Raw genomic sequence first — 72,089 nt, forward strand, 5'->3', positions numbered from 1 at the left:
GAATAGGGGCAGTGCATTGGTGTGACTCCGCTACCGGAATGGCCCCCTCTTCCGTGAGGAACCGATCCGTGAGTTCAACCCTGCAGCCTGGAGCTCGCTCTGCAGACGATTGGGATGCACTCCGTTTCTACACCCTGTGCTGTAATCATAGACTCAATAAATTTAGCACGCATGCCATTCGGACCTAAGATTTGGCCGCAGATTGTCCACGTCCATCCACGGCTTAATATAGACCACGCCAACGCACGATCGCGTGGCCCATCTGCAGATTTGCCTTGAACAGATTGTTGCAGTGCACATCGCAACCATCGCTTCCGGAGCTGCGGCGAAGCAACCTCGGGCACTGCTCCGCCACTTGTGTCTGAAGTATCTTGGGTTGCCCAAACTATTGCGACCAGATGGACACGAGAATGTAGGAAGGATCCAGTGGAGTTACTGTTCAAGGCACCGTACTCATCGCGCGACGTCCCCCTCCTTGACTCAACCTCCTCCTCCTCCTCCTCCGTTCCTTCCTTGTGGCAAGAGGTTAGCCATTTAACAGCATTCATTTGTCCTCACCCCGCCTCCTCCATTAACTTAATATCCATCGTTTGTCTCATTTCTGTTGCTGAATGATGGAAGTCCGTTATGCAAGCTACTGGACATGCCTACGTTCCTGAACGTGATGCGTTAACCATCGTCACGGCTCATACAGTTGCGTGTCGTATTGGGCGATCCGATGGAGAGGTGCATGGTCAGTTTAACGAGTTCAAAGTCGACGGATGCATGCTTGCGAAATTAGCACAAGTTATCGACATCTGTCCCGCAGGATGTTTGGGCGACGGTAGATAAGTAACCGTCGACTGCTGCATCAGTCAGGGCTCATGGTACGCCATTCAGATTGTAATAACCTAATTCTCTCAGGGTGAACTTATTTTATCATCATTGTCATCGGGATTAGAATTTAAAAAACGTCGTGTATTGTCACAGTCTCTGTAATTTTACATTGATCTTCTTTGTACTACGTTAAAAAAAGTTACTACCTGCACCGATCCAGGACTAAGTCTTGAGTAAGTATGACTCCAATTTCTGGAGACGTTCAGAAAATTGATGCGACTTTCAACTGCTCTCTCGTACCATTAGACTAGGTCTAGTAGAATTCCAAAAGCATGGAAGACGAAGTAAACAAACTTTCTCTTCTGAGAGCCTACGTATGCAACTTCTATAACATTTTCCTACACCGACAAACCCAAACGAAAAAGCGTAGGATACATCATCGACTAGTGCACTAAATTCTTCGTGATGAAAGGGCGGGCCACACCAGGGCAATGTGCTCCTGGAGCAACACTTTGACACTCTGCTGCACCGCCAGATGTACAAACCAATCCAACCTCCCCAAAAAAGGTAACAAAGAGTGAAGTACAAGTATGCATACACATAACTTTATATTTACATGTGCTTTTTTCCTACTGAAATTAGGTCACTGCAAATACGGTAGTTACACATTCAAAATCGACAAGGATACTGTGACCTTCGGTGGTACTTGTAGAGCAACGGAATGACAAAGAATACAGACTTCTATGAGGGTTGGGGATCTAAAATCCAGAGTCCAACCCCAGAGCGTCCCATTTTATTTTTTTATTTTTTTATTTTTTTATATCTATTTCTATTTTTCTGATCTTTCTACAGAGTTCACTTGTTTCATAACCAGCGCCATCGATCCCACGGAAGGAGCTATGCATCCATTTCCTCCCCCTAACCTCTCCGTCCCTCCCCTCACTCCCAATGTGTAACGGGGTATGAGGCAAGGGTGTTGACGACATGATGCTTCCTGGAGGATATGATTCGTGAATGGACTTTGTAGACGGAAAGGGCGTGGAATTCAAATCACTCCTAGCGTTGTCAAGCGAGGTTTGTACTAGTGGAGACAGACCACATGAGGCAGGGAGAGAAGGGGGTTGGGTGTCCAAGGAGCTCTGCCCGTGTGGCCCTACAGAGAGGAACCACTGGAAGCTGATCGTCAGTCCATCTAAGCACCCTCACCCATCTAGCTCTGAATCGGCACCCCAAGAATTGCATTGTATTGCATTGCATTGCGTGACAGTGAGAGAGTGAGTCCTTGCAGTTGCAAAAAGGGGTAAGGACCCAAAAGGGCCCACAGGAAGGGAAGGCAAGGGATCTAATCCTATAGGGCCCACAGGAAGGGAAGGCAAGGGATCTAATCCTATAGGGCCCACGGGGCTCTTCCTCCTCCTCCTCCTGCTCTTCATTAGCCTGGCCCTGTTTGCGCCCAACTACTGCTACTACTATTACGACTACTACTACTAATACTGAGACTACTACTACTAATACTGAGACTACTACTACTAATACTGAGACTACTACCACTACTCAGTTGCCCTCTTTCATTCCTGCTTTCCGGATGATGAATGGGGCTGGAAATCCTTCGGGGTTCACACTCAACCGACACCCTTTCCTCGCTGCCCTGTCCCTTTCCCTTCCTTTCCTGCAGAACTCAGGCTTTTGTTTATTTGTTTGCCTTTTTCCCCTTCTTCTGCTGTTGCTTCTTCTTCATCGTCTTCTTCTTCTTCTTCATCGTCTTCTTCTTCTTCTTCATCGTCTTCTTCTTCTTCTTCATTTCACCGTCCTCATTATGACGACCTCCCTGAACATGAGAGAGAAACACTTTCATACAACTCCTATATATACATATATAATGTCTATATGAGTATTGAATTGGGATTGCTATTTTGGTTGTGTGGAGCTGCATGCATTCATTAATGGTGGGGGTCATGTTGCAAGGGGTGGCTTTACAGTGAAAATCAAGGCTCTCTGTGCGTAAGAGGACTTCATGTGAGTGGAAGAATGCAAGATTGTAATTTTCTTCTTCTTCTTCATCTACTTTTCAGGGCTTGGGTTCTGGAAAGATCTGAAAGTCCATTCTTGTGACACAAGAAATCAAATTTTGATAAAAATGCATCATTAACAAACTTGAGTTCATTCTAGGAGTTCGTGGATATATGGTAGCTTTGTTTCTCTTTATTTGGGGTCTTTCTAATTATGGAAATATAATCATGACATTTGTATTTGTAGAACACGATTTTAAAAAATATATATATCTGATTTAGAGAAGAAAAAAAGAATTGAATTCTTCACTTAACTTTTCAATTGTCAAAATCTTATTGATGTCTTCCTTTCTTGATTTGCACTTTTAGCTTGAGCAATGAGGATTCCGCACATTGTGATGCCACAAGTTTAGTTTCTTTTCTTATTGAGATATTAAAGCACAATCCTCATTTAAATTTTATAAACAAGCCGCATTTTTTTCATTTATTTTTTAGGATTTATTCGTATACAAACTTTGTTTGTTTGTTTGAATGATTGAATGTGAAATTGCTTCAAGTTCTCCAAGCATGAGTGTATTGATTGTACCGTTAATGTAGACAGTAATAATCTTTTAGTAAGTTTAGGCATGTTGGACAGAAGATAATATATTTCCTATTCATATTCAGTTAGATTCAATTTTAATAAAAAAAAAGAAAAAATAAAGATTGATGTGATCAAATACTTCACAAGACTAAGCAAGTAACAGCTTTCTCATCATCACCATTATACATATTACTGAAATGGACATCCATGTTAATTACAAAAATACAACCATTTATGTAAAAAATTTACAACAATAATTTCAAAATATATTAGCCAATCATATACATCATACTACTGAGTTTATGTGTGTATACACACTTCATTAAACTTCATGTGCTTATGTTACAAATGTTTAAAGTTAATTTTAATATAAGTAAATGTGTATATATAAATTACATAGTATGCTTATAAGTTGGAGTTTTAATGAATCATTTATTAACTTTACATGAAAAAATCAAATTTGGATAATTAAAATAACATCGTCATTATTTTCAATAAGGAACATAATATTCTTATTTATTTTGAAATATCTCCTTGTGATGGTAAACTACAGTTGGACACTTATTACTTGCTTTGCACTTCAATCCAGACTACAGAGTGTTTGTTAAAGTGGAATCTATATTGCATGAGTACCTAACAACTTCCAAAACCATTCCTAGACCTTCTAACTTTTTCAACGCATCAAATTGGTACAAGTCCAACCTCTATGGACTTAATTATCATATCATCAGATTTCAAAATATGAGCCTGGTGTTGGACCCAAGTCAAGATGCTTGAATTGCATTTATTGAAAAATAATAACAAATGATCTCACAAATAATAATTGGAGAGATGAGAAGAAGCCTTGAACTTTATGAGCACAAACATTAGAATCCCTATGCATATATTTCCATGTGCAATGGGTTAAGATAGATGGGGAGAATGTGAGTTGAACCTACACAAACTTATGTCTTAAATTATACAAACAAATGGATTATATATATATACACCAATAAAATCCTTTCTATCTATTTTTGAAACAATGTCAACAAGGAATTTGTGGTTATGAAACCTATGAGATAGAGGGACAAGAGGTATATATATATATATATATATATATGTGGGTTTTTGTTCTGTGGATATAAACAATATTTAAGGTAGAAGTGTGTGAATATATATATATATATATATATATATATACACATACACATAATTTTTATATTAAATTTGAAAGCATATTAAAGCATTGTATCCCAAGTAGCATTTTCTGATGGACATGGACACAATGTATATGATTCAAACATGTATGAAAGCATATTACCATGTGAAAATAAAATATGTGTGATGTTTGTTTTATTACACATGTTCATAATTCATTCTGAAAAAATCTCATTGATGCATTAGATGCTACTTTTGGAATCAAATTTGGTATAAATAATGTTGTTTTCATAGTTAGTTTCTGTAAATTGGTTGATGAAGATTCATCTCAGAGCAACTTAAATCATTTTAACTGAAAATTCTGTTCTTATTAATGACGTCCAAGATAAAAACTTGATTTATTAATTTACATGAATTAATAATTAATTCATATAAATTAAGTTTTTTTTATCTTAGAAATATTTTGAAATAATCAGAATTTATATGAAATAAAATCAACCTTTTTCAAACATCCACATCAATCAAATGGTTATTGCCAAAGGAAAATAATTTGGGGAAGTTACAAGAGATAAAAATGAAATGGAGATGATTTGACAAGATTAAGAATTGTCTCTATTTTTTTTTTCTTCTTGTTTCTAATTCTCTCTCTCTCTCTCTCTCTCTATATATATATATATATATAGAGAGAGAGAGAGAGAGAGAGAGAGTTGATTATAAGCTTTTGGTCCAAGCCCCTAATATCTTACCATTAAATTTGTCATGAGAGTCTTTTGGAAGAAGTTTCCTCATAATACTATCACATCAACTACTAAAGAAAGTGTCTTACCATATCCAACTTCCTCAGAAGTTCTTAGAAAGTTTGGAAGCTCTTGGAAAGTTCCTGGAATATTTTGGAACATTCTATAAAATTAAAGAGATACAAAAGGATTACCAAAGTAAATAACAAATTGTGATCAAATAAGTTTATGGCCAAACCAACTGGATTCAAGCCAAGATATTAATTTTATGAAAAACATTAATTTTTATTTATGTAATTATTACGCTTGTTATTATTCAGTCCAAAATTTGAAGCAGATATATTTTGTTCAAAAAAGATATGGACATATGTAGTCAAAACAAAATAATGTGTAAGATTGATTGATTATCTTTCAAGCAGTACAGTTAATATATTTCCTTGCACCTTTTACTGGATAGGAGGGTTGATTTAGTAAATACTTGGGCCAATTTAACAATTATCCAAATAAATCATGCTTTTAATAATCCAGACATATATTTTCTTATACATACATATGAATGAGAGAGGCCTAGTGAAGCACCTACTTATTACTTCTGTTTCTTTATTTCTACTTCTTGTTTTTATTTTCATTTGCAGTTGTTCTCTGCACATATTGCTTTTTTTTTCATTTGTATTTATTTAAAATTTTATTCATTCATTTGCTTGTTTATTTCCATCATCAGGTGTGTAAGGGGGAGAAACAAGGGGTAGCTTTGTAGATGAGTTTTTGTGTCATGATCAGCTACTCTTTCTCACCCTCACATGATGTCAAAATAGGGGAAATAAGGAACCTGGCAGTGGGTATGAGAAAAAAGAGAAAATCATGGGAACTAGCTAAAAAAATAACAACAACAAAGAAGAGAAACCCATGAGAATCATTTGTCACCCAGCAGCCACAACTGAAAAGAAACCTTCATACAAACAATAAACAGCAAACACAAAGACTGAGAGAGAGGGCCTTCCTCTGGTTCATTGCAGGGAAAGCAGATGGAGGTGCCCCAAATGCATGGCATTCTACACACTCATGATGGCAACAACCCTACTCACAAAATGAAAAAAGAAAAAAGAAAACTAGTAGTAGACCGGAGGGTTTCGGTGATGGAGAAACCCAAAAGTCAAGCCCTAATTTTAGGGTTTGGGCCCCAGTGGGATGGGATGGCCTACGAAAAGGCGATGCAAGAGGAGGAAAGTGGGCAGGGGCTTCATCGCCTTTTTGCAAGCGTGGCTGTGGTGTGATCGAAGAAACCAGAGAGAGAGAATGAGAGAGAGAGTCCCAGTTGGGCTGTAGCGAGCGAGCGAGAAGGAGGAGGAGCAATTACTGCGGTGCCTTTGGAAATAAACAATGCCTGTGAGAGAGTCAGTGTGTCGATGATGCGAGACTAGGAGCTATTTCCTACCCCCATTGTCCTGCACCTGCCAGGCTTAGACGAGAGAATCTGAGGGGCACAGACAAGCATGAAAGACAGAGAGAAAGAAACAAACAAAGAAAGAAAGACACAGAGAAAGAGAGGAATAGAATTTGAGAGTGCGTCAGTGAGAGAGAGAGAGAGAGAGAGAGAGAGAGCGCGCGAGAAATGTGGCCAGATTGGTAACCATGGCCGTGGGCCCTGGAAATCAGGTGATCAGCTTTGCAGGGATTTTCGAAGGTGCTCTCGACAAGACGTCCCTCACGCCTTTCGCTACTGTTTTAAAATACAATAAAACCTGCAGCGTGATTCATTCTATTCTTTGACTTCTTCGCTCTCAGCCTTCCAATCCTTTCTCTGTGAGTTTTTCCCATCGTCTTTCTAGGAACCAGAGAGTAATTATTTGTTGCCTGCCTGAGCGTGGATGGTGAGAGGTGAGAGGCAGTGGTCAACTTCAGCTCCTGCTTTAAACTTTTGTACGCAAGCCGAAGCTTCTCCTCATGCAGAAGAGGATTTGCTTGTTTTTTCTTTTCTCTTTTCTCTCATTTGCCTACAACAGCATACGCCGTTGTACTTTATTGCATTTTATTTATTTTGAAGTATTTCTTTACATGGAAGGTTTTCACATAAGGGAATATTTTTCCTTTTCCTAACTGGAGGAAATCCGAATGGATGAGCCAACAACGACCACCACATCAACAACAAGCGCCCTTGCAATGGCTTGTTGATCACACAACCCAACATAATAGAACGAAATCAATGCAAAAGTTGCGTGCAGAATGCAGTAGATTACGAATGGAAATTTTAAGCAAGCGTGAACGGGAAGCCTAGCCCGGCACATTCCTTGACTGAATCAGACTGCAGCAATCTTGCTAAACACCCTTGAGAAAGGGGCTCAGCTCGTTAATTCCGGCCCCCCGACGCGCAAATCAATCATCCGCGCGATGGGAGAGTGCCGACTTCGGGCGATGCGCCCTAAGTGCGGGTATGGTCAGGTACGCATCCGTCCCGTCCCGTCCCGTCCACCGTTGTGGGAGGAGATAGAAAAAGAAGGCAAAAGAATAATCTTCTTACAGCGAGCCGTATCCGGTAAGTTTGCCGGGTCGTTCGGTTGGTCGACAGTCGCACTCGGGAGTAGCAGCGTCGATCGAGAGGGCCTGCAGGCTTTGGAGCAATCGTTTGTGCGCGTCTCTGTTATGTCAGCGTGGCAGGCTGCCCGGCTGCCAATGTTTTTTTCCTTCTCTTTTTGTCAATAAAAACATTTCCCTGGTTTCGCAAAGGAATTTTCTCTGACCCCACCCCACCCCTGGCTCCAAGTGACTTGCTGAAGCCGCCGCTGCCCAGCGTTGCCTTCTCCTTTGGCTCGTTCCGAACATCGCCACCCACCCGGCCCAAAGGTGCACTTTTCGGCTTGCAAAGCCTGTCTGCTCTTTTGTCGCTCCTTTAGGCGTATAAATACTGACTGCACAGCTGCACCTGAAGCGGAGGTAAGAGTGTTCTTTGAGGGAGCATCAAGGGAAGTGAGGAGATAGGTGGGGGAGTGAGAGACAAAGGAGCCAACTGAGGCTTCTTACATGCACTGGAACATTCTATAGTAGCCTTATCCACAAGACTCCTATCTTGTGAGAGGGCTTTCGTCCGCATTGCCACATTATAATCCCTTACTGGCATGCATCAGCATTGAAGCCCATACCATGAATCAAAGCGGGGGGCAGGTGTTGCGTGCCATGTGAATCACATTATAGCCCTGCTTCGGAATCTTGGTTGCTTTCTGGTAGGTCCTTGCTTTTGAAGCTTGGGGAACCGAAGGAAGGAAGCGGAAGAGGGAGAGAGAAGGAGAGAAAGAGAGAGAGAGTGGAGGGGAGAGGTGGCTTTTGGGTGGCTCGAATTTTGAGTATGAATTTGAAGATGTACTTGGTAGAAAAAAGTCTTTTGCTGTTGGGTTATTGCGCATGATTTCGCGTGACACTGAGATTGCGGCAGCGGCGAGGAATAGGTAACATCAGCTGTCTACGAGTGTTTTTATTTTTATTTTTATTGCCTGTTGCTATGGCGGAGGGGAGATGGGAGGGTGAGTTGCAAGCATGTTGCAGTGGCTCCAGCGGCCACAGCCGCGTGACGGCGTCCCTGTGTTACTCGCCATCCACTGGCACTCTTCTGGTAATGCCCTCTGGAGCCCTACCTTGCTCCCTCCTCTCCTCACTTCTTTTTTGCTACTCAAATTGTGTGGCGTTCTATTACAGTACGTCGAAAGTTGGATATGTAGCACATCTAGTCAGGATAATGTGGTGGCTTTCACCCCTACTCGAGCCTGCTCCCTTTCGGCGCTTCCTGCCCTCGTTGTGATGCATGCCCGTTCTGTGGGGCGTGCGTCCAATTTTCGTACTCACTCCCTGCCTTCTGGATCACGATACGGTATTCAAATATGACAGTTTAACCTCACAGCCACCACAAGAGTACTGATCAACGGCTTGGTCCTTGATCTTGAACACCAAATTCTATGTTTTTGTCTTATTTCTGAGTCTCAAATGTTTGGTAGGCCCTAGTGTGTTGTAATCTAAGTCAATACGGCAGACGTAGTCTTGAACCAGCACCCACCTACAATGAATCCAGGCAATGTGTAGCTCACTGTTCTGGAACTTTTTAATGATCTGTAACCGACTAATTAGGTTTACGTGAATCATTCAATCTCTTTTAGGAAACGGTACTTCCTTGGATACGTCGATTGATATTGCAGCTGGTTTAGCTCGAAGACCGTGAATCCTCCCATGCTCATTTGAACTAAAAACTCCCATGGGTTGCGCTCGGTTTTTATGTACTTGGTTCAAGTCCTTTGCCATCATGCCTGGAGCGTGAGCTCCACTGTACATTTGTTTGCCGAATTCTGAATAGGGTTTCTTTGTGTGGTTGTCGTGTTAGAGAGCAGTCGCCCTCAAGAAACGTGGTATTTTACGTGGGCGACCGGGTTGAAGGTACAGATAATTCCGAAATTGAGCGGCTGTCTCAACCGAGGAACATTGCGTCGATCTTGGTCTCCAAGCTTGGCCCTTCCATCAACGCCTGGATCATCGAACCTTCCCACTATAATAGCGCGTTTGCTTGCTACAATAACCTCTTGCCGTCCCTCACATCAAAAGGGGAGCCAAAGGGCTATGATCCGAAGGGGTTGCCGGCAGCCCGTGCGACGTTGACCCTCCTTCAGAACTGCCTCGCTCAGGTACTAGCGACCTGTTCTTTCTTCTACCGAGATTCGGTTAATAAAATATGGTATTATCTATGTTGTTGAACGTCACAATGTGGCATCTAAAGAAGAGAGGATCTGTTTCACAAGTGTTTATTTGGTCCTGGTTCTTTCCTTGAATGATACCAGTGTTGACTTTTAGGCGAATATGCTTCATGGCCAGGGCCGTTACCCTAAAACATTTCGTTGCACTATCCAGCATGTTTCTCTGTGTGGGCACAGCAGCCAAGTCTTCCTTTCGTTGCCTATTGTTTGTTTCTGAAGAACTAGGTGTTGGTATATCCAGGTGACCACGAGACTGACCATGGAAAGCCTCCCGAGCCAGCGAGAGCGAGTGGCAATCGGTAAACAACCCGAGAGCAACTTGACCAATGCACACTTTCTGTGCGGCCATGGGTTTGCCGCCCCACCCCTAGATAACCCGTCTTCGAGACCGAAGAAATGTCCTCAAACGTTAGTGTTTGGCTTTAGCAAGGGCGGGGTGGTTCTCAATCAGCTGCTGGCGGAGCTGACGCATTATGAAGATCTAGTGGATGAGGGGAAGGTGTTCAATAAGAAGAACTGGTTAAATCGCGGTGTAGCAAAGGGGGGATCCTCTGGAAAGTGTTCCAAGATTGAGGTGAGAAATTGATCGCCTCACTTTCTTCACAAAGTTTGAAAATTAGGGTTCTGATGAATTAGGGTTTTAATTGAGTGAAAGGTATGGCTAGATATCTTGGAATGGATTGCAGACCTTTTACAATCTGGGTAATCTGTTTTCGGTGAATGCGTACGCTGACATTTCATAATCATCTCATTCAGGCCTCTCTGAGACCTACTGACGCTCTGGACGAGAAGACGAAGGACGTTCGCAGTGGGTCACCCCTCTTACCTGCTACAGTTGAGGAGTTTCTTCGCGGTATTGCTGAGGTTCACTATGTGGACGTCGGCTTGAACTGTCCAGGTGCATACCAAACTGATGCTCATGTGCTGGACGGCCTTGCAAGAGCATCCCGAGCACGAGAAGGAGGCCTTCTGGTGGCTTTTCATGGCACGCCCAGGCAGTGGTGTGACGGAGGCCGGCGCTGGGTTGCAATGGAGAAGAACACATGCAGGGAGATTATTCAAAATGCAGCGTCCCGGCACGGAGAGGCTTCCAAACTGCGCGTTGCGGAGAAGATGTACTTTTCCACCCGCAAGGCTAGCTTGCAGATGCACTTTGAGATTATCGAGGCGCTTGCCGTGAGCTCGTCTTGAGCTCACTGTGCGATGACATAAGCCTTAGTTGCACGTATGTATATTACAAAATTCTTTCTAACGATCGATACATTATTTATGTAAGATTTTATGTATCCGAGCGCGTCAGGTCGATGTTGTTAGTGGTTAATATTCCTGAAACAGTGTCAATGCACAGAATGTCACTGGATCCTTGATCGTGTCATGGTCTGCGGTTGTGGCAGAATTCTGCTAAAGTCAGACCCAATATAGTTAGATTTCTTTAAGATCCCGTCTCGCGATGGGAATGGGAACCATAAGAGAAACAACCAATCTTAGTGGATATCTCTCAAAAGTGATATCTTAGCAAACTGTGCCCAGTGACAGGATATAAGCTTCCGATGTGATTACGCTTGAAGTAATACAATAAGACGCATATATGACAATCTGCTGGCACAGAAATGATACAATTGTATCATCTGTGGAAAAGTGGCTTTGGGCTTCGACAACGTACATAGACTCGCGGTAGCAATGTTTAGGAGGTCAGTAGCTTTAGTCAACATTTTTTGTGCAGCATTGTGGCTGGTCGGATCGACCCCCCGACCTCAATCGAGATCGAAGTCGGGCTGAAGAAGCATTTTTTGCGGACTACAAATGATTTTCTGCATAACGATTTAATGTTATTTCTCTTTAATAATATCGTCTTTGTAAAATAGGTACTGTCGTTACATGGAGTGTTGATAAGTCGAACATGCAGGATGTTGGTAACAGTACTTAATTTGACTTACATTTTAAATATCTCTGGAGTTTGGCAGCTGAATAGAGTACATTTTTTCAACTAATTAGCAACTATTCTTATCTGAGCAACTCCTATCATCAGGATTCGAAATCAGGATCCAAGTATTATACTCTGTTGTATCGGTGGCACTAGCTTCACCAGCATGGGAATGAGTATTTAAGTAGGAAAGATGCAGCGACAGGTGAAGCAAGGAGAGCAACGACGTAAGATATTCACATGGGAATGAGTGTTTAAGTAGGAAAGATGCAGCGACAGGTGAAGCAAGGAGAGCAATATCGTAAGATATTCATAGATACGTGGGTAAAGGCGAACTGTAAGACCCAAATGATTACGCCGAGTTATCAACTTTATCAACTTGAGACCCAGAAGAAGGAGAGCCGATGAGTCCTCCACACTCTTCTGACGTATATCAGGATCCTCCTCATGGCTTTTTCAATCTAACGCGTCAACGACAGGTTGAAACGCTCGATGAAGCCGCTCCGGACAGAGACAACTCGATCAGTTACCCAACCCCTAAAAACTCGATCTCTCGAATCAAAAATCAATACTATCCTGCTTATTTTCGAAGTTCTGTCATATACGCAGCTGGTTGAATAGTGCAGTAGTTCCGGCACCGCAACAATTACTGACGTTGCCCGCTGCTGCGCTTACGATGCCATAATGCTCTTCCAGAAGCAGATTAAGTCGGTCATTTGATCCAATCCTACGTGTTGGCCTCCATCTGAGAAAAGATCTAGAGAGCATCGCTGCCGATAATTTGTACGAAGTTGCTTAAGAACTGGGATTGTGTCTGCAAAAGATGGATGCACTAATCGAGGCTGGACACAGCCAAACATAGTATACAAATGCTAAAAAATTAGTAGTGTTTCTCAATTTCGTTCGAACCCCACAACACTTCGAAGAGATTTCAAGCCCATCTTCAGTACATTATGTCAGAATTAATGCTCAGGTTTACGAGCGCATTCACTTTGAGAATTCTGCATCGAATCGCCGAAAAGAATTACGTCAACGATTTTGCCAGTGGATTCATACCACAAAGACGCAAAGTACAGTGGGTCTAAGTAATTACGGAACAAAAGTCATCACACTTCACATATTAGGGGGCAACAGAGTATGAGACAACGAAAAGTGTTCCAAGATAAGAGTTTTACTATTTTTTCACTTGCCTTATACTTAGTTAATCCAAAGTCAAACTTGATGTAGCGGCAACTACTAACAGCAACAAGCAGTGTCACACCGACTCAACTAGAAGGCAACGACAATTTTTAGGAATTTGGTTTTGTTGTTGAGGAGTGATCAAAGATTGTGAAAATAGCATCACTCCACATTTCTTTGCACATATTTTTAATGAAGAGTGTGTTTCTAATAGAAATAAACATAGAGTGAGACTTACTCTGTGGTGAATCTCTTATCAAAGTGAATTGCTCTAAGTTAGAATTGGACATCATAGTTTTTTATTTCTCTTATATTATGCCATGGCAATATTAAATGAGACATCATAACAATTAATTATGATATGGTTGAGGATCTCTAGTTTCAAATATAGGGTAGTGGAGGAATCTAAATGTATTTTTTTTTGTGGTGGTTGATGATTGTCATAGTTCATTCAAATAGATGTAGCTTATGCTTAATGATGAGATGGCAGCGCACATGATGCAAGTTGGTTAGAGGATGGGAGGACGAAGTGGAGTGCTGGCAGTGGTAACAATTGGTTTTTAAGTAGGTTTAGATATTTTATTCCAAAAACTCTACAATCACACCATCCTTATACTTGCTCCATCAGATTCTGTAATTGGTAATGATGTCTAAGTTTTTAGAACTAACTTTTAGCTAACCCAATAATAAAAACTACATTTGGTGAAATGATATTCACATCTCTAGAACTTTGAGGTTTGATGGCAACAAGTATGGATATTGTATCCTTGGTAGAGAAACATTATCCATCTATAATATCTATCTTCAACTGTCTAATAAAGATATAAGCATTATGTTCCAATTATTATAGTCTAGTAGCTAATACTATTGGCCAAATGCCCGTGCATCCCAATACTCTAAAATCCAAAGCTATAAACAATGCAATACAATCAAATTGCGAGTTTGACATTCTATACATGGTCTTTTTCATCAACAAAGCACAATATTATTAATACTATCCACATCCAAGTTATATAGTTAATTGTTATTGGCTACATCTCAAGCAAAAGCTCAAGGCAACCAACATTGAAGGAATGTGCACATATTACTCTCTATTGTTTGATGCAAATATACTCACTTGTAGGCAATGATTTTTTAAGATTATATTCTTATCATTGAAGGATATGCACCACATCCTATAGTCACTTTTGAAATTTGAAGGTAAGAAAATATCTTTTACATGATGGAATCTATTTTTTCATATAGAAAATAAAGATTCTTACAAGTTTTTAATCTATCTCGTACAAATCCAATTCCTTACCTTAAGTCAATACTTGCAACATTAGAATTGTATATGAATTCTTGTTTCTTGCATTAGAGAGGTTATGTTTGTAGAAGAAGTCTTATCATATACTAGCAAAACCATAAGACCAATGATGAAAATTAGAATCAAAGACATCACCAAAATTCTCAAAAAGATCAATCTTTTTGGCCCTCCACAAGACACACCTCAATTTTACAAAATCCTAGTCTAAGGCCACCTTTACCAATGCCTTATACATAGAGGATTTGACAACTTCCTTTCACGGCCATAATCATGTAAGCTAATAATTACATATAGAAATAGGTAGAAGTAAGTAAAAGTAGATAAAAATAAGTTAATTCTATAATATTTAATATAGAAGCTTCCTAGAAACTTCCTAGATGCTGCTTTGACTTCATAGGTGTCTTTAATTGACTTTTTGGATTAGAAACGTGGTCAACAAGTTGGCCATGTGCCACACATGTTGTTAGCTTGAAAATCAAGCTAACTATATGGCCCACACGTAGAAAAACTTGCCTTGTAAGTCAAGGCATGTGCCCTACAAAGTCAACACCTATTGGAGGTCCTATAGAACGTCGCCACGTAGCTCTTAGTTAGATAGTATATATAGAGACAAGAGTGAAGGCTTCTTCACTCTTGTCAACTCCTTTCTTGCTTCTAGTCTAGTTTCAAGGGTCTCTAGTTTTCTTGTCTTTTGGCAATAGCCATTTCAGTTTCTCTTTCAATATATATATTTGTTTATTTACCTCTCTTTGAGTGAAGGCTCACTTGTCTGAATTGTTTTTCATCGAGTTCTTGTCCTTGACAGATTGACAAGAGTACACTTACAATATCAGAGCTTTGTTTTTCTTGAGTAAGAGTGGATTACCCCTTTCTCTTGACAAGACATAAGCGTATTAGAAGTTTACGGATTACCGACTTCTAAACTGATATTATTCTTAGTATCTTCTTTGTTATCAAGTCTTTCTTTTCTTTTGTCTTGAGCAGTATCAAACAAATTTTTCTTCTTAGTGTCATTATGGCAGAGCTTGTTGAAATGAAGAGTGCAATGGCACAAATGCAAGAGCAAATGAGGGAGTTAATGCTTGCGATGCATCAACTCAATTCACCAACACAGGAAAGAACAAGAATAGCAGAAAGTGGGGATATAGAGATGATCAGAGCTGCTTCAACATCTGCAACAAATCACGTTCCTTCTCCAATTGTACAACACCCTGTAAGCACTAGAGAACCAAGAATTGTCTTACTCGAGAAATTTGATGGTACGAGATCAAAGTTTCGAGGGTTCATCAATCAAGTACAATTGGTAATTGAACTTCAACTGCAAAGCTATCCAATTCCAGGATCACAAGTCAGGTTTATTGGCACTCTACTTTCTGGTTCTGCATTATTGTGGTTTTCGTCTTTTTTTGAACAACGAAATCCAATATTGGACAATTTGGAAGCTTTTTTGGCGGAGTTTCGATCTATGTATGGTGAACACGATGCAACTCGTGTTGCAACAAATAAGATTCGAATTCTGCGACAAAGAAATCGCTCAGTAACAGTGTATACTTCACAATTTTGACAACTTGCAATTGACATCAAGTGGGATGATGCTGCACTCATCAATCAATTTCTTTATGGATTGCAATACGAAGTAAAGAAATTGATGCTCAACTTACCTGATCCTCAAACTTTGAGTCAAGCAATCGATTTTGCGGTAAAATGTGATAATCGGCTTTTCGAATTTCGATCCGAGAATCATTCACGGGAACCTCAACGTTATTACTCAATGGCAACATCAACATCTTTACCAAACGTACATTCGGAAGTAGAAGACATGCAAATTGACGCGGTACGTTTTAAACCCCTAACTGAGCAAGAAAAGATTCGTCGTCGTCAAGAAGGATTATATTTATATTGCGGAGAACCTAAGCACACTGCTCAACATTGTCCAAAGAAACGACACAACTATAAAATGAGGGGTACGACGGTCAAAGAAGACAACATGTCGGAAAACAGATTCGTCCAGCTACAATAGGGACCATGCAGCTGGAACCTTGTACAATTCCTAATGAAGGTCCTATCCTCTCCTCAGAACCCTCTCCTTGTTTTATAATAGACTTATATTTAGGACCTAAGAATTACAAAGCCTCTGCTTTATTAGATTCGGGAGCCTCAGCATGTTTTTTAGATGAACAATTTGTTAAAATTCGTAAAATACCTTTTGTACAGAAACCTAAACCAGTACATGTAGAAGTCATAGATGGTCGTCCCTTATCTTCTGGAGATGTCACTCATGAAACTCATCCTATAAAAGTAACAATAGACGGTCATGATAGCTACATAGCTTTTAACATAATTAAATCCCCGTCCAATCCAGTTATTTTAGGTTTATCCTGGCTAGAAAAATATAACCCTCGAATAGATTGGAATTCGTATAAACTTGACTTTTCCCAGAGCATTATTAATAGTTCTACCAACCAAGTAAAAAATTATAAGTCTAGTATAGTAAAACCCGTACTGATAGGAGCAAAAGCATTTATACACACAGCAAAAGAAGGATCAACTTTTGCTATTTATGCTGCACCTATTTCTGAAAACGTAAAGACTTCAAGTGGCATTCCAAGTCAATATCAGGAGTATCAAGACGTTTTTGAGAAAAAGAATGCAGATATTCTTCCTAAGCATTACCCATATGATCGTTCAATCGACCTCAAGGAAGGAACTCAGCCACCATTTGGACTAATTTACAGTTTATCGCAAGATGAGATGGCTGAACTCAAGACATATATTGACGAGAATTTAGCGAAGAATTTCATATGCCATTCAAAATCTTCAGCAGGAGCTCCAATTCTATTCGTAAAGAAAAAAGATGGATCTTTACGAATGTGTGTTGATTATCAAGGACTCAACAAGATCACAATCAAGAACAGGTATCCATTATCTTTGATATCAGGACTCCTTGACCAGTTCAATCAAGCTAAGATCTATACAAAAATAGATCTAAGAGGAGCATATAATCTAGTATGGATCAAAAAAGGAGATGAATGGAAGACTGCGTTTCGAACCAGGTATGGACATTTCGAATATAATGTCATGCCCTTTGGACTCACGAATGCACCAGCTGCTTTTCAACATCTCATGAATGATGTATTTCGTGAATTCTTAGACAATTTTGTCATCTGCTATCTAGACGATATCCTGATCTATTCTAAGAACGTCGAAGAACATGAAATACATGTTCGTCAAGTATTACAAAAACTTAGAGATGCAGGATTGTACGCCAAGATGGAAAAGTGTGTATTTCACACTACTCAAGTTGACTTTTTAGGATACATCATTTCAAATGATGGTCTCATGATGGATTCTAAGAAAGTCCAAACAATCATGGATTGAAAGATTCCAAGGACAGTAAGAGATGTCCAATGTTTCTTGGGATTTGCCAATTACTATCGGATCTTCATCAAAGATTTCTCACGAGTTGCAGCTCCACTTACACGCTTGACTAGTAAAGATAAATTCCAATAGAATCAAGAAGCGAAAGCAGCATTTGAAGCCTTAAAGACATCGTTTGTCTCTACACCAGTCTTATATCGTGTTGACTTTTTCAAGGCATTTTTTATGGAAACAGATGCATCAGATTTTGCCTTGGGTGCAGTTTTATCACAAATGGGATCAAATGACAAACTTCATCCGATAGCTTTTCATTCAAGAAAATTCTCAGCAGTCGAGATCAATTATGAGATCCACGATAAAGAACTTCTTGCGATCGTGGATTCCTTTCAAGAATGGCGTCATTATCTAGAAGGCCCTTCTAGTCTAGTCACTGTGTATACAGATCACAAGAACCTCGAATATTTCATGTCAGCACCCGTATTGAATCATCGTCAAGCTGGTTGGAGTATGTCTTTGTCAAGATTCGAGTTCATTATCACTTATCGGCCAGGAAAACAACAAGGTTTTTCCGATGCCCTATCTAGACGTTCTTATTTTACACCAAAAGAAGGAGATGCAGCTTTTGAGCAACAAAGAACGGTCCTCTTGAAACCGGAGCAATTTCATCTCCGAGTAATGAAATCAACATTGATTGTTGATTCAACTTTTCTCAAGCAAATCCAGTCCAGTATGTCCTCAGACCCTCTTGTTCATGATATCGAGAATAATTCTTCCAAGTCTCATGATCCTTCTAAGTTCGAGTTCAAGAATAATCTATTATATTTTGAAGGACGCCTATATGTTCCAGAAGGAGAAGCACGTTTATGTGTTCTTCAAGCACGTCATGACTTTCCAGTAGCAGGGCACTTTGGATATAATAAGACTTTGGAACTCATATCAAGAGATTTTTGGTGGCCACAAATGTGGAAGTCAGTCAAAGACTTTGTACAATCATGTGATATTTGTTCAAGATCAAAAATTCCTCGTCATCGACCTTACGGACTTCTTCAGCCATTACCTATACCAGAACAACCATGGTCTTCTGTTTCTATGGATTTCATCACAGATCTTCCAAGCTCAAGATCTTATGATTCTATATTTGTGATAGTAGATCGTTTCACCAAGATGGCACATTTTGTGCCACGTACAAAATCTATCACAGGTGAAGAAACAGCTAAGCTTTTCATTGATAATATCTATCGCTATCATGGATTACCTAAAGATATCATATCGGATAGGAGAACTCAATTTGTATCAAGATTTTGTAGGACCCTTTTCAAGATTTTAAAAGTGGACATAAAGCTATCTTTGGCTTTCCATCCTCAAATTGTTGGACAAACAGAGCACGTAAACCAAGTCTTGGAGCAATATTTAAGGTGTACTATCAACTACCAACAAGATGATTGGACAATCCTTCTGCCATTGGCAGAGTTTGCTTATAATAATACGGTACATTCTTCCACGCAACAAACACCTTTCTTTGCCAATTATGGCTATCATCCACGACTTGATACTTTTGATTTTTCAAAAGTTGATAATCCTGCAGTAGAAGATATGGCAAATCGGTTGTCAGAGTTACATGCAATCATAAAGACGCAATTGAAGGAAGCTCAAGAACGACAAAAGATAAACGTAGATCTATATCGTAAGGAGCAACTACAACTCAACGTAGGTGATAAGGTATGGCTGCTTCATCGCAATATCAAGACTACTCGACCTTGTGACAAGTTGGACTATCGTAGGCTTGGCCCCTTTTCTGTTTCTGAACAGATCAACCCAGTTGCATATCGGTTACATCTACCGGAGTCAATGAGGATCCATCCTGTATTCCACGTGTCTCTTCTTGAACCATATAAGATAGTGGATATACAAGGAAGAAGACAAATGCCACCGCCTCCTATAGAAGTAGATAATAATGAAGAATTTGAGGTGGAAGAGATATTAGACTCAAGGCGGCGCCGAAATAAGCTGGAATATCTTGTTTATTGGCGCGGATATGATATTAGTGAACGCACATGGGAGCCGTCCAGGAATCTATCAAATGCATCAGCTAAAGTCAAAGTTTTTCATCAACGACATCCATCAAAACCAAGATGAAAATCTCTCTTACAAAAGAGACAAGATTGAGGCAAGATAACATTCAATTTCCTATCCTTGTTTGTAACTTCTTTGCATTTGTGACGCTAATTAGATGGAGAGCCAACAACCAGCGGATTCAACTCAAAAACCTTCGTTTGCTGACCTGCCCGACGAGACATTACGATTGTCACAACCTTCAAGACGACGCAATCGAGATGAAGATCTTCAAGAACGACATGTTCTTTCTCGAATAGATGGTGAGATACAACGCGTTTGGTATCACGATTTGGGAAGGGACTCCCGATGTTTGGTGATTTTGCTAGAAGTAGGAACAACTCCTGATGGTGTTCCAAATATTCTATTCGAAGGAAGTTACGAAGGCCTCAACAATGATCAAATAACTGGATGGTCTTCCCGCCCTGGTATGGGACACTACCGATGGTTGAGAGGCCCTATCAATCATCTTCGAAGAGAACAAAGATCAGAGTATGTGGAGAATACAATTCGTCGCATCATAGATTTCTTCAACATATGATGACCGCTCCTCGTGGAACTCGTCTCTAGAAGGGGGGGTAATGTCACGGCCATAATCATGTAAGTTAATAATTACATATAGAAATAGGTAGAAGTAAGTAAAAGTAGATAAAAGTAAGTTAATTCTATAATATTTAATATAGAAGCTTCCTAGAAACTTCCTAGATGCTGCTTTGACTTCATAGGTGTCTTTAATTGACTTTTTGGATTAGAAACGTGGTCAGCAAGTTGGCCATGTGCCACACATGTTGTTAGCTTGAAAATCAAGCTAACTATATGGCCCACACGTAGAAAAACTTGCCTTGTAAGTCAAGGCATGTGCCCTACAAAGTCAACACCTATTGGAGGTCCTATAGAATGTCGCCACGTAGCTCTTAGTTAGATAGTATATATAGAGACAAGAGTGAAGGCTTCTTCACTCTTGTCAACTCCTTTCTTGCTTCTAGTCTAGTTTCAAGGGTCTCTAGTTTTCTTGTCTTTTGGCAATAGCCATTCCAGTTTTTCTTTCAATATATATATTTGTTTATTTACCTCTCTTTGAGTGAAGGCTCACTTATCTGAATTATTTTTCATCGAGTTCTTGTCCTTGACACTTCTATAGAAAATGTAAATCAAGGATACATGGCCACAACAACTCTTGGAAATAAGAAGGACCAACATTTAAAGTCTTAGACTCAAAAATATGATATTAAAATAAGCCAAATACTACCTAAGTCAAGAACCTACAAAATTGCCTATACTAATATAAGTCGAGACCTACAGACTCAAAAAAGAGCCCTATGCAACAAACAACCTTAATCTCTACAAAATACTATTCCACAATAACAACCAAATTTACCACAAGAACACTCCATCATCTAGCTTCAACAAACACAATCCCAACAAATGGAGCCACCATATTACTTCTTTATAAGAGATACTCCTCCAAGCTCTTCCATTCTATTCTTCTACTAACATCCAAATTGCCAAATGTAGGATCTTTCCAATCTTCTATTCTACAATGAAAGATCTCCAAATCAACTCTATCATAGGATATTAGCAAATTTGAACATGATAGGATACTAACTTGTGGTCTTCTGCCAAGTCTCAATACTTGAAGACCAAATTTAATGGTTCCATGCCCAAGTTAAGACCCTTATATTTATCAAAATAGCAATAATTCTCTTTAAAGTAATTGTAAATAAATACAACAACAAGAATCCTTTACGCAAGTGAGACAATGTAACATGGAGATTTAGCTGAGAAAGAATTAATGAAAGCTAAGCTATTATATATGCGCAACATTTATTTTAATTAAAAAAACCAATCTTAAACTATAAAAACTCAATCAGTACATATAGATATCATTCAACTAGTCCCTTAGAGACTTCATGTCCTCAAACTACATAAGGATGCTACATCCCTTCCAAATATATGCAGAAAACATATTGACATCTCTTCTTAGCAATAACCAATATGACAAAGACCTATCTTCTTTTGCCTTGACAAGAAAAAAAACATAGTACATCTTTTATATGAAACCTAAGAACTTGACTATGAAGATGATTACCTAGCTGAGGAATGTGGAAACTACAAGCCTACACTACTTCTTTTTCCAAATGATGGTAAAAAACTTGCTTTGAATTTCTAAATATTTACTTGCTAGAATAAAGACATTCAAGAAGTATACAAATACACAAAAATCCAAAACTTATTTTGGAAGATATACTTGCAACTAGATATTATCTTCTTATAATAGCAACACTATAATATAAGTGAATGCTTACAACACACAAGTCAACTTCAACTCAAAGGTAGAAAGAGCTTCTAAAACAATGCCTCTTATGTTGTTGATAGAAGTGCCTTCATTTGAAAAATGACCATCACCATTTCACACGAATTGGCTTGTAGAATATTCACCTTTGGAGTCATCATTGAAATATGCATACAATTTTTTATTCTTAATATTAATGGTAGTCCAATGAACATTCTCAATCTCTATGCACCAAATACTACAGGCTACCACGTCTAATTTTGGAATATCCTCTCTCAACATCCCTTCCCTCCAATCCTGTAGATAGTGGCTAGAGATTTCAATATGACATAATTTCAAGGCAACCAAAGCTTGGACTTTAACATACCAAGTATAGAATGTTGAGAACAAAACTCTTTGATCAACTTTGCACTCAAACTTGGCATCACAAACATTCTTTATTTGGACCCATATTGAAGAATCAAGCAAAAACACTTCACATGGCAACAACAAAATTCATCACATAGCTGGTCTAAAATTGATCAATTCTACACCAACTAAAAGCTACACCACCTAGGAGACACACACAAAATATGGCTGCAACTATCCTTCCTTTTAGACCATTTGGCCACCTTCCTATCAATAGCTTTAAATCAATAAGACACAAGAGCCAACTACACCTTTCTAATTTTCATTTGCCATGTTGAGATCTGGTCAGCTTCTGACCGAGTAGGTGACAACAGCCAATTCAACTCTGCCACATGCTAGTCTTAGCAACAATGGAAACAACAGGACTCGTGTCACTCCATAGAAGAAGTGTCTTTTGCATTCTACCTTGGATTGAAATCTATTTGGTTTGAAAGACCTGAAAAAAAAAAACAAAAACAAAAAAAGGTTGAAAAGTGTCCTGACGTGGTTCGTCGAGTTGAAGAGAAGAGAAGTTGACTGCGATATTATGATCCAACTGGATGCAATCGTAGGCATTAAAATACACCGCTCATGGCCATATTTAACCGTATGAACCAAGAAATCTTAAGAATCCCTTTGGATCAGATTACACACTAACAATATACAGTGGGTTAATCTATCTAGAGCCTACTATTTCATACACTAGAGCTGGCATGGGTTACATCCTATCCTGTGAGTCGAGCTGCAGCAATCCTTCAACATTGCTGCAATTCAATTCAATCCGTGGGTCCAGTCAAGTGCTGTATCGATGTTTTTAAAATTAAAAAAAAAAGGGGGGGGGGTGGAGATTCAATGCTGCTAGAGTCCCATCACTGCAGAATAGTCGTCGAATACTGGAGTTTATCGAGTCCCCTTATGCCACTTTCAGCGCATTCAAGTCTGTCTTGTAAGAGTTTGATCTAGCTGGCTGGGACCTTCGGAGCTTCACCTTGTACTGAGCCTCCTTGGCAGGGCCGAACTCAATGATATCCTCCGGGTGAACTCGAGTGGGCATTTTCGGGGTCAATTTGCAGCGACCACCACTGATACTCGTAATCCACGTGCCAGTCTTGCTGTCTAGGTCCGTAACAAACAGGGCGCCGTCTTTGAACACAAGTTTGGCATGCTGTGGTGCAACTTCGGGTTCCGTCACAGCCCGGAACTCGCCAAGCTCTATTTCGCATGATTCGCATCCAACAATGGTTGGCTTGGAATCCTCCCGGCACAGACGCAGCAGAGGCCTTCCGCTTTCGGTCACGTCACCGTCGATCGGCATTCTTTCTGAGGCCGGGACAAGGTACCAGTCTGCATTGGTGGCTCTCTCCAGGGCATCATCGTTCCAGAACCATTTCTTCAAATTCGAGTCTGCCTTGTCTTCGAGGCTGCAGTACGGAGCACGACCCTCCAGTGCAAAACTGTTACCACCCAGAATCCAACTGAGCATTGTTGGCATGCCGATGGTAATGAAGAAACGGCCTCCCACTCGACCTGGGTGCGGGATTTTGAGCTGCTTGATGAATGACAGGGGACCGAGGCCTTCCCCGAGATACGGCTTGTATGTGGTAGCCATGATGGCAGCCATCCGCGCCAGCCCGTGGATCACTCCGACACGTATTCTTCTCTTCCCCTCGTACGTTTTCAAAACACCCTGCAAGTCGGCAGAAGGTTGCTTCGCAGCTTTCGATAAATCCAAAGCAAGTTGGAAGCCGTCCTCGATAGCCATACAACCACCTTGACCAAGATTTGGCTGCATAGCGTGCGCGGAATCACCAAGCAGCGTTACTCTGCCTTTACTCCACGTCAGGATTGGAATACGATCATAAATATCACGGCGCAGAATCTGTTCCTCCGGAGTTGCCAGTAGGAGATCCACCACCTTGTCACACCATCCCCCGAACAACGACATCAACCTTGCCTTCCTTCCGCCTGGGGCGTCTACCCCGCCCGCAGGTTCATTGTAGAACGCATACCACTGCATCTTCCCTTGCCCAACGTCCGAAGAAACAAAGTACTGTTTGTGGCCGAGGAAGACGCGGTACCCAACGGTGTCGATATCAGCGGGCACAAAATCAGCAATCCCCGTGTAGCAGGTGTAATCAGAATACACGGTCGACGACTCACCTAGCAATTTCGTTCGCACCTTGGAGCGAATGCCATCAGCGCCGACGAGGATGTCCCCTTCAAATGTCCGTCCATCCTCCAGCACGACTTCCACTTTGTTCCCGTCGTCCACAAAATCTACCACATTAGAGCCATTCTGTATGTACTCTGATCCCAATGCACCGGAAAGAATTTCCTGGAGTTTCATCCGACTGATCACTCGAGTGACTGGCAAGCCTCGCTCTGCTGCGGGTGAGAAAGTATCGAACTTGCAGTACCACTCTCCGGTAATTCCATCCACGAGGCCATTGATACGGTCACCTGTGACGCATCCGTTTGCCATTATCTCTTCGGCAGCCTGCCGATCTACTGCCTCCAACGCCGCGAGTGCATTACTTTGAATTTGAATGGGGCCTCGGTATTGGCCTTCCCCTCGGATAGCACTCAAATCCCTCTCGAAAACAACCACGTCCAAACCTCTGTTCTTCGCGGCAAGTGCAAAAACAAGTCCACCGATACCACCGCCTGCCACGAGCACTCGCAGAGGCCGCGTCCGTGGAGGTGACACGTTTTTCTCTTCAGATGTGCTCACGCGCCCATTCCCTGGCGTCTGTATTCCAACATCCTTGACATCTTGAACTGCTGGTGTCCTTGCTACGCAAACACCAATTCTCCTTCTCGATTCTGCTGATGTGGTGTTGAGGGCTACCCTCCTCCACGAGGTATCGACAAATTCTGAGGTTAGGCATCCCGAACCTGATGCAAAAGCCTTCGGAAGCATGGTGGAGGAAAACAATCCCCCAACCACAGGATTCGCACAACTAATCACCATGTTTCCTTACTACTAGAACAGAGCTTTCCGTCCAGGAAAGCCTGCTCTGCTCTCCGACTTTAGAGTAATTCCCCCTCAAAACTATGATTCGAATTCAAGATGTCAAATTCCCAGCGGTAGTGACCAGCAATGACGAGACGATATCTTGTTCCAGCCTAGCTGACCCTGATTCAAGCTGCAGGAAGGCGATTGGTAAGCGAAACAAATACACCATGTTCGCCGGAAAAAAATTCAAGACATGCGGAGTATGAAGAGGATTGGAGCGTTTTCTTAAAGGATTTCTAGTCCACAGGGTACATGTATCAGGGCAATCTGCAGCGAGAGGTTACAAACTTGCCCAATCCTGCATCACTAAATGCAAACAATTGGTTGGGAACCTACTCTTCATAAGAATAAGTCTCCTGGTCGACGGAAGAGTTGGACCCTAACAGCAGATGGTGGAGAGTATGCATGCTACCTATTACACTGAGAATAATTTAGTGAAGTCTGCTGATGCACACAGCGACTTGGGGACCAAGAAATCCATTCCTCAGATTATCCGAAACCTACAATGTCAGCTTAACGTAGTGTGCACGAGAGGGAAGCCGCAGACCCGGTAGAGAAGTCTTCACAAATCAAAGTGGATATCCGAAAACCTCTTTCCATGGCACTTGCCCAGGCCAAACACATTGACTTTCCAATGACGAAAATTAGCTCTACAATAGTGGGTAATCGTCCCAACAATTCAGTGCTATACACCAACAGAAGCTACCTTTCAGAAGAATCCCACAAAACCAAAGAATCAACATAACAAAAGAATAGCCAGCAAGAATACTTCAAGAAGCCTGACTTACCGGATCCGAGTGCACAACTGGGATTCTTCTTATGAATTCGAAACCGAAACTCCCCTCCAGCTCCTATTGCGTCACCCTTCCGAATGGTTTGTATCCGATCAAGTCTGAGGCACTTCAAACCTAGCTGCGAGGACCCAAGTATAAAACGGTCACAAAGTGTGACAAGCACCACCCTCGCAATTCTCAATCCTCGAAATTCAACCTCCTCCTGATTTTCCGATAATACCCAGCTATCGACCTCCACACTTTTAACCACACTCGAGCGGGTACAGGAAATTTTTCCCCCGAAAAAAGGAAGGCCTCAGATTGAACACAGACTCCTGCTCCGAATCTATAAAACCCACCGCCCTAATGCTCCCCACAAGTGCACCGAGTTGGGCCGCAGAAAATCAGATGGAATGAAGGGGGGCAGACAAGCCACGGGGAGATATTTGTGGCAAATGCGAGGTGGTTCTGAGGTCCACATACTCTGGAGAGAGAAAGGGGAGACAGTGGCCATGAGTGATACGACACGAAGCAGTGGCGAAGATGCTCACCCTCAGAATCTCCCTCTCGCTCGCCCGCGCTCTGCCTTTACTCCAGCTAGGTGATTGGCACCGGCAGATTTGAGGTCTCCATTGGTCCGCTTTTTTATCCAATTCCTTCCCTGCTCAGGAGCCCCGCCTCCCCCCTCGCGACGCTCCTCACCGCCTGCAAGCGGGCCGCGACGGCGGCAGCAGAGATAACGCCTCTGTCGCCCGCGGCGGGATTTCGAAAATTTTCAGCTCCCGGGTTTGTGCCGCTTCTGCCCGTCCTCGGTTGAGACGCTGCCCGTGGATTCGGAATGCCGTTTCGCGGAGTTTCAAATCTTTAATATACTTAATACAATACGTACATGTAATCCATGTCAGCATCGAAGCCCCGATGTTTTCTTTGAGAATAATATTTTACATTGGAAAATATTTGAAGTAGAATATTAATTTTCCATTTTCAAAAGAAAAGTACCAATATTAGAAATTAACTTTTTTACACAAAAAACTATTTAAAATTTTGTTATAAGTTTATCTAAAGTATTAATTTTTAATGTAGACATATATATATATATATATATATATATATATACATATATAATAAAGGTTCTTTTTTCATTTCCATTCCTAATATTTAGTTTTTGAAAAAAAAAAGTAGCATGTGTATGTATATATTGTTATTTTAATTTTTTATATTAAAATTAAATAAACATATTTTTGTAATTTTTTTAAATTTTTTTTGTATAGTAATTCACTATGGTTTATAGTATAATAATAGTAGCATTTGAGCTTGCAATTATAATTGCAATACTCTATGTTGAAAGCATTAAATGTAGCCGGTGCTCTCCATACTATTTACTATAGTATAGAATATTTACCATAGCTACAATATTTGGAATGTAGTAGATAGACACTATTTATCTTCTCCCCTTTTCTTTGTATAAGAGATATAATCCTATCAATAAACTCACTTCTTGTGTGTATGTGTGTGTTTATATATGTGTGCATATTACTTCTAGCTACTCTTGTCTCTCTTTCTCTAAAACATTCTCAACATGTTATTAGGACAATTATTCTTATATTCTAGTCTTAGTTCTTAAAAACTTATGTACATTTTTTCCTTCATTTTCTCCTAATTTTTTTTTCTCCTTCTTGTATTGCTATTGTTATGTTGTTGTTATTGTTGCTGATGCTGCTCTTCTTGTGTTGTTGTTGTTGTTGTTGTATTGCTGTTGCTGCCAGATTGCCATCAATTGTCGCCAACTATAGCACCTTATCGCTAACTACCACTAACTGCAGTCACCTATCGTATTCTACTACTGTCTATCGTTGATTAACGCAACTTGCTACCAAACTATCACATCTTGCCGCAGCCTGCCGCCATACTACCGCACCCTGTCACACCCTACCACAATCTACTACAGAACCTTATTTTTGTGAAGAAAAAAAAAATCCTATTTTTTATTTTTTAATATTTTTGATTTCAAGTTTCAACTTTATCATTTTACTTGGCTTTGCATATTAAGGTACATTTTACTCAACTTTTTTTACTTGAACTTGTATTTTTTGTTCATATATTTATTTATAATAAGTGCTTCAGCATCCTCAACTGTCTCTACTATGTTTCCAACTATCACCTTTACATCCCAATATTTTCAAGCTTTTCTATTTCCACTATTAGCTACTAATAGAAATAATTATCTATTATGGATAAAAATAGCAAAAGCAAATTTATTTGTAAAACAACTATTAAATGTAATTTTATTTTAAGAATCTCTTACTGTAAGTACTTTAATTCCTATTGCTTTTCATTGGATAATACTTCTTTTCCTTTGTCGACATCTTGTATCCATATTACAATATCAATATTTAGAAATGGAAGATTCAGCCAAGCTCTAGGAGAATCTTAAATCCAGATTTGATCATCAAAAGACCATTTTTCTTCCACATGTCTGTCATAATTGGACACATTTATGTATCTTGGATTTTCCAAATTTAAATGCTTTCAATAGTGGAATGTATCATATTATCTCACAACTATTTTTGTGTGGACAAAGCATCTTTCAAGAAGAAATGATTGAAAAAACTCTCTCTACATTTCTTCCTGCATCTATTGTGCTTGCACAATAATATAAGAATATGAAATTTCAGAGTCATCTTGATGTCATGTCCTATCTACTTCTTGTGGAAAAACAAAACAAACTACGCTTGTGTAATGTACTAGCTTCTCCTATTGGAACCACGGTTCCAGAATCTCATGTACTTAATATTCCAAAGTCTAAGAAATAATTATACAAATATAGAAAAAATACTTATAAGTACTAACTTAGTCATAGTCGTGACCATTTCTACCCAAATGGAAAGAATAAACGTTCTACAATTAATTATAGTAGAAAAAAAAATTAAAGATGTGTTCTTACTATAAATGTGGAATGATTGGACATTTAGCACATACATGCCATACTTTAAAATACTTTGTTAAAATGTTCTAAGAAAATAAGAAACTTCAAGCTAAAGCTTGTGAAGTTTATATCATGGATGCATCCATGGATTCAATTGGTGTTGATGATTTAGAGACTTATATAAATGACAAAACCTCTAGTGATAAATTAAATGATGACTTCATTGATTTTGCAACAATACATACTATTCTATAAGATAGACAATTTTTTATTGAAAAATCTTCAACTTCGCAAATTAAAAATTTGATAACTATAGCTAGAACAAATGTATTTCATTTCCAAGTAAGAACAGTAATAGTAAAATTGCATGCAAGCTCTATTATAAAATATAAACATGCAATGTTTGTACCCTCAACACCTCGGAGACTAATCAACTATAGAGATATGCGTGCCAATGACTATCACATCTCAAATGCAATTCTAGATAGGTGGGAGGTTTTGGTTCTTGAATAAAACCATAAAGTTGTAGTAAAAGCCTTTGCTGTGACAAATGGTTTATATCAGATTGCAATGTGGCCTCCTATTATATTTAATTTTGCATCATCTATGACAGAGAGTCCCATTTCTCTTTGGCATGAATAATTGGAACATCCAAAATCTACATTATTTTGGAAGATAATTCCATGTATAACTAGGCATAATTTAAGACCTATAGATATAGATTCTATGAAATTATATCATACATGTGTGCAAGGCAAGGTGATTGCTCAGCCTTCAATTTCAAAACTCCTACAAGAATTACTACCAATACTTGAAATGTTGTATGGTGATATTTGTCATCCTATTAATCTAATATTTGGACTATTTTGTTATTTTTTTTATCCTTGTTGATGCATCAGGCAAACAATGACATGTTTAATTATTATCATCTTGAAACATGGTATTTGGTAATCTTATGTCTATGCTTATTAATTTTTGAGCTTATTTTCTTGATTATCCTATCAAAAAATTGAGTATAGATAATACAAAAGAATTTACATCAAAGTCCTTTGAAGACTATTGTACTGCAATAGGGATTGAGTTGACATATTATGATCCATATGAACATGCTTAAAATGGACTTGTAGAGTTATTTATAAAGCATATATAACTCATTACCTAGCCACTCCTTCTTCATACAAATTTACATGCATCTATGTGAGGTCATGCAATTTTGCATGTTGTAACATTAATATGCTTTTGTCCTTCTTTTCTTGAAACTATTACACCACAAGAACTTATTTCAGGTCGTGTTCTAAATGTATCTCATCTACGGATATTTGGTTGCTGTATTTGGGTTTCAGTACCAAAACCTCAATGGCATACCATTGGAGCTCATCAATGAGAAGGTTATATATTGGTTTTGATTCACCAAGCATTATTTATATATTTGATCCATCAACTGACATATTATTATGTGCATATTTTTAAAATTACTATTTTGAAGAGAACGTATTCTCATCTCTTTAAAGAGGAGTATTTAATCAATAAAGAAATACTTGTATTTGAAGTACCAAAAAAATTTATAATGAATCCTGATCTTTGAACATCTTTGGCTGAAAGTGAAGTTGCCAAGATTTTGTATCTAAAACGGATTGCAAATGAAACACCTGATAGCTTCAATGATACACCTCGGATTACAAGAGTTCCAATTAATGAGGCTCAAAATAAATCCACCTAGATTGTAATATGAATAACAAATATACTTCAAGTAAAACATCAGCAATTAAAAAGACTTGAGGATCAAATAAGCAAACATGAAAGAAAAAAGCTATAACATATAATGATTTTGATATTATTTCTATTGAAGTTCTTACTAAACCTATGAGACCATCAATTAATGACAATATGTCTATACACATTATACCTTTACTTCATATAATAGAAAATCTTGAAATTAGGAGGAATAAAACTAAGTTGAGTATAGAATTATCTGTTATATATTATATTATAAAAAACTTTTGGAATAGACCATCTATTATAATAGATGAATCATTTGCATTCATAATAATAGAAATTCTTTCTTTTGAAAAAAAAAATCCTAAACCTCAAATCATTTAAGAAGCAATGTGTTGCTCTGATTGATTAAAATAGAAAACTACCATCAAAGAGGAGTATGCTTCTTTGCATAAGAAGAAAGTCTTTGGTCGAATTGTAGACACTCTTACTTCTTGCCATGTGGGATATAAGATGGTATTAGTACACAAGTAAGATGCTAAGGGTCAAATAATCTACTATAAAGCTCGACTTGTTGCTCAAGGATTTATCCAATGATTTGGCATTGATTATGAATCTACATATTTTTCAATCATATATTCAATTAGACTCTAATATATTATTAGAATGGTAGTTCATACCCCCTTGAGATGCGTCTCATGGATGTAGTAACTACATATTTGTATGGTTCACTTGATGCAAATATTTATATGAAATTTCCATCTAATTTGAAAACAAGAACTCCAAATGCACCTGCTTTAGGATGATATTGTGATATTAAATTACTCAAGGCCTTATATGGTGTAAAATAATTTGGACACATGTGATATTAATGTCTTTGAAATTATTTAATTATAAATAAATTTGCAAGTGATTTATTAATTTCTTGTTTATTTATCAAATGAGATAAAATTGATTTTGTAATCATCGTTGTATATGTTCATGATCTTAACCTAGTAGGTACTAGATCTGCATGCATTGTACCTATTAACCTTCTTATACATGAATTTGAGATGAAAATACTAGAAAAAATAACTTTTTGCATTGGTCTTCAAATTATGTATCTCGCAGATGGTAGCATTTTTTTCTATTAACTAACATATATTAGACAAATATTATAGATATTCAATATGATTGATGTTTATCCATTGTCTACACCAATGATTGGACGTGGTCATGATAGTCATGATCTATATCGTCCGTGCAAGGAGGAGGAGGAAGTAATATTGAATGAGCAATATCCATACCTCGTAGCGATTGGAGTGCTTTTATATTTAGCCACATCTACCAGACCAAATATTATATTTGTAATTAGTGTTCTTGCAAGACATAGTGCATGTCAAATACTACAACATTGGAATGGTATCAAACATTTACTATGTTGTGGTAATATAAATACATTCATGTATGAAAACCTTGGTTGACTTACTTTTCTTTGAACTTTTATTAAGTTCTTTTTTCTTCTTACCAATCTAATTTTTCTATAGTTTTAGAAAAAATAATTCCACTTTCTTCTTTTTTCTTTTCTAAAATTTTGGCTAAATTTTATTTTATCTTTAATCTTAACTTAATCTTTGGTTTAGCCTTAAAATTTTCTTTTATTCCTTTTACTTTCTTTCTAATCTTTGATTTTAGTAGATTCAGAGTTATATTTATAGATGTAAGAAGAACTTTGTCTTTGAGGTTATATTTAGGTTTTTATTAAGAATAAAAGAGAATTTAAATAGTATTATTTGGTTGCCATTAATAGTGCTGACTTGGAGGATTAGATTTGGTGTTTGTTTAACTTTAAACTATTAGTTTTTAACTTGGACTTTAAAGACCTTGGCTATGAATTCTTTGGTGAGCTCAGAAGTAAGGAAGAGGGGTTTTTTTTGTAAGTTGAGAAGAGATATTCAAAGAAAAGATCTTCTTGGCATGAATTTAGGTGGAAAAAATGCATGAATTGGAGCTTGGATGAGAGAGATATGCTTATTTAAACTTAGACTACTAATTTGATATCTATTGCCACTTTACTATATATATTAGGAGTTTTCAGATACTAGCAAGAAATCAGGGAATTGGATTAGAAATTAGACTTTAAGTTGAACATTTTATTTCCAAGGATTGATAGAATTAATTCTAAAATGAGTGAGATATGGCTAGTTAAAAATAACAAACTAAAACTAGGATTTTGAAGAAATTAGAGAAATAGAGGGTTTTGGTTTTAAATTAGAACTTGAGCTTGAAGATGAATTTGAAGCTCATTTTTTGTATACATCTTACTTATGATATAAAGAGCCTATGTCTAAAATCTCATATTAATTAAAATTCAAACTTGGAAGAAATGGCAAAATTTATTCTTAAGTGTCTAAGATTTTGACTTTCAAAGAATCTGATAAGGATTTGGTGATATCACTCGATTGGCAATGAACCTGTAGCTAAAAATGTGTGTAATGATGATCAAAGGTGCAAGTTTTGTACTTTCAAAATTTGAGCTTATTTGAATGGTTGAATCTTGAGATATGAATTTTTAAGCTTCAATTTTGCTAGTTTATTACAAACATAGTTATGAAAATACTCAAAGGGAAATTTAAGAAGGTTTTGTGCATATTAGACCCAACTTAAATACAAAGAGGGACTTTGTGTCTATCCAAAGCAGACTCTTGCTATCACAACATTATTTAAAAAGTACTGAAGATTTGGAATTAAACTACACATGATTTGAAGATCTAAAATTGGTTGGATATTTTGATTGAAGATATAAATTTAATATTGCAGTAGCTAAATCTCAAACATGCCATGTATTCTTAAGATATGGAGCTACAATATCATAGAAATCAGTGAAACAAATTATAACTGCAACTTCATCCAACCATATAAAAATTATTCTCTTACATGAAGCATCTCAAGAATGTATTTGGTTGCGATCAATTGATAAATTCATTTAGACAATCTATGGATTTTCATATGATGATTCTCCAACTATCTTGTATAAAGATAATAGCGCTTGTGTTGTACAAATGTAAATTGGTTTTATTAAAAGAGATAGGACAAAACATATTGATCCAAAGTATTTTAGTTATATCCATGACTTGGTTACTGATCAAGTACTTAAGATCAAGAAAATTGAATATGCAAATAACCTTACTGATCTCTTCACTAAAGCTCTCCCTTTGTACAATCATTGTCAACTTACTTATGGCATTGGTATGCGACAACTTACTTTTCTTGAGTAAGAAAGTTATTGAATTCTTCAAATAATATTATATTCTTTTTTCTTCATCTATGGTTTTGTCCTTAAATATAATAAGGTTTTCCTAGATAAAGTTTTAATGAGGCAACAATTATTGATCTTATGAGATTACATAAAAGTATAGATGATAATTCTATGCATATAAATATTATGACAAGGAAGGAGGAGTATTGAAAGCATTAAACGTAGCCGGCACTATCCATACTATTTACTATAGTTTATAATATTTATTGTAGCTACAGTGTTTGGAATATAGTGGAGAAATAGTATTTATCTTCTCCCCTTCTCTTTGTATAAGAGATATAACCCTATCAATAAAGTTACTTCTTGTGTGTATGTGTTTACATATATGCGCATATTACTTCTAGCTACTCTTGTCTTTCTTTTTCTAAAACATTCTCAACACTTTCTAGTTTTGACAATGGTGCCAAGTACTTTAATTTTATATATATATATATATATATATATATATTTATTTATTTAAACTTTTTTAGTATAAAGTTAAACATCCATAAAAAAAAATTATATATATATATATATATATATATATATAGAGAGAGAGAGAGAGAGAGAGAGAGAGAAAAAAAAAGAGATATGTAGATATTGCAATGATAGTTAAAAAATAATAATTATATTTTGTTAAGAAAATATTATCAATGTAAAAATATTTATATTTCTTAATTATTCTACATAGTAAGATTATATATTTATCTATACATACATAGATAAAGAAATTAAATATTTTAATGTGTTATAATATGTACAGCTGAAGTAATAATTTAATATAAAGAGTATTTCAAACTAAAATTGTTTTATTAATTTTAATTTTCAAATACTAAAAAATAAAGTGTATTTTAAAATTTTCATAATAAGTGTTACAAACATTTGTAAGACACTTGGTTATTTTTCATTAATTTTTTTATAAATTTCCTTCATACGAATTTTCTTTGAATAAATAAAATTATCAGAAATTAAAATTTTAAATTAAGAACCCAATGCATTGAATTAAAAAATTATTTCTTGACTTAAAAGTACACACCCTGCGAACCTTGAGGAAATAGCAATTTAATAATTTTCATGTTACAACTGGAGTGTAAATTACAGTATTTACAATAGAATTATATTTTTATACTTTTATCTTTGAACTATTCTGACATCATTTTTAACTTGAAAACTTAAAACTACAAAGAGCACAGTCAAATCTTATGTTGAACATATAAAAATAAAAGTAAAAAAAAACAATTCTAGACAAATTATGTTTTATAGAATAATTTTATGAATTAAGTCTTTAGTTATAACTATTTTATGAACTAAGTTTTCAGAAACATTAAAATAAATTAAATTAAATTAAACCTGATACTTCACAAGTATTTATTTATTTAATTGTGTAAATTATATTAAAAATTTGGTAATATAATTATATAATGTTATGAAATATAATAAAAATATGATATAATATTTTTTTACATTTTTATTTTTACGGCATAAATACTAATTTATAAAAGATTTTTTTTAATGTATTATAATAAATTATTTATTTTGATATCCTTAGTTAATTATATTTTATCTAAAACTTGTGGTTATAAACTTATCATCTTTACCAATGTTGTGTGAGATTTTTGAGCTAGTGCAGAAGTAATAATAAAAAATATATTCATTAGATTTAGTTCTTAGAATTATAAAACAATACCATGAAATTTTGTATATGTGTACAATCTTCAAATAGTAAAGAAAAATATCAAGTCATTTAATTTATTTTTCAAAATTATTATATTAAATATCTTAAACTATGTTTTTAAATTTAAAATATTATATTTCGTAATTTGATTTACAATTGATTTATGCTTGAAGTAAAATCTATAAAATTATAATTTATTAATATGAAAAAGTAATTATTAATTAAAATAAGAAAATAAAAATAAGGTAAGATGGGCAATTCTTGTCTAAAAGTGCAGGAAATCTTTAAATTACAAACTAATAAGAATTTAGTAGTAACATTTTTGTAGGTACTTGTTCAATACAAAGAGCTACTATATAAATATCTCACAACTTAGACACTTGTGTCAAAAGTTTTGTGCTTTTTATTGAATTTTTATTGGTTAGTACATGCAATTGACAAAAAAATCAAAAAAATAATAACCGATTTCTAGATTATTCTATCAAAAATTAATAATATATTTATAATTTTATATTGATGTTATCTTTTTTTAACTAAATTTTTTGTGGGTTTATATATATGTACATAAATATATACATTCACAAAAGTTAATGGTCAAATACATTTTTAAAAACATTTCCAATGTGTGCAAACTTCTTTTTTTTTTTTTTTTTTTTTTTTTTTCTATCTCACTAATAATGAATTAAGTATAGGAAATCAACATAATTTACAGTCTTAAAATGATAAGCTTAGCACAAGAGTTTATCTACACGTCAAGTATACTACCAATATATAGCAAAACAAAATTTCTTTTTCTTTATTCATTTATTTTTCTTAATTTGCACACAAAAATGAACTTACCCAGATAGATTCAAATAACCCAAAGTTTTGATCGCCATCTACAAGAGCTCAGGAAAATGTAGATAAAATACCTTTTATTTATTTATTTATTTATTTATATATTTTTAATATCATCTAAGGTAATATGAACAGATTGTCATGAAGTAGACACCAAGGGTCCAAAGCCAAAGGACCAAGTACCCGAGACGCGGTCATGGGGTCACGATACCATGGTCGTAGGAGTACCGAGACGGTGTCTTATCCAGCCCAATCCATCCACGGGCACGGGATACCGCGTCTTCGGGCAGCGACGAGGCCCTCCTCCTCCAGGTTCAGGTTGCCTTAGCAATCCATAGCTCGGCGAGCCCTCTTCTTTCTCCTCGTTTGGTCTCTATCGCTGGCTCTCTAATTGCGAAGAAGCCCTCCTCGTCATGGCCATGGCTACGTCCTCTGCCTTCTCCATGGCAGCTTTGAATTCTGTTCTGCCCTCTGGTTTTGCCCCTCAGACCAGGCACCCCGTTGCCTGTGCGCGCTTGGCAACCGGCGTGAGCGTGAAGCGGAGTGCTGCCGTGGTCGTGAAGCCGATCTCGGCTTCTAAAGCTGTTGTGTTCCAGGCGTTCGATGGCCTCAGGAATGAGAATGCGCTGCAATTGCGTACTGGTAAGTCTTAAAACTTGGTGGTTGTTCATTTGTGCGAATTGTTGGTTGGTTGGTTGGTTAGTTGGATTCATTTGGGTCTTGCATTGTGCATGTGTCGGGGTCGTTTCGTTGTGTTCGACAATGTGGGTTGTTGAGACAGAGACGTTAGGTGTTTAAGATTGTGCTTGAACCTCTCATTCTGGTAGTGTTGCAGCTGGAGGATAGTGTTGACTTTACTACAGCAGGTGTGGAATTAGAGGATTGAAAGGTTTTCGACCCCACAGAAATTAGTTAGGCCTGGAATTTCGGCACATACCATGTGCTCAACATGTCTGGTGATGATATGGAGAATTGATCTGAATGTAGTTTCCAATCGAATGGCTAGAAGTCTGAATGCTAAAGCCGATGATGCTCCTTTCATCCCTGGGTTTCACATGTGTTAATCCTAATTGAACCTCATGCATTCGTATAACAACTTATATTGTTCGTGTTGTTTTAGGGACACTGGCTCAGTCCTTTGTCGTTGCCGAGAAGTTTGATTATTCATAATAACAATAATTAATCACAGTTTTTCTCTTTCTGTAGGAGCCACTTTTGGGGTGATGGGTTTAGGAATCAGCAATGGTGCGAAGTGGTTTGCCATGAGACACGGCCGCAAAATTCACCGCCTCGGAAGGCCTGCCGATCAGCGTCGCGCTCTTCTCAGGGGCCTTACCACCGAGATTCTCCGCCACGGTAGGATTAAAACCACCCGCGCCCGTGCCACCGCCATGCGCAAGTATGTCGACCACATGATTACTCTTGCAAAGGGAGGCTCCCTTCACCAGAGAAGACAGGCCTTGGGCTTTCTCTATGACAAGCAGTTGGTGCATTCGTTGTTTGCTGAGGTGCCTGAAAGGTATGGTGAGAGGAATGGTGGATACACAAGGATTATCCGGACAATGCCACGAAAGGGTGACAATGCTCCCATGGCATTCATTGAGCTTGTATAGGTACTTCCTTTTAGATTTGTCGATTTTTCTGTGTAAAGAAGCTTCACATTATTTTGAGCACCTAGACACATGGGAATTTTTGTTATGGATGGCTTTCCATCGTGGACGATCTATTCTCAAGAGCCTTGAGTGCATCCACTTCACGATTTACTGCTCCTCTTCTCCCCTCAATAATGAGGTCTACTCTTGTATGACTAGACTGCTTCCCATGTCTAACGTTCTCTTGTTTAACGGTGGCGTTTTGTACCTCAAAGGTTTACGCACTTGGTGTAGCAAAAGTGACGGAGACAAAGACGAGGATTATGTAACTCGTTTGCAGCGACCAGAAATTGAATAGTTCTATGATAGCCTAATGCTTCAGTTCGAGTGGAGGCTTTAATGTTCAACGTTGCAGTCTGGGCTCATACATGTGTAGCTTTTGCAGAAGCAGGCGCTACAATGTCGCACATGATCACGAGTTGTTGTTTAGTCTTGTTTTGTCTTGTTTTGTTTCGTATCTGTTTCTCTATTTTTTCCTGACCCTTACATTTTCAGGGTTATCTGCTTTCAGCATGGAGCGAACCGTTACTAGTTTCTTGAAACCATTACCGATACCATTGCGGCCAATGGACCATGCGTATTTCTGTAGGCTTGATTATGCTTACCGAGGCTCCCCCTCCAGCGGCACATCACTTCGTACTTTCCGCCTGTTGTAGTTTCGATTTCATGGTCGAATTACCTACACTAAATATATAATCAAACCAGAGAAAAACGTTGGAGGTACACTGAAGAGGCTGTGTGAAATCTAACGTGCTTGGGGGATGCTTCCACTGTCATCTCTCGATGAAAGTTCAATAGTCATGTTCCTCAAGAGACAAGACCAAAAACCTGTCCGAAGAGTGTTTCAGACTGAATGTGGCTAATTCGTCCGATTTATTCCCAACTGTGACTTGTGCGGTGATTCGCAAAACCAAGTCACTGCTGCTTCGTTATACTTTTCTCAGGCAATGTCATGACACTTAGTGAGTAAATTCGTGAGCTGTGAAACTCTTTAAAGAGAAAGTGTTCATCACTAATGCACACAACTCTTACAGTCCCTTTTTTGTGGTGTTTCTTTCTAGTACCATGAGAGTTACTCTTCTCTGTGTCAGTGTAAGAACTCATATATTCATCTGTTCATTCTTTCAAATCAAATCATTTTAATACCAACAATTGTTTCTTCTTATTTATTATAACAGCCTGAAGCGTTTACCTCGACATCCTCAACCAGGAAATGAGAAACAATCATTTAAGGCATTCTTTATCTGTTGTTGAAATTGTTGCAATTTAGCTTCCAGCAGACGAAGTTTTGTTGCTTCTGCCCTTCTAGTTGAAGCAGCACATGGCGTGGATTTCATAACACAATCTTGTTTCGTAGTCCAACTATGGCTACTCCTTTTTTCTTACATCATCCAATCAGATCCCCGTCACTGTTACGTCGCGAAAAAAATCCTCCCGAACGGTGAATTTTTTCGTCTTCGAACCACCTTTAAGCAATAAAACAAGTGCTACTAGCCCTTCGAAAACCATGAAGCCACTCTTTGACTTTGAAAATACCCTTTGCATTTTCTCTTTTGTTTGTTTCCAATGGCTCGGAAGTACAACATTTTCAACTACATTGAAGAAGTCAACTATGGAATTTCCAGAAAAGTTACAACACGAAATCGATGTTTTTAAGAATGGAATGGAGAGGCAGCTCCACAAGTAATGGTTGATTCAGCATCTCGATAAACAAACATACATATGTATGTATATATATATATATAGAGAGAGAGAGAGAGAGAGAAAAAAAAACACACACACACACATTGAAGCCTGTTGGCATCAATGTCCGGCTGACGCGGAAGCTGTGCAGCACCCATCTTTGGCCCCAATCCTCCTCATCCTCCTCCTCTTCTGCCCTGCTCCGTCCAGTTCCGTTCCTGTATCTGTCTGTCTGGCCCCATCGGTGTGTCAGGGCCCATCACAGCCTTGATTGAGCTCCTTAATCAACCAATTGACTCAAGGGTCAGTCTTCCGCTGCTGGTGCACCATTGCCCTCAATGGAAAGTGAGAGAGAGCGAGGGTGAGAGAGCGACAGGCACAGAGAGAGACTGAGACTCAAGCTCTGAAGCATTGGCAAGAACGGAGAGGGGGAGAGGCAGTGAAGGGGAAGCTGGGAAAGGGAAAGATGCAGCAGGTGTCACCGTCTTGGCCTTGATTTGGCTCTGACATCCCCAAGCTCTGCTGCAGGATGACCCACTCCCAGGTTGTAGTAGCAATAGTAGTTGTAGTCATGGTTGTGGTGGTACTGCTACCCCTCACCTACATGTGTAAGTGAGGGGTATGTAAGATAGGGAGAATGAATGTGGGTATGTGTGGGAGTGTATGTGAGTGTCTGAGGCTGTCTGAGTGAGTGTGTGAGTGAGTGAGTGATTGGTTAGTTGGATTGGATGAATAGAGGGGTTCCTTTCCTTTCTTGTGGGAGCATCTCTCCCTATTCCGCATATTTCAGCAGGTGAACTACTCACTTAAAGAAGAATTCCTTTGAAGCCCCCAGTTATCCTACCAACTTCTCCTTCAACATATATGTATATATATATATATATATATATAATATTCCCTACCCCGTGGGAGATCTAAGGTCTTGATCACAACCTTCAGCTTTTGATGAGTTCAGATTCTAACAAAGAAAAAAGAAAAAGGATGACCTGTGCATGTACTCCTTGGGTAAGAAAGAGTGAGGAGTTTGGATAATGATAAATGAATAAACTTGGGTGGGGGTGGATGCCAGGAAGGAAGTTAGAAGCCTCATTTGAATCAATAAAAAACCAATAAAAATTGCTTCGTCAGTTTTTCAGCAGCATGGTGAGGAGGAGAGTACGTGCTTGTGGGAAGCTGGAAATGCTGCCCCCATCTCTACAATTCTTGAGAGGGAGGGGGGAGGGTTTTCCCCATCAACCATGATTGTTTGATAAGTTGATGTTACCCATGAGTGTGCGCCCCATAAAAGGCGCATGACCTTGACCAGCCTTCACTTCAAAAGTCCATCCCAGAAGCCATGTCCTTTAAGCTCAAGCATGAGTCAAGAGTCCAGGACCACCCTTCCTATTTTACCTCCTGCCTTTGCTGTTTGTTTTACACAATGAAGGGAGGGACCAAAAGGAAGGGAATAAAATAAAAACAACAAAACAGGATGTTAAAAAAAATGATAAAAAATACATATACTGGGGGGCGATTTATGGCATCCTGCCATCCACCCATTCATTACTCGTGGTGAAAACAGCAAATATTATGCAGATAATGTGACAAAAAAGAGGCTCATACTTTCCTCCGAGATGAAACTTCCGCTTGGGGAGTTCTAACTGTGGAAGAAACCGGTGCCTTTGTACTTAAACCAGTGTCGAAGGTCAGTCTCAAGACAGCGACACGGCAACAGCAGCTTTGGATCATCCAAGTCATTCTTTTTATCCATCTCTTCGTGCTTTCCCTGCTTCGCTTGCCTTGTCTTTTTCCCCGACTGGATTTTATGCGACATGGGTAATTAACTCTCGAACCCTCTTGCCGTGTAGACCCAATGGAGTACGAGTCCCAGTACAAGATTGTCTCGCAAGGCTACACGGCAGAGAGGATTTTCTCCAGCTTCGGGACAAACTTTCATGCCACGGCCGACGGCTGAACAGTGACGAGCGTTACGTAGTTTAGAGACAGAGGTAATGATTCTATTTGGGAAGCAGAGGAAAAGAAGACGTAGTAGAAAAGGAGAGCTGAACCACCAGCCATCTAGGCGTGTACAAGAAACACATGTGTTGTATTTTATTGTATTACTCTCTCAAAGGACAAGGCTGAACCATTTTCTCAGCCCATGAGTTCCATAAAATCGGTGACTCTTGGAAGTGCACGCTCAGAATGAGCTCCCCAGCGAAGCTTCGCTTCTTCTCCAACATCTGGTCCCGCTTCAGGGCACTGGTGCATGTGCTCCTCGCTAAACTAGGCTACAAAGCCATAATCAGTCTGCCTGTCTGTCTGTCTACATGCTCTATAATTCTGGGGATATGCCGAGCAGTAATTGTTGAGCCTATGCAGGGCTGCTTTCATCTCTACAGTCTAGCAATTTACAGAGTAGTACAAAATATGTTTACAAACGCTACTGGACGTGTTGCCATCGATTGCCGGAATCTGTACTGATGTAGGCAGTCATGATCATGATCATCATCTTTTTACAAATGTATCTGGGTCTTGAATTGGCTGATAAAATGCCGGAGTTCGCAGAGATAGTCGCTATAGACACGGGTAATGTATCTCCCCAAGATCAAAATCGGAGGCTGGAAGAATCTTCAGAAGTCGAAAGCTGCCGGAAAATTGAAGAAAACTGGAAAAATGAAAATAATTATAATAATAATGTAAAAAAAGGTACTCCGGGTTAAAGAAAAACAGGAAGCCGAAAAGCCGTGAGTTGAGCTGTGCTGCGGCGCTACTCCACCGAAGAACCTTGAACTGATACCCAAAGTTGCACGCTCAGAAACGACGCGCACCGTTTTCCATGGATGAGGAGAATCGTCGCAGCAAAGGGGTGGAGCTATCGCCACCCACAGCCTGAACCAACCATGGCGAGGCATTGCATGGCTGTCATGTAGCACACCTTGCAATCAGGAGCACCAATCTCCTCTCAACCTCGTTTCAGTAGTAGCTGTAAGCTTTCTGGAATGAACCTCTCCGCCTAAATTTAAAAGTACAGGCAGAAATAGGGTTCGACGCAATCCCACAGAACTGAAGAAGCACTCCTGCTCTCGTTCCTTCGGCTCACAAATAGGTTTCGCGCTGATTTCAGAGGATTTCCTTAAACCACACCGACTCCGAGAAAATCAATGAAGGGGACAGAGGGAGCAGGCTCAGGGTGCGAGAGTGCAAGCTCTTGGCCCTGGGTTGTCCTTCCCCACGCGAGCAAAGAGCCCAAGTCTCTCTGCAGCTCCGGCTGCTCGGCACTCTGCCGAATCGAATAACTTACTTCTGAGTGGCCTCCAAACCTCGGGTCGCCATGTCCATGCTGACCCTCAAACTGCCTTTGAATCTCAGCCCTGCAGCTCGAAGCCAGGAAGTTCCGGGCAGCCTCGTCTCTTTGGTTGTCACGGACAGTGGCAAATGGATTGACAAGGGACGGAACCCATTGGGATGCTGCGGGTGCCGCGCAAAGCCCTCCGTGTCGCATCATGACTCCCACCAAAGAATCCGTGCTCGGCGGCGAAGTGTCGTCCTGCAGTGGTGGCTTCTGCTCATGCAGCATTTGCAGGCCGAGGTGTGCAGCAGGCTGGGACAAACGTCTTGAAGATAGGGACGGTGCCAGAGGAGTTGTTGTTGCTGAGCTCGACGGTACAGCGCCTTCCATGCTGTGCTCGCTGAAACGTGCAGCACCCAGGTTACGGAACGTCTCATGCTGTGGGAATAGGAAGCCCGGATGAAATGAGGGAGGCGACATGGACACATTGGAATTGTTGACGCTGCGGTTGCCAGGGGAAGGGTTAAAGAGCTGGCTATGATCTGTGGGTAGAGAAGTGTCGGAGACTTCCCCACTGGGAATCGTTGGTGCTTGCTTCTCTATCCACGCCTTCAACGACCTGGCGTGGTGGCCTAGTGGGACTGACGATGAGCTGGGTCGTCTGCCTCGGCGAGGTGCTTGAGCTTTGCGACGGCCGGAGGAACGAGACCGCTCCCGGAACTTGCGAGCCATAACCACATGCCAATGGTTCTTGACGGCGTTGTCTGTGCGCCCAGGAAACAGGCGAGCGATCATGGCCCATTTGTTGCCGTGGAACCGGTGAGCAGCAAGAAGACGCTCCTCTTCATCTTCAGTAAAAGGTCGACGATTGATCCGTGGATCTAGCTGATTGAACCACCGCAGCCTGCAGCTCTTTCCTGATAAGAAAGAAAAACACAAACAGCTCTAGTGTCAGCAACTGCACTAACGAATGCATCATCACAGCCATAGACATCATCGAGAAATAAAGCGAATGTCGCGGCAGTTGTGGCTAGCACAGAGAGACGAAGAGGGTATCCACCTGATCGGCCATGGAGTTTCTCCGCAATGAGGTTCCAGTTTTGCGGCCCGTATTGAGACACAAGCTCCCTTAACTTCTCGTCTTCCGCAGGGCGCCAATGACCCCGGGGACACAGCTTGGATTGCACAGCACCGTCCATGGTGTCTCGTCCAACCGACTTGTGTTCCACGTCCTCGCTGGTAGACTCTTTCATCTCGTCCATGCTGCCTTGCTCCATGTCCTCATCACTGGATTGCTTAACCTCCTGGTTGTACTCCGAACGCATCCACCACATATGTCCCTCCTCCGACGGCATGACGCCTAGCGCCTGGAACGGGATTGTGCTCACCTTGCAAGCTACAGGCGTAACATCAGAACCGGAATTAGAAGTCCCTTCGCCGTCTGTGATATATGCGGTGTCGGCAGATGTTGACGAAGTTGTTACCCCGGCCAGAGAGTAGCTTGCAAGGGTAGGACTGTACGAGCTGGCCATGTGGTGCTGATGAGGGCTCTGCTGCACTGAAGCAGTGCGATGAAACTCGTAAGATTGCATCCTTTTCGTCTCCTCTTCCGCGAAGTGCAAGCACATTGCGTTACTGTAGTCTCGACCTTGTCAATGAGAATCAACACAAACGAACATGCCACTAGTCCCCGCACATGAATATGAGCACACAACTCGTAAGAGTGTGCCAGCTTCGCTAATAGTGCAGACACTGCTGCTTCCAAGTTCCCCCACAAACTTCGATGAAGACCAATAGATTAGCTCTCGTCGCACAAGCACTTCCTGGGCATGGACGAGAAACACGGGCCGAAGGTTCCAGTCTAGTTTAGTTTTCTCTTCGTCCCACTCCGAATGCGAGCTCTGACCTCTTCCGAATCAGAAACCAGCTCTATCCGACGACATTGTGTTTCGAGGACCAACGGTGCTATACTCGCTCATATCACGCACCCCGGTCACTCGTGCACTCTCCCCCACCCTACTCCAGCTCTAGAGTGGCGTACACACTTGCGTCTCGCACCTTCAGACAGCACTCTGCACCCCAAAACTTTCAACAATGGCCTCAGCTCCAGCTTTATATATCACACGAGGCGAGCGTCCAGCTTACGATTCCACGTCAAAGCAAGTCGGATGTTGGGTTGCCAACTTTCATCACCTAACTGTAGTTGACCAGCTACGTAACGTTGCAGGCAAGTCAACAAGCAGTGCCCATCACATGCAGGCGCCTCTTCTCCAGCGAAAATAATGATGAGGTGATTCAAAAGACCAGACTCGAGAGGGGTGAGAGTGCATGGTTGCGAATGGACGCTGTTGCCTGGCTTGCTCTTATTAACCAGCTGCCGCGGTCCGGTCCGACAGACAGACACTACAATGCAGGAGAAGTGAATGGGGCACTAGGCTATTTGCGGTAAGTTACCTGCTGATTGGGATGACTTTGTGTTATTGGTTTTGTCCCATGAGTTGCCCATATTAATAACATTTGTTTTCGCTAAGTTGGTGAATCCCTTTGCTGGGAAACGAGGTAGATTTTTTCTCACGCTTTCACTCTATTACTCTTTGTTTTTTTCTGTGTGTGCTGACGGAGTAGCTTCATGTACAGTCCACGAGGTTCATGTCCATCAGTGCCCCAGCTTCATTTATGTAATGGGTCTAAATGCAAACAACGATATTCTGAAAATTCTGTGCTGCTTTCTTTGAAGGGAGAGATGTTGGAGCTGAGCTATAATTGTAACGTTAACATGCTTGGCATTAGAAAATATTATCGTTTCGCTGCACCGCCCAGGGGAGCTGCAGCTTATTCCATTCCCTTTCGTCTTCCTCGTAGGGATCGGAACGGAACTCGGCTATTGCTGCAGCTTATTCTATTCCCCACACCATCGTTTTCTGTTATTTCCCACATAACGACAAATCGAAATTTGAAAATGGTTGTTGTAATTACATGTGCCATGCAATATTCTCACCGCGGAAAGCAGGAAAGCATGCATGTTAAAATGGAAAACGCCTTTGTAAACTGGAGCGGGGGGGGGAGAAGGGCCGTTGTTGCTGGCTGACCGGCCACCGGTGCCCAGTGCTGGTGGCTTAACTTAGTTCGAGGATGGGTTTGAAATCTTTGTTACTTCGAAGGGATGAGCTCAACAATATTCTCCGGATTGATTATCCCGTTGTTAAGGAAGGCATACTCGTTTTGTTTCCAACCATGTGCCTGCTGGATTCACGGCAACTGATATCAGCAACTCTGTTGCCTGAATGCACAGTCCAGAGTTCAACGCCTCCGTCCCAATTGGTTGGGTGTTTTTTTTTGGCAGTGCACAGTCGGATGGCAAAGCTCTCCTCGGGAGTTGGGCTGCTAAGAAAACGGGGCTTCCTTTCCATGTGCCCCCAATTGCTTCACTGCATTCAAACCTTTTCCATCCTCCATCCCACACAACTTGAGATTCACATGTGCGGTTCGATCCCACCCCTCAATTTGCTCCGGCCAAATGGACACATCAATCTCGCTGCACTGGATGGGGGGAAAAAAAAATCGCGTTGCTACAGCGATTTGTCATGAAACTGGTAGAATTGAATCTCATGCAGACTAAGGGAGGAAAAGGAACGATATCAACATGGAAAGATGAGAAAAATCAACTACAATCACCGTATCTTTCAAACAATAAAAACCTGCTTCCTTCGGAAGCTGTTTAGAATTTCCTAATGCACTTTAGTCTGTAATCTCACCTCATTGGAGACCAGAATATGCTCATTGTGCGGCATGGACATGGTGTGAAGGTCAATTATTATCTTACTCTACCACCATTTCCAGCGTTTAATTAATTAATTAATTTTTTTGCCTGTGGGGTGCTTGGCGCGTGAGTGAGCAGCAACCATCCCATAGAATTCTCCGTGAGCGTAAAACCCAGAGAGAGTTACTTTACGGTGCACAGCGAGGGAGAAAGGAACGGGAGCGTTGTACCCAGTGGGAGCAGGCAAAGAGGGAAGGGGAGGGGCTTCGCCCCACCCAACTTGGCAGTGGTGGGTACTGGTCGCATGGATCATTGTGTCCGCACCTCCGGCACTTTCCTGTCAGACCAGACAAGCGCAATGGCCCACTTCCCTATGCAGCTGATCAATTTAAGACGCTCGGTTTGAACCAGCCTTAGCCCATGATGAGAGACGCAAACGAAACCAATCAATTCCATACAAAACCAAACTAAACCAAACCGAACCTAACCAGAGAGTACACCCTCAGAGTTACAGACTCGTGTTGCTGGCAGCTCCTTGCTGTTGCTGCTGCTGTTTCTCCGAGCTCATCAGCAGCATTAACAAACTCCCTCCTCCCATTACATCTCCCTTCTATGAAAAAACAGTTTTACTATACTTTCGTTTTTCGTTTTTCGTTTTTCATTTCAAGTTCAGAAAATGCTAATGAGAATCCACTAGCGCTGTGGCAAGAGAGAAAAGGCTGACAACTCGGTAAACTAGGCTTGTCCACATGAAGAAAATCCTGCTGCTGCTGCTGGGGAATGTTTTTTTGGGCTTCGCAAGAGGGAGGGAGGGACTCAGGCCGGGTTTGTGGAAGCCAAAGCGCATACCCCTGGTGACCCCACCCATCTTCCATCCATCGTGCTTGTGTCTCCTTGGGCCCTCTCCTCCCTCTGTGTATGTAGATGTGTACATGTGTGTTTGTGTATATTCCCTCAACTATGTAGATAATGAAGACAAAAGCTTGTACCCTAGCCATTGACTATCCTCCCCCCCCCCCTTTTGTGATTTTTTTGTGATTTTATTGTTCTTTTCTTTGATTTTTCCTCCAATGATGTGCATTTCAAAGGCTCAGACACCTTGGATTCTTCAAGATTTTTGTGATTTGCATTTTGATTTTGTGACAATATAACATCGTGGATCTACTCTATCCAAAATGAAGTATGAATTTTACAAATATGTTAAGAAGAAAATGTCAAAGACATGAATAAAAAACAATCAAAATATTAGTATATTCTTGTGTCATTCAAAGTGAGTAGATATTCACTCAAAGATGGTAAATTATTAGAACTAGAATGGCTATTTGCCAAAGATAAAAACACTAGAAATCCTTGAAAAAAAACTAAAAACGAGACATGTATTGACAAGAGTGAGGAATGCTACATTCTTTCCTCCATATATATCATTTAACAAGGAGCTACATGACAACATTCATTAGACCTTGAATATGTATTCAACTTGTACAATACATTTTAAACTTGTAAAAACAAGTTTCCTACATATGTGCCATATGACTAATTTATATTACAAGTCACTAATATGTGCAATACATGACCAATATGTTGGCCTAGTTTTCAAGCTATCAATCACCTACAAGCATATAAAAAGTCAAATCTACATCTATTAAGCTTTCAAAAAGCTTATTTATATTTTTTATAAAATTTATTAACTTCTATTATATTTTTTTAATATAGATAAATATGTATATTTGTGATATTACTTCTTTTGTTAGAAATGAATTTTACAAGGAGTACTAATTACATATTCAGAAAGTCCATGATATGACAAATTATATTTGTCACATATTTTAATCTTTTTTTTTCTTTAAAAGTAATTGATAGATCCTCTCAACCATTGATAGTGTTTCATACTAGGATATTAAGACCACCATATAATTTGATCATAATTTAGGTATTTGTAAATTTTTCCGAATAAAATATTTGAAATACCATCAAAGGTGGTTTATACCTCAAATGATATCTCTTCTGAGGTTGTAATACTAAACATGTTATATTTCACTATCTATTCAAAGAAATATATGTCATTCTTGATAATCTTCATCTCTATTACTTTGTTGTAAAAGTTGTGAAAATTTTAATACCTAGTCTAGTAACTCAACAAACAATAGATCTTAGTTGATTATAGTGGTTGTTGAACTTCCATCTCTTTAGAGCTATAAATATGTATAAATTACACAAAGTTAGAAGATAAAATAAAATCTTCATTGATCATTATTTTCTTTATAACAAAGAATTATGTGACTCTTTATTTTGGTTCTCATAAATAATGTTAATAAAATGTACCAATGTTATTTTTTATATTTGTAAGATTTTTGGCTAACTTCCAAATGTATTGATTAATACCATAATTGCAGTAATACACAAGATGTTTCAATCTATTTTGGCTTTGCTTTGAATCCAAAACTTCTTTGATTTCAAATTCTTATTTACTTTACATTTCTATACAAAGAAATATTATTTGTATTCTTTTCAATATATCCATTATCTTGTATGGTTTAAAAAGAGGCATGTAAAACACATGATATACTCTAATAAGTATAATATCATATGATATTACAACAAAATAACCATACATTATTGCCAACATGGAATTGAAGTTGTTCCTTATATTTTGCATCTACATTAATCTTTTATTAATGTTAATTTTTTAAAATTTTACCTTTATTATTACAAATTGCTTTGATAACAACTTTGTTAAATCTTTAGCTATAGGTAGGTCTCTTTAAATCAAGGCTTTTTTCCAAAGAATTCTAATTTCTTTAGAATAAGCTTAGTAAGATGTCATAAAATAAGGCCCCAATGGTATTTCTTTGTACAATAAAAAGAGACACTATATGTTGTAATTCATGTAGAGGAATACCAATCTATAATTACAACAGTCACGTCAGAGTATGCATGTCAAATTCACTATGGCAAATGAATTGCACATCCCTTGAAAATCCTTTATAGAGACAAAGTTTGGCCTTGTTTTGAATCCACAAGATGAAAACACCGATCAAGTTCTATTAGCTCAGTGCTTGTTTTGTGAGAAGCTTATTCATGAAGAGGTCAATTTCATGAGGTGTAAGTGGAAGTAGATAATGAATGTGAAAAATATTTTTAATTTATTTCTACACATATAACATTATCGCACATATGAAGTCGCAGCATGCCAAAGTATGGGCAAAATATAACGTCCTTTCAAATGCATCAAAGAAGTAGTTTTTTGACCAAGTGAATTTCAAAAATATACTCACATCTCATTTTAAGATCAAGAAGGTACTTATATTCACAATCAATGAAGACATTGTAGATGTGGTTATTAATAACATATTATTTAAGCGGATAATAAGAAATTTGCATCAACTAATGAATGAGTATTGTTAATTTTTGAATTATTCAAAAATGAAAACAACAACCAAGTTGAACTCAATGAAGAGCAAGATCTGAACCATAAAGTGTACAAGGTAGAAATCAATTCTTTGTGATTGTTTAGTCTTGTAATTGGCTTTGTCTCTTATGGAGCCTCATTCCAAATGACAACACATCTTATGAATATTACAAAGATTGTATCACATATAAATTACTTTAATGGATGTAGTGATGACTATATAGTTTTTTTATAAGAGTAGTTTGTGTTGTGAATTTACAAAAAATCACTGAATTCCTTCATATATAGTGGACATTTTTGCTTGCTCTTAATTTGGTTCAAAAGAAAGCACTTCTTACCTTGACTTTCAAAAATAATTCAAGCATCAATCAAAGTTGTACAACCTTCATTTTTTTTCTATTTTTCTTTTTGATTGCAAGATAGCCAAATTAATTTTTGTTGCGAGTGGAAAAGTTTTAGATGTTGTTGCTTCAAAATGGACGATACAATTAATTGGAATTAGTATAGATGACAAAGAAACAATAATTGGCTAGATTTTTAGGATCACAAGAAAGGTGGTTGACGTGGTTGGTGATAGAATTGTATAAGTAAAGTATACTTAATATCAATTTAACTTCATGATTCAAGCCAAATACATCAAGTTATATGACGACCAATTTAGCAATATCTTAATGGGTATCATTTGATGAGTGGCTTATATGAATGTGGAAGCTTTCATTTAAGATCAAAGCATCTTTATAATGAGTCTCATGACTTTGTTACTTGCAACCAAGGTTGTGCTTAATATCATGGCAATTTTGTTTACTAGGCTTGTCAATGGCATTATGTCCATTAATGCTTAATGCAATTATAACAATGATGCTAGCAATAAAGACATTTTCAAAGTGTTGCTCCACAATTTGCATGCACTACAAATGTTGTCATTGTGCATTTCCATCCATTAGCATAGATTGCAGTTGAAATTAACTAAATAATACTCTTAATCCATCAAGAATATTAAGAATGACCTTCAAGCCATAGCATATGCCTACCGCAAAGAAATGACCTTCAAGGATGTTGTTGACAAGTGCTCCAATTTGTGAATAGAATTTCATGTCAAATGAATTCATTGTAATGGCTAATTTCTACAATTTCAAAAAATTTGTGGGAGATTAGTCTCTATTATTTCTAACACAAGCACTATCAAATTTGATTTTTCTATGATTGAATGGGAGAAGGACAAGTATTGGTAGTACCTTATGGACTTCTTACTTGAAAGTATCTTATACTCTAAATAATTTAATAAAGTCTATTGAATTTGATAAGATTTGATGTTTTTTGATACATTTATAGATGAATTTCAACCATTTTTAATTTATCTAAAATAAAACCTAATCATAATTTTAAAATAAGCTAAATTAGGTATTTTAAAAAAAAACCCTTAGTTTAAAAAGGCTTAGCTATAGGATTATCAATTTTTAAAAAAATTCAAAAATATTAAATTGTAGATGATAAAAATAATTAGTATAGAGTGGTGATTGTTTTTTAAAAAAAAATGTATTATATTATAATAAGAAAATTTTGCCGATAGCAAAAGAATTTTTCAATAATTTTGATTGTAATAGATAATATATTTCAAATATTATTTCAAAATTAGATTTGCATATTATATATGTTTATTAATTAAAGAATAAAAAGTCAAAGATAGTTTTATATCTACTTGCAATGTTTTTAAAAATATTCTTTAAAACCTTGATACAAATTAAATCCCTCTATTTTATATAATATCTATTGGTAATCCATGATAGTAATGAATATTGTCAAGAAAAAGTTAAATTGTTTTGTTATCTATAATAAATTTTTTACATTATATTAATTTTTATGTCTTGGTGAAACAATCTACTATCACAAATATAAATTCATATGCACTTGAGATTAAAAGATGTGTAATAAAATCTATAGGAACAAAAAACCATGGTTGTTTTGGTATAGATAGTGATTGGAAAAGTCACTAAGATTGACAATAAGGAATTTTTGATCTAGAACAAATATCACATGATTATACAAAGTCTTTAACTACTTTTTATATTTGATAAATTTAATTTTTTTTTTATATTAACTCCAAGATCTTGTTGTATTTAAAATGTTGTGCAATTAGAGAATTATGATAAGCTTGAAAAGCATGTAATTATATTTTATCTTTTAGAACATATAAAGGTCTCTCAAATTAAAGTAGATTGTTTTTGAATTCAAAATTAGAAGTATCACAAGATTTAGATAGAACATTCTTAATATTTTAAATAAGAAGAACTAAAGACATACTTAATTGATTAAGAAACATTAAATCAATAATCACTATTGATTTTATGATTCAAAGATAAAATTACTCTAATTTCAAAATAAAAATTATTTTTAATTAAAATATGCATCTCCTTATTTTGGTATAAAATAGGGATGTCTAAAAGGGTGTGATACAAACCTTATTGTTTTCCTAATTGAACAGTGATCTTAAATTCAAATATTGATAAAAACATGCTTCAATGGACGTGGCAATGATTTTAAACATGTGCTAACATGAAATACATGATATTCTTGTATTTGTTTTATAAAAAATCATTAAATTAGAAGCACCTTCAAAATAATATAATTATTTATTTATAATAGAATTGCACCTAAAAAATAATGTAATCAATTTTTTATAAAAAAATATTTTAATAAAATCAACACAATTCAAGACTTAGATGGTTGTAAAAGTTATCTTTAAAGCTTCAAAACATTCTTATATTTCTTTATTTGACTCAAGTTTGTCTTTATAAGTCTAATGTGTAAGTAGATCTATAATTTGAAAAATATTCTTAATTAAGATTCAATAATGATAAAAAAAATTCTAAAAATATTGGATTTTTTATTATTTTTAGAACCTTCTAATTCTAAATAGTCTGAATTTTTTTATAATCTATCATAAGACCATTATTTAAAATGATGTGTCTTAATAAATCAACTTTAGTTGTAAAATATATACTTTTTATCTTAGTTTAGAATCTTTTATCTTTAAGTTTTTGTAATACAGAAAAAATATGAAATTTATATTTTTATATATATTTTTAAGCAGATTAAAATATTGTTTAGATAAAAGATAAAAAAGAATCTAAAAATCCTTAAAAAATCTCATTTATTAAATGTAAAAAGTAGTTGGTACATTTGTGTATCTAAAAAATATGATATTATATTCAAAACATCTATGCCTTATTTGAATTGCAACCATTCATCTATCTTTTATTAATGGATATCAAATTTTATGTTTCTTATAGATTTATTTTTTTATATAAGTTTTTTCTTGATTAAATTAATCAAGAAGTCTTTATATCTAAGGTAGAAGATACCTATTCTTAATAGTGATATTTTTGAATCTTCAATAATCCATACATGTCTATAGTGATTTTTTTTTTTTTTTTTTTTTTTCTTTTGCAAATAAGATAAAAATTAGCCTTAGAGATTATAAATGGTGTTTGAAATTCTTAAATAGGTTCTTATCAATGTGCTATTTAAATACAATCAAATTATTTTTTGATAATACTATAGATTGGTGAAAATAGTGATTGAGTTTCTTCTTAAAGATCAATTGAGTAATTATAATGACAATGCTTGAAAATAATATTTTCATTCTTCTTTACAATTTATATTCTTATTATTAGTAAATAATGTTACTTTAAGTCTTTCCACTATTACAAATAGATGTGGCATAAATAACAAAAAATGATTCTTATTTTGCAGCATACATAAAAGTTCTTGCACCTACCAAAAAAGATTTGGTTCTATTAGATTTATAACTTTCTATTTAGATAACAGAAGTCCAAATTATTCTATGAAAAAATAATATTACAAGAAATCCAATCCATTTAAAAATTATAAATCTTTAGCCACAGTAAACCTAAAATAAATAAGTTAAAAGGAGATATATTAATATTAAGTATTATTATGAAATTATGACCATTAATTGCTACATCTATAGAAATAATTTTATAGATAATATTTTTATAAGGCAAAAAATAACTATCTATGATTTTTACATGCATGGACTCAGTTTTTTTGATTAAAGGTATTTCATATTTTTTAACAAAGTCTTCTTCTATAAAACAAGTTGAGGCTCCTAAATCTAAAAAGGCAAAGGCTTTGTAATTTTTTGGTTGTAAAAAAATATCTATTGTTAAGAAAGATGATTGATTTGAAAAAAAAAAATGTGACCTTTAATAGATATTGCACAAGATTCATGATGTATGGTTTTTACTATATCTCAATACATTTGTTTTTCAAAACATTATCCTCTTTGGCAATCATATCCCTCATTTTGTGATTACATTGCTATTTAGATAATATTAAGTATTATATTTAGCATCTCTATAATATAAGCACAATTTGTCTTGACAATATCAAGTCTTTTTTTTGCTTAGTGAAAAATTTGAAATGATTTGTATCAATTTGTATAAATTACAATCTTAATAAATAATTTTTTAAAAACTTAAAATTATTATCATGACTTGATTTGTATTTTTTCATCTAAAACTTTGTTCTTGGCATCTTTCAAAAAAATAATCGTTGTATATAATGACTCAAGAAATTATCAATAATAAGTCATCAATATATCTTGAGTAAATCCATTAAGATATTAGAAAAGATATAATTTTGGATAGACCTTAACTTTTTGTAGAAATTCTCAAAGTTTTAATCTTGTTTCATAAATATTTTCTAGCATACTAATTCTTCTTTTGCTTGTACTTATAGTAATAAGACTTTTTGAATTCTTATGTTATATTGATGTACTTGTATAAGATATTATCAAAAAAGTTTACTTCTATTTACTTTATTTAATTCCATATATATATATATATATATATATATATATATATATATTAATGTCTATGATAAAAGAAAAGGTATTTTTTGCTTGTGGTTTCTGCACCTTATTTAAAAATATATCATTTTGATTTTTATTCTATAGTATTAAGCTAAGATTTTATTTTTTCATGAGCTTATTTTAATGGTTTTTTTTAATAGTTGTTGAATAGATTAAAGATGAAATCTTTTGCATTCATGTAATGGTATTGATATTATCCTTAAAGATAATTTATTATAGTTTTTTTTCTTTTTAAAGACATTAGTCTTACTTCTATGTTCAACCATGAGCAATATTAATCTATTTTTCTTTATTATTTATTTTTTCTAATAAAATTTTACTATTTTAATAATAATAAATAAATAAAATTATTAGTATGTATTTAAGATCTACTTTTTAAATATTTTGTTTCAAAACCTAAATAACTTCAAAGTTCAATCTTCACTTGATATATATAATTATTTTTTTGTACCACCTTTAATATAGTATCTATTTTATAAATTAAAATATGAATCAAATTATGAATAAGAAAAAAAATGATTATTAAAATTACTTGATTTGATAATCACTGTATTCTTTAAAAATCACAATACTTTATTTTTAAAACTCCTATTAATATGTAATAATAATAATATTCTTTTATACTTAAATTTTTTATATTTTATATTTTACATAATTGATATTAAACTTTCTTAGCAATATTTTTATTTAGATTAAAATTCAATAAATTCTATAATATTCAAATAAACAATATTAAAACTTATTTATAAAAATAAAATTTAGATTCTTTTAATTTTAGATTGTACTTTATTTAACTATTAATTAATAGTACACCAATTGTATTTGTGGATATTAAGGTAAGATATAACATTCTAACCTACCAATCAACTACAAACATATGTAAAGTCAAAGTAGCATCTATGAAGCTTCTAGGGAGCTTTTCTAGAAGGTCTTATGAAATTAATCAACTTTTATCTACTTTTATATACTCCTACCTAATCATATAGATTTTTACTAGAGTACCCATGTATGTCCATGACAAATTTTCATTGTATTTATTTAATTTTATAGATTATTGTTAACATAAAATATTAAATAGTCAAAATTTTAATACATTATTCAATAAAAATATTAAAATATACATATTTAAATATTTAATAATTATATATTATATATAAAAAGAGAAATAAATATAAAAAAATAAAAACATGTATTATTACAATTTAAAGAATAATTGATGAATTTTAAAACTACCTTGGAACATTTATCAAATTTCAATGGAAATTTTAAAAATATTTTAGTTTTTTATTTCAAATGGAAGTTAACTTTTATTTCTACTACAAATTAAGTATTTTTTCATGTATGTATTCATATATTTAGAGACATTTGATTAAATTTTATTTGATATTTATTATCAAAAGATCGTAAAAAATGATACTAATGCTCCAATTATTTTCAACACTTTATAATTTATTTTTAGTATAAAAAAATAAATAAACAAAAATTAACATGTTTTTTTATCCAACTTAATGTTTCACAAAAGTCATATAAAAATTAATTCATATTTGTTGTAATGTGAAGGTTTCAAGTGCCAGTGCATTTACATATATAAATGAGTACAATTAATAAAAACAATACTTAGTTTTTACGATTGTATATTATTACATTTATAAAAAAATATACTATTTTCATCATCAAAAAAAATATATTAACATATTATTATTTCTAACATATTATTTATGTATATATATATATAAACTTTTTAATTTTGATTACATCAAATTATTTCCATAATTATTAAAACTAGTGTATATGTGTAGGCTCTTGTTACTAAGTCTACACTAGCAAACATTTGTACACGAAAAAGTGCACTTCTGTACATTATTCTAAACTAATATCATCTATAAATAAGCCTAAACATGCATGCACAAAAGGCATTCATGGCTTCTTCCATTCATTGTTGATTATAACCATTGCCACAATTCAAGTCATGTTGCCTTTGCTGGGACTCATTTCAATTCATTCCATTACTTTTGAGAGTATCCCAATCACATTGTACATCCTTTCTTTGGTATGTGTATGGCCACTTTGACGCCTTTCTGTCACTACTTTTTTCACACCTTCTTTGTCACAAACTGTAGCATGTTTACTTTTCCTCTTTTCTATTGGCTTTTTTTGAAACCAGTCAAAGATAGCAACCACCCTTACATACTTGCTCCAACAATAATGAAACCAAATAGAAACTAAATACAACACCAACAAAAACACCCCATGCAACTAGATCCGAATGTATTTATATTTATATCTACACGAACACACAAACACACTCAGAGAAATGAAACACACCTTGACAACAGGAGGAGACAGAAACATTCTAGTTTTAACCGGAGCAGTTTTTCACCATTCTCCCTGTGAAAGTATTTCGAACAGCATCGGGTATTACCCGTTTTTCTTTCACAGAAAGATGAACGACTACAATAATAAGAACTAAAACTGGTGGACCTTGCATGATGTGAGGCAGAAAGTTATTTCAGCACTAACGAAGCGACCTGCCGGACCATGAACACAATCAGTTTCTGCTACAAGATCAAAGTGCTGAAACGGTTGCCTTTTTTCTGTTCGCATGTCTCAGATTTTTTTAATCTCTTCTTTACATTGTTCAGAGTGGTGTTGTGCTGTGTTGAGTTCTGATAAGTAAAAAAAAATACCAGTATCATCATTATTGTTTTGTTGGGTTGTAGGTCATGGATTTCGGGTGATGCGTAGCACACATTCGAAGCCACACCTTCAAAAAGCGGTAATGCATGATCTGGGCTCGAGGATCGAGAAAGGCCTTGGCTGCTTCCTTGCAGAAAGAGGGCGAGAAATAGACTGTTGCAGAGGATCATCCATACTGGCCGTGGGATGCGGGTGTGTCTTCCCACCTGTAGCCAAGATCTGAGTGGATCGTCTCATTGAATCCTGGAGCAATATCCATTTGGAGCACCATTTTTTCATGCTTTAATCGACCTTTTTCTCCTGTCAAAAGGTTCATTCTGATGCTTCCGTAGCTTCTCTTCCGAGCCTTATAAAAGCTGTGAGCATAAAGGCGACCATTCTCAGGAACTGGAAGGGGGGAGGGAGGATGAGGCGATTGTGTAAACACACAGCGCAGATCGATCTATGGATCCATCAACTAAAGACCTGGGTGCCAATGCGGATCCCACATCGGAGGGATTAGAGGGAATCCAAAGGCCCCAACGTGCGCTGCAGAGTGTCAGAAAAACAGGGTTGAATCGGTCAATCTGATTCCGCCAGGCAAGGAAGCAAGGAGCGGCTTTGCTCAATGTCCGGAGAAAGCCGACCTCGACTTCTAGATCCGGCGAGTTGAGCTACCGATTCATGTCGATCTTCTCTTTTTTTAAAATATTTTATTTATTTATCTATCCAGTGTCTGTGAGGAAAGGACCACTATTACAGAGAAAGAAACCTGATATCGAGGCGATGCCAGAGACACAAAAATAGGATGCCTTTTAAGTTGCGGAAAATAGGAGAGGAGGAGGGGGAGGGTGTCTAGCCCCATGCTTGTCAAATATCTGCCTCGGCCGTCGGTCTCATTTCATACCGCAGGGACAAGTTTCCATCGGGATCGCAGCGCCGAATTGCGTCGATCGGGATCCGCTGATCTAGTAGTTGGGTCTGTAGCTATCCTCCAGCTACACGGGCCACTGCAGACTGCAGCAACTAACTTACAATCATGTCAGATGTGGGACGTTAACGGGAACCCAAGGGCTAAGCTCATAACTTATCAGTAATCTATCAGCAATAATATAAGCGTATTCATCGATAACCGTGTAATAGTAACAGTTCCTCTGCGATGCATCCGTGCGAGAAACGATTCGCAGTGGGGCGATTATTGATGTTTCATTCGGCCCAGAATTGCAGGTGATTGTCAGGTGGGGAGAGGGGAAGGGGGTGTTGGGGACTCGCGCCCACTCATCACGGAAACTTGTTAGAAAAGCAGCCGCCATCGCCATTGCTGGCGTGATTGCAGGCCTTCGAGCCGACTTCCCATGCAGGGCTGGGCCCCATCGCTGGCATCGCCTCGCTTCGAGTAAACTAGAGTTTATTGCATTCCAGCCAACAACTCTCGGTACATTCTATTGTTTCCTCGTGTCGCCCAATCACGACGCCGGATCTTAGCTTTGGGTTTCGTGTCGTCTCCATCTCAGGTGATGGAGTCATGTGACTGTGACGATGAAGGACGATAGATGCTCCAAGATTCCTCATGCCACTCCGAAGAATGATGATCTCCCTGCGACTCTTCTGGACCGTGCGTTGTTGCCAAACCCCATCCCCCCACCTAATTCAGTTGCCCATACAGCCTCACTCTATACCCCCCCTAGCTCTTTGGCTGCCTTGCCCCCTCCCCCCCTTCTCTTATTCCCTACTCCACCAGCCCAAAATGATGATGATTAATAACAAGCTTGACATTCCTTCATAATCTCAGACTATGAGGTTGCATTTTGATTGTTTGCTTCTCCACTTGACCACTTGTTTTTGTAGAGCCCAGTTTGATGTTCTGTAGCCAAACAATACTTCAAACCATGCACTTTCAGAGTCTTGAAGTGTGATCTTACATGTGTACATATTTACAAAGGATGAAAACTTCCTTGTGGTAAGTTAAGATAATACTCAGTGCCACATCATCTGACCATTTGAATGAATGAGTACATACACATATACATACATTAGTGCCTGTGTTTATGTATGTATATATCGATTTAAATATATGTGTGTGTCTTGGATGAGACTATTTGTTTCTTCATTTATGCATATCATCCTTTTTTAATGTAACAAATTCAGATATAAGTTTCCATTGAAGGTTGTCGTGAAATATACATATATAGACATGGAATAATCTATACACATTAACAGTAACATTTTTAATCCACCGTACATTCCAAACACCCTGGTGATCTGATGTTTGCCGTCCATGGTTTGTTGAAGAACAAACATAATTGTGCAGCAGGACGGGAGAGAGAAAGAGATGATAGACATGACGGAGCTCCGGTGGAAGGAACCCGAGACCTGGCAAGAAGGGCGGGGGGATGGGGCGGAACTCGCAAAGCCTGCTGCCCAGAATCTCGCATTTCACAAGCATGCGATCGCTCTCCACAATCCGGCAGCGAGCATTTCCAACTAAGCACCGCAACCAGAAGCGACCAAGCGCGCAACCGGTGGGGCGGTGCAAAGGATCGGCCAAGCAATGAAGGTAGGAAGGGAGGGAGAAGGGGGGGGGGATGAGCACGAGGAGGGAGAGGAACGACGTAAGACAGGATGCATGATCCGCCTTTCACTTGTCTTACAAGCACCAGCCTCGCAAATGATTGCACTGTACTTGAATGGGGGCACTGCTTTTGCTGCCCCGTTGAAGGACAACGATGAAAACGGTCTAGAAATAGAAATGGGTGGCAACGGATGCCATCCCCTCGTAGCCCCTCGCTGGGACTACGCGTAACAGCAGCGTCATCCAGGGGCAGTCAGGCAGGCGTTGCAGCAGCAGCGGTAGTAGTAAATAGATGTGGGTGTGGACGAGAGTTGGCCGTAGGGGGGTGGATGGCTAGCGCAAGCGGAAATGCTATTGACGGTTACATGCACCCAGGGAGTGGCAGGAAATAAAGGAGGGAACCAGCAAATTGCGCTCCTCTTTTGACTTTCTGATTTGGACAGGGAGATCATGGCGACGCAGAGAGTGGCGAGGCAGGGAGCTTGGGATTCAGGAGGAATCCTTTTCCCCAGGCTTTGCTGAAGTGACTTTCTGCTCTCGCTACGCGATCCGGCCCAGATCTTCAGCCTCCTATTTCCAGCAGTCCCCACTTTGCCTATCATCCCTCCTTTTCCCTGTTCTTCCCCTCATCTCGAAAGAAAAAAAAGAAAAGGCATCAATGTTTCTAAGTGCTTGCGTGTTTGTGCCCTAATACCCCCCCCCCCGCTTTGAACTGTGTGACAAATAATTGTCGTCGAAACCGAAGTCAATATAATTTATCCCCCAATGGTTTTCTAAATTAAATAAATAGAAGGGAGAAGCAGAAGGGGGGAAGAAGCCAACAGTGTGGCGTCGGGTACAGTGTCAACAAGCAACGGTGTGAGCTACAAGCATTCCCTTCCACGTCGAAGCCAGCAGCGCAGTAGCAGGCGCCTGGATTTTCACCGCGGTATTTTGAGGTTTCTGTCTGTCGGTCTGCATGCTCGGGAATGATGGATTATCATACTGTAGCGGACGGTTGTTGGCAACATGTTTAGCGCTGAGAGGAACCGTCGCGAGCAGCTTGAATTTGGGGAGGAGGGGGGATTACACGGCTGTTCAGCAGGCTCCCAACATGGGCGAGGCCTTGATTCTGTTCCGGAATAGGACGGGGTGGGTGCGTTCTATTTCGAGGCCTTCCTTTTTCTACCCATCCCTCTCTCGTTCTATCTCTCTGTCTGTCTTTGTCTGTCTGGCTGACTGACTCTCTATCCCCCCATCTATCCATCTATCCATCGCCATGGTCCCACCTCGCTCCTTGTGCTGCACCGTCCGCCTCTCCTTGCAGCAGGGATAAGGCGATGCTGCAACGCCAGCCTGCGAGCTCGCTAGCTCCCAAAACCCTAAACCCTTGTCCCTAACCCCTCCTGATCCTCACGAAGCTCTTGCCACAGCTATTCTTCTAATTACATTGGCACACACACACACATATATATATATATATATATATATTCTTTGATTTTATGGAGATCTTTGCAATGCAAATGATGTACAGTTTTTAGTTTAATGATTTTTCGTCCACTTGTTGAAACTAGTAAGTAATGGATTTCATTAATATGTTGTTAATTGTTTGTGACTTTAGATGTCTATCATCCGCTTGATGGGTAATACGACATACTTTCCAGCGATTTTTTCCTTAATTGATTAAGACACGTGTATTTAAGTGTTTGGAAACAAGTTTATGTTACGGAATTGTTTTTAATTTGAATAAGAGGAGGGTACTGTATAATATTGACATGTGTTGCCATATTTCGGGTAATTTAAGTGATATTTTCAGCTAAAGTGAATGCAAATAGGTTTATACTGCAGTAGCTAAACCTTGGTCATGGAAATCTTACCTTGAGACAAGACCAGGACTTGGGACGAGGATTTCTTATAAAAACAAATAAATTATGAAACTGAAAATAAAAAGTAATATGAAATGTTGTATTTTAATGCTTCAAATAGTTTCAAGCTCACTTCCTCCATTTCAAGATATTCCCTCTAATTCTGATGCTTCTATTTCGTCAGACAGATTCGAGGAAAAAGTAAATACACGCCCATTCTGTATTGTTATTGCTATAATTAATCACACATCCATCCACAATCTAAGTCCAGCGCATCCTGAGTCATGTCATATTTCGCCACGTCAGCGTGGCATGGGCAAGCCCTTCTCTTCACATCGATGTAACCCATCCATCATCCGTTCCTCGTGTTATCATCCATCCAATCGAACAAAAGTGAACGTGGGAGAATATACTCACAGGCTGGATGACACATGTACTCAAAGCAACCCTTTTTTTTCAGATTTTATTTTATTTTTATTCCCTGTTTTGCACTTAAGGAATCCCCGCCTCCCTCTGGAAGATTCTACGAGGGATGGCTTCAGAATGGGGCAGGTGTGCACCGCCCACACACATGGCTCTAGTCCAATTCAACTGCAGAACTAGGGTGTGAACAGCACATGAACAAATCCAACATGGGGAATGACAGAAAAATGGTGCCAATCCCACAAATTCCACACCCACCAAATAACGGCCACCAAAGAATGGAATCTGTTCCCACTGGGTGAATGGGAGTTGGGATGACATGGGAACAGCTCCACCCTTCACATGGTTTTTGGCCCATATACTTTCCAGCTTTTTGTGGGCAGAAAGGTGGGAACCATAGTGTAGTGAAGAAAAGCGAATTTGGGTGAGCCCAGCCAAGGGGTACATGTGAGCAGGGGAACCGTTCTCATGGGAACTGCTGGTCCTAATGTGCCTTGCGATGCCCTTCTGATGGGGGATCATATTGTCAACAATGGCTGATATGTGGACTTGGGGCACCAACAAAGTGGCACAGAGATGGGCATGGGAACCTGCCAATTATGGGAACCTCCCTGAAATGGGTATTCATAAAAATTTATCAATAACAATGGTTTAATAAATTGAGAAAGAATTGTTTGGAAAGAAGTGATTTGGTACTAATCTGTGAAGTTGTACTGTGGTTCAAAATACCATTGTGGTCATGTATTATGACACTGTTTGAAACAGAATTATGAGCTGTTTTAACAGGATTGTGATAATGTAATTTCAAATTTATTTACTTATTTATTATACAATGTAATATAGATGAATATCAGTTGAATATTTTTAGTTTTCTAAGAATCTTTTAAAAAATTGTGTTCTAACTAAACATGCATGTTAGTTATTTCTATGCAGGTCGACCTTCTCTTTTAAACAGTATTTTTTTCAATAATATTTTCATTTATTTATTTTACTTTTAACATTCCGATACACAACACATTAAAAAAAATTTATCGTTCTTATTTCTTAATAATGTTTTGAAAAATGATTTTAATTGCTCATGTCATAGTTTCGAGAGATAAAATGGATTTAAAATTTTTGCAAAATGGTTTTGACAAAGTGTACTATCATGGGAAAGAAAAAACTAACAAACAACAGAATTCACACTGCTTATAAATGTTGATGTGATTGAAGTTTGAATAAGTTAATAGTATGCTATCTACATGTAGAACATTAGTATCTACTGCAAGCAATACCATCAACCAATATTAAATATGATTTTTTTTTTTATATATATATATTAATGTGGATATATAACAAACAAGACTAGAAAGATATTTGAAAAAAAACTCACTCATCTCATCTAGAAATTACATGACATTGAAAAAATATAAGTGTCAATAAGTATCTTTATTCTGTCACCACAACATTATATTTTAGCATTGGTTATTTCTTTATAATAATGAAGGGTGATGTGTACCCAAACTACAATATACAAATAGATAGATAGAATCACATCTCTAACTTCTAATTCCCCTAATTAAATGAAATAAAGATCCGCATCATAAATACAGATTATGAGACTGGTGTATAATCTTCTACCAAACCATTGGTGAAAATAACTTTTTTTAGAATAAGATACATATTTTGTCTCCACCAGAATTAGTCATGGCATTTTATCTCAATGTTAATGACTATCACACTCATGTGTATGTTTCACTATATAATTTATTTTCATTGTTCATAACTTAATATATAAATAGTTGAGTATGATACATCGATTTGCATTTTATCTTTTTGTGAATTTTGTGATAGTTACTTCCATGATTTGAGTTCAACTATTCATGAAAATTATATTAACAAATATCAGCTTTCTAAATGAATTGACTACAATCAGTAACTATGTATTTGAATTTCAGATTTACATATTGCATATAGTGCTGTTATCTATAAGTTAAAATGCTGCAATGAACAAATATTTTTCTCTTTAGATAGTGATCATAAAAGAACCTTAACGTTCTTGTTCATGAACAAGAAAATATCCTTCACATTTCTTAAAATTGTTTCTCAGTGAATAAGTAAATTGCAACTGAATAAATTAACATCAATGCACACACAAAAAAAAAAAAAAGAAAGAAAAAAAAGATCTAACTTAATATATCTGAAGTGTACCCTGCACAAAGCTATTAGATATAATTATGAATCTTGAAAATAATAGAACTCCACGAAAATTATTCCAATATCTGTGTACAAAAGTATTTTGAATCCATTGATCAGTGAAATAAAATCTATTAGTTTATCAAATCTTTCTACTGTTCCAAAAAAATATAAATATAAATAAATTGTAGAAGAAAAGTGAAAGTAATTGTACACTGTTTTATTAAATGAACCTTTACAACTAAGATTTAAGATTGAAGCACTTGAGTTCAACGAAAATCATTAACAGCAATAAAAATATTAGTAGTTACATCGGTCATAATAACAACAAGGATATAATTCAATAGAGCCACAATAAAATCAAATAAATAAGTATTTTATTTGTAAGAGTTACAAGATTGATTTTTTTTCTATAATACTTCCACATGCCAAAAGAAATTTCTGCAATGCACTTCCTAGTAGGATTATTTAAACCTCTAGGGTTCAATTTTTTTTATTTCTTAGTTTTATTAAGAAAAATACTCTTTCTTATCACTCAAAAACACATGGTTTTATTCAAATAAGTTATATCATAAAAAAATAAAAATATGTTGTTCAAATATTTATTATAAATAATGAATACACAAAAAATTTATAATTTAAAGATGACTTTTTTTCATTCAAAAATGCATTTTATATATTTATATATATATTCATGTAATTTATTTTTAGACTTTATGTCCGTTTTTAAAATCAAATATCTTTTTTAATATATATATATATATATAATTTAATATTTTAAAATATTACTATGCTAATAATTTGAAGTATTTATTCATAACATTATTTTTAATATTATTATTTTTATTACATGATATATTGTGTACCTAGTCTTTAATTAAAAATTATATAATGTATTTATTCTATAAATAAAAATTTTATGTGACATATCACAAATCATCACATAACTTTATATAAAAAATCTGAATATATATATATATATATATAAAGAAATAAAAGAGAGTTTTTTTAACAAATATTTTGGTTTATAATCTTTTCATCACATTAAAGGTGGATATACATATGAGATTTTTCTATCTAAATGCCCATTTAAAAAGCCTATAGCACAAAAGTCCTATAAAAGTGTCATACTTTGTAAAGATTTTATTTTATTTTAATGAAGCCTTGGTATTTGAATATAATAAAAAGCAATAAGAGCCAACAAAAAATAAGCTACATTATTTTTTTTTTACAATTCTATATATATCATGTCATATCTTTTATCTAATAATTATGATAATATAACAAAAAAATTAAATATATATATATATTCTATTAATAGAAAAAATTATAAAAATTATATATTATATTAATAGAAAATTTAAATATAACTTCTATTTTATTTTATGTTTTTTAAGAAATACCTCTTTGAGGTAGTCTTATTACAAATCCTAAGTTACACTATTGTTTATGTCATGTAGAAAAATATATATTATTATTTATTATTATTTTAGACCAATTTATTTTAAGTAAAAAAAATAATTAAATAGGTTTTTATATCTAGAAGTCTACATTGAAAGGTCATGGTACAACACTCTAAAAATCGTGAATTAAAACCATTCTTTATAAGCCATCACAAAAATCGACCAAATTATTATGCTACTATGATTCTCAATATGTTAGCTCATATCTTGATTCTAGTAATCATGACAAATATAATATTTGATTACTAATATCTTTAATGATTATTGTAAAAATTTCTTATACAATCTAATATTTCTATTTACAATATCACCTTTCAAATAGGCCGAATATAAATTAAAAAGAATCATTTAATTCATGACATATTAAAAAAATACATTTCAACTTATCTTTTTGATTTGAAGCCATTGAAATAATTTTTAGAGGTACATAGAAAACTTAATAAGACCTCTTAATTTTTATTATTCAATAATTATAAATAAAGTGATCTCTCATCTTTTCTTTTGAGAATAAAGATTTTTTAAGATCTTTTTAAATTCAATAAATCAATCAAAATATTTAAAAATTATAATTTATTGATATCCCTTTCATATGTAATAACCTCTTAATTCTAACTATTATAAGTCAAGATGTTTCATTAAATTATTAATTTTAAATAACATTATAAAAAAAATACAAATAGATCAAATTGTCAAAATAAGTCATAAACACAAAATTATAATTAGCTATAAGTATTACTATTAATATTATATATTTTTCTATAAATAGATTAAAAAATTATTTCTATAAATTTTTTTTTAAAAAAAAAATATTAATAATGATAAATTTATCTATATATTTATTTAATCCTCATTAATGATAAAATCTCTAGCTTGCATCATGGACATATATATTTACTTCAATAGTTACTTATATGATTAGGTAGAAATAGGTAAATATAGATTAATTTCATAAAGTCTTCTAGAAAAGCTTCTTAGAAGCTCTATAGATGCAGTTTTGACTTCAGATGTGTTTGTAGGTTAGAAACTTGGCCAACAAGCTAATCATGTGTTGGTAGCTTGTGGAATAAGTTAATTCCATATAATAGCTTTTAGAACAAGCTAACCATATAGTGCATACATAGATAACTTGCCTTGTAAATTAAGACATGTGGCTAACAAAGTCAACATGTTTTATGGGTCCTATAAGACATGGCCATGTAGCTTTTAAATATAAGTAAATAAGGTTGCAAGAGTGAAGCCTTCTTCACTCTTCTCAATGCCATTCTAATCCTTAGTCTTGTTTCAAGACTTTCTAGTCTTCTTGTTTTTGGCAATAGCCTTTCAAGTTAATATTATATTACCTTTTGAGTGACTTTTTAGTTCTCTTCAGTGACACAAGAGTGTATTGAGGATTCTCTTTCTTTGAGATTCATATCCATGATAGTTTGACAAGAGTGCTAATATACTATTTTTATCTTATTTTAGAAGTAAATAAATTATCCCACTTCTATTATTGTATTTTGAAGGTTGCTGACTACCCACCTTTTAAACAAAAAAATATTATTTTTTAATATTGATCTTTCCTTAAAGAGAGTGAATTATCCTTCTTTTTGGAAATTATTATTAAAGTTTGTGGATTATTCTCTTTTAATTTAACTTTTTAAATTTGTTTGGATTACTTATGGAAGAAAGGATTATAGATGCTACATTTAGTAGAAGTGAGAATAGATTTGAAAATATTGCAAATCTTCATGAGTTTGTCAACACTCTTAGAGTATAAATCTCATGTATTTCTAACGTGAATCATGGATATACTATGCCTACACCTATGGAAAAAGTTCAGAGTCTGTAGCAAGAAATTGTGCAATTGAAGGAAGCAAGTAGATCAATCTCACAATCAAATCTAGGGACTTTTTCTTCTATAAATATGAGAAAAAGAAGAATTAGTATGCTTGAGAATTTTGATGGAACAAGATCAAAATTTTGAGTATTTTTGCAATAAATCAAGCTCTATCTAAGCTTACATCATTTTCAATATCTTGATGGATTTACTGAAGTTGGATTCATAGTCTCACTTCTATTAGAAAGTACTTTCTTTTAGTTTGTATTTTTAATGAAAAAAGTTTTGCGACTACTTTATGATTTGAATTCATTCCTAGAAGTGTTTATAGTGATATTTAGAGAAAGTGATTGAAAACGAGTAGCAAAGACCAAACTCTTATCTTTATGACAAGGATCATGATCATCCATCACATATGTTGCTAAATTCCAAAACCTTCCTTGCAATATAGATTAGAATGACAAAGCATTCATCAATCAATTTTGATATGGATTAAAGGATATTGACAAAGATTTGTTATTAATAATGTCAAAAATAGAATCTTTAGAATAATTTATTGCTCAAGCCATTGCATGTGATAATTAATTATTTAAAGGCGTCAAGAACAAAGACTTGGCTGGAAAAGAACACTTCAAGTAATAGTGATAACTTCCAAGTTTTTTGAAACGTATTCATCAAGACCTAAACCAATGCAAATTGATATGATATGTTTTAAAATTCTCAAAGACCAGGAAAAGACTCGACATCGCCAAGAAGGTTTATGTTTATACTGTAGAGAAGCTAAGCACATTGCTCAACATTGTCCAAAGAAGCAACACAATTACAAAATGAAGAGCACAATTATTAAAAAAGATAATGTGTCGAAAAATGAATTTCTCCAGCTACAATATGGACCGTGCAGTTGGAATCATATGCAACACCTAGTAAAGGTCCTATTCTCTCCTCAGACCCCTCACCTTATTTTATAATAGATGTGTGTTTAGGACGTAAAAATCACAAAGTCCTTGCCTTATTAGATTCAGGAGCCTCAGCCTGTTTTATAGATGAAGATTTTGTCAAAAATCAAAAAATACATTCAGTCAAAAAAAAAAATCTATATATGTAGAAATCATAGATGGTCATTCATTATCTTTTGAAAATGTTATCGATGAGACTATTCTTTTAGATGTAACAATTAAAGATCACAAAAGCATAGTAATATTTAATGTAATAAGATCTTCTTCTAATCTAGTTATTTTAGGATTATTATGGCTAAAAAAATATAATCCTCAAATAGATTGGATTTTTTGTAATCTTAAATTTTTTAATAGTATAATTCAAGATCGAGTTAGCAAAGTAGAAGTACAAAAGTCTAGTACTTCCAAATCGTTACTCATATATGCAAGAGCTTTCATTCATGCTGCAAAAGAAGGATCATCTTTTGCTATATATACTATGCCTATTTCTAATGGTAAAAAACCACCATGTGTTATTCCTAGCTAATATAAAAAATTCCAAGATGTTTTTGAAAAGAAGAATGCATCTTTTCTTCCAAAGCATTGATCTTATGATTGTTGAATTGATTTGCAAGAAGGAGCTCAACTACCATTCACACCAATCTATAGCTTATCGCAAAATGAATTGGCTACATTAAAGGAGTACATTGATGAAAACTTGGCAAAAAATTTCATATATCATTCTAAATTCCTAGTTTGAGCTTCGATCTTATTTTTGAAGAACAACAGATCTTTGCAGATGCGTGTGGATTATTGAAGACTCAATAATTTCAACATTAAGAATAGGTATCCTTAACCTTTGATTTCATGATTTCTTGACCAACTCAATTAAGCAGAGATTTATACCAAAATAGATCTACGATGAGCATATAATTTAGTTCAGATCAGAGAAGGAAATAAATGAAAGATTATTTTTCAAACTAGATATGGACATTTTGAATATAATGTCATGCCTTTTGGACTCACAAATATATTGGCCAATTTTTAACATCTTACAAATGATGTTTTTTGTGAATTTTTTGATAATTTTGTCATTTTTTATTTAGATGACATTCTAATCTACTCTAAGAATACAGAAGAATATGAACTTCTTCTTCATCGTGTATTACAAAAATTTAGAGATGCATGATTATATGCCAAGTTGAAAAAGTGTGTATTCCACACTACTCAAGTTGATTTTTTAGGATATATTATTTCTAACAAAGTTCTTATGATGGATCCTAAAAAGGTCCAAACTATCATAGATTAAAAGATTCCAAGAACAGTACAAGATATACAATGTTTTTTAGGCTTTGCTAATTACTACCGATCTTCATCAAGAACTTTTTTTAAATTACAGCTCCACTTCCAAGTTTGACTTGTAAAGACAAATTTGAGTGGAATAAAGAAGAAGAAGCACCAATTGATGTTTTAAAGAAGGAATTTATTTTTGTACCAATCTTGTATTGCGTCAATATTTTTAAGATATTTTTTATGGAAACAAACATGTTAGACTTTACTCTAGGTACCGTATTTTTCAAATGGGAAGAGATGATAAAATCCACCCAATAGCTTTTTATTCCAGAAAATTTTCAATAGCTAAAATTAATTATGAAATCCATGACAAAGAGCTCGTTGCAATCATAGATTCGTTTCAAGAATGGCATCATTATCTAGAGAGCGCTTCAAGTCTAGTTACTATATATATATATAGTTCATAAGAACCTCAAGTACTTCATGTTAGTATATATTTTGAATCATAGTCAAGCCTATTGGAGCATGTCTTTATCCAGATTCAATTTTAAGATCACTTATCGATCCAAAAAATAACAAGATCTATCAAACATCTTTTTTAGACATTCTTATGTTGTCCCAAAAGAAGGAGATGCATCTTTTGATCAATAAAGAACGATTCTCTTGAAGTCCAAACATTTCCATCTTCGAGCATGTAAATCAATATTGACTGTTGAATCAACTTTTATCAAGCAAATTTAATTAAGTATGTCCTTTGATCTTCTGGTTCATGATATTAAGAATCTTTCTTCTAAGTCTCATGATATTTCAAAGTTTGAGTTCAAAAAAAACCTTCTCTATTTTGAAGGACACCTATATGTTTTAGAAGGAGAAGCATATTTACATGTTCTTCAAGCACGTCATGACTTTTCAAAAACATGACATTTTGGATACAACAACACTTTAGAGCTTATATTTAGAGATTTTTGGTGGCCGCAAATATAGAAGGTGATAAAAGACTTTGAACAATCATGTGATACTTGTTCAAGTTCCAAAACTCCTCGCCATTGATTTTATGGACTTCTTCAACCATTACCAATTCCAAAACAACTATGGTCTTCTGTTTCTATGGAATTTATTACGGATCTTCCAATCTCATGTTCATATGTCTATATATTCGTAATCATAGATCGCTTCACCAAAATGGCATATTATGTATTGTGTACAAAATTTATTTCATGTGAAGAAATAGTTAAGTTTTTTTTTTGATAATATCTATCGCTATCATGGATTGTCAAAGGATATTATATCGAATAGAAGGACTCAATTTTTATCAAGATTTTAGAAAACTCTATTTAAGATCCTAAAAGTAGATATAAAGCTTTTTTTAGCTTTTCATCTTCAAATTGATGGATAAATAAAATGAAAAA

General features: G+C 36.5%; 4 protein-coding genes and 1 long non-coding RNA gene across 9 annotated transcripts; 2 read left to right on the forward strand and 3 right to left on the reverse strand.

Annotated features, from left to right (window-relative positions):
• Positions 1 to 2,504: 2,504 nt before the first annotated feature.
• Positions 2,505 to 3,277, reverse strand: LOC141046030 (uncharacterized). Its single transcript, XR_016505761.1, has 3 exons — positions 3,141 to 3,277; positions 2,794 to 2,908; positions 2,505 to 2,644 (listed from the first exon to the last, which is right to left on the reverse strand). It is a non-coding gene; the product is annotated as an uncharacterized LOC141046030 (long non-coding RNA).
• A 3,231-nt stretch (positions 3,278 to 6,508) lies between these two features.
• LOC112289946 (uncharacterized) lies at positions 6,509 to 11,298 on the forward strand. Of its 2 annotated transcripts, none has more exons than XM_024535713.3 (5): positions 6,509 to 7,085; positions 7,345 to 8,886; positions 9,653 to 9,943; positions 10,254 to 10,586; positions 10,769 to 11,298. In XM_024535713.3, the coding sequence occupies exons 2-5, from the start codon at positions 8,776 to 8,778 to the stop codon at positions 11,201 to 11,203; spliced, it is 1,170 nt and encodes a 389-aa protein (XP_024391481.1). In that variant the 5' UTR covers positions 6,509 to 7,085; positions 7,345 to 8,775; the 3' UTR covers positions 11,204 to 11,298. The 2 variants fall into 2 exon arrangements, with proteins under 2 accessions (XP_024391481.1, XP_090110854.1); XM_090254728.1 differs by having other exon boundaries at positions 6,509 to 6,966.
• Positions 11,299 to 23,108: 11,810 nt separating this feature from the next.
• On the reverse strand, positions 23,109 to 26,779 carry LOC112289573 (zeaxanthin epoxidase, chloroplastic). 2 transcript variants are annotated; one of them, XM_090254729.1, is made up of 3 exons: positions 26,396 to 26,779; positions 25,944 to 26,019; positions 23,109 to 25,737 (listed from the first exon to the last, which is right to left on the reverse strand). In XM_090254729.1, exon 3 carries the CDS (start codon positions 25,560 to 25,562, stop codon positions 23,505 to 23,507), a length of 2,058 nt encoding a protein of 685 aa, XP_090110855.1. In that variant the 5' UTR covers positions 25,563 to 25,737; positions 25,944 to 26,019; positions 26,396 to 26,779; the 3' UTR covers positions 23,109 to 23,504. The 2 variants fall into 2 exon arrangements, with proteins under 2 accessions (XP_090110855.1, XP_024390618.1); XM_024534850.3 differs by lacking the exon at positions 25,944 to 26,019.
• Positions 26,780 to 37,174: 10,395 nt separating this feature from the next.
• On the forward strand, positions 37,175 to 39,501 carry LOC112289434 (large ribosomal subunit protein bL17c). 3 transcript variants are annotated; one of them, XM_024534628.3, is made up of 3 exons: positions 37,175 to 37,453; positions 38,018 to 38,424; positions 38,959 to 39,501. In XM_024534628.3, exons 1-2 carry the CDS (start codon positions 37,225 to 37,227, stop codon positions 38,422 to 38,424), a joined length of 636 nt encoding a protein of 211 aa, XP_024390396.1. In that variant the 5' UTR covers positions 37,175 to 37,224; the 3' UTR covers positions 38,959 to 39,501. The 3 variants fall into 3 exon arrangements, with proteins under 3 accessions (XP_024390396.1, XP_024390397.1, XP_024390398.1); XM_024534629.3 differs by having other exon boundaries at positions 38,679 to 39,186; XM_024534630.3 differs by having other exon boundaries at positions 38,975 to 39,186.
• Positions 39,502 to 42,213: 2,712 nt separating this feature from the next.
• LOC112289433 (uncharacterized) lies at positions 42,214 to 45,491 on the reverse strand. Its single transcript, XM_024534627.3, has 2 exons — positions 44,478 to 45,491; positions 42,214 to 44,334 (listed from the first exon to the last, which is right to left on the reverse strand). The coding sequence occupies exons 1-2, from the start codon at positions 45,043 to 45,045 to the stop codon at positions 43,262 to 43,264; spliced, it is 1,641 nt and encodes a 546-aa protein (XP_024390395.1). The 5' UTR covers positions 45,046 to 45,491; the 3' UTR covers positions 42,214 to 43,261.
• Between the last annotated feature and the right edge of the window lie 26,598 nt (positions 45,492 to 72,089).

This window comes from Physcomitrium patens, chromosome 12 (assembly GCF_059467195.1).
Source record: "Physcomitrium patens ecotype Gransden chromosome 12, ASM5946719v1, whole genome shotgun sequence".
Lineage (NCBI taxonomy): Eukaryota > Viridiplantae > Streptophyta > Bryopsida > Funariales > Funariaceae > Physcomitrium > Physcomitrium patens.

What these genes read in the sequence shown, in the direction of transcription:
- LOC112289946 (XM_024535713.3), top strand. Translation starts at nt 8,776, where the DNA reads ATGGCGGAGGGGAGATGGGAGGGTGAGTTGCAAGCATGTTGCAGTGGC. An exon ending in CATCCACTGGCACTCTTCTG is followed by an intron (nt 8,887 to 9,652) that starts GTAATGCCCTCT and finishes GTTAGAGAGCAG; the next exon opens with TCGCCCTCAAGAAACGTGGT. An exon ending in GAAAGTGTTCCAAGATTGAG is followed by an intron (nt 10,587 to 10,768) that starts GTGAGAAATTGA and finishes CATCTCATTCAG; the next exon opens with GCCTCTCTGAGACCTACTGA.
- LOC112289573 (XM_024534850.3), bottom strand. Translation starts at nt 25,562, where the DNA reads ATGGTGATTAGTTGTGCGAATCCTGTGGTTGGGGGATTGTTTTCCTCC.
- LOC112289434 (XM_024534628.3), top strand. Translation starts at nt 37,225, where the DNA reads ATGGCCATGGCTACGTCCTCTGCCTTCTCCATGGCAGCTTTGAATTCT. An exon ending in TGCGCTGCAATTGCGTACTG is followed by an intron (nt 37,454 to 38,017) that starts GTAAGTCTTAAA and finishes CTCTTTCTGTAG; the next exon opens with GAGCCACTTTTGGGGTGATG.
- LOC112289433 (XM_024534627.3), bottom strand. Translation starts at nt 45,045, where the DNA reads ATGTGCTTGCACTTCGCGGAAGAGGAGACGAAAAGGATGCAATCTTAC. An exon ending in GAAACTCCATGGCCGATCAG is followed by an intron (nt 44,335 to 44,477) that starts GTGGATACCCTC and finishes CTTTCTTATCAG; the next exon opens with GAAAGAGCTGCAGGCTGCGG.